The sequence below is a fragment of the Spinacia oleracea genome, chromosome 3 (genome assembly GCF_020520425.1).
Source record: "Spinacia oleracea cultivar Varoflay chromosome 3, BTI_SOV_V1, whole genome shotgun sequence".
Classification (NCBI taxonomy): domain Eukaryota; kingdom Viridiplantae; phylum Streptophyta; class Magnoliopsida; order Caryophyllales; family Amaranthaceae; genus Spinacia; species Spinacia oleracea.
Window position 1 is genome coordinate 100,084,234 of NC_079489.1, and position 72,089 is coordinate 100,156,322.

General features: G+C 37.4%; 2 protein-coding genes across 5 annotated transcripts; both read left to right on the top strand.

Moving 5' to 3' along the window:
- Window positions 1-38,133: 38,133 nt before the first annotated feature.
- On the top strand, window positions 38,134-43,277 carry LOC110788486 (uncharacterized). Of its 3 annotated transcripts, none has more exons than XM_021993129.2 (7): window positions 38,451-38,591; window positions 40,078-40,129; window positions 40,376-40,461; window positions 40,575-40,697; window positions 40,810-41,523; window positions 41,794-42,007; window positions 42,107-43,277. In XM_021993129.2, the coding sequence occupies exons 2-7, from the start codon at window positions 40,111-40,113 to the stop codon at window positions 42,697-42,699; spliced, it is 1,749 nt and encodes a 582-aa protein (XP_021848821.2). In that variant the 5' UTR covers window positions 38,451-38,591; window positions 40,078-40,110; the 3' UTR covers window positions 42,700-43,277. The 3 variants fall into 3 exon arrangements, with proteins under 3 accessions (XP_021848820.2, XP_021848821.2, XP_056696587.1); XM_056840609.1 differs by lacking the exon at window positions 38,451-38,591 and adding an exon at window positions 39,023-39,835; XM_021993128.2 differs by lacking the exon at window positions 40,078-40,129 and having other exon boundaries at window positions 38,134-38,591.
- On the top strand, window positions 42,834-46,696 carry LOC110788487 (heavy metal-associated isoprenylated plant protein 26). 2 transcript variants are annotated; one of them, XM_021993131.2, is made up of 6 exons: window positions 42,834-42,972; window positions 43,365-44,616; window positions 44,709-44,790; window positions 44,882-45,797; window positions 45,882-45,963; window positions 46,296-46,696. In XM_021993131.2, the coding sequence occupies exons 4-6, from the start codon at window positions 45,654-45,656 to the stop codon at window positions 46,526-46,528; spliced, it is 459 nt and encodes a 152-aa protein (XP_021848823.2). In that variant the 5' UTR covers window positions 42,834-42,972; window positions 43,365-44,616; window positions 44,709-44,790; window positions 44,882-45,653; the 3' UTR covers window positions 46,529-46,696. The 2 variants fall into 2 exon arrangements, with proteins under 2 accessions (XP_021848823.2, XP_021848825.2); XM_021993133.2 differs by lacking the exons at window positions 45,882-45,963; window positions 46,296-46,696 and having other exon boundaries at window positions 44,879-45,237.
- Window positions 46,697-72,089: the final 25,393 nt, after the last annotated feature.

Sequence of the window (72,089 nt, forward strand, 5' to 3'; positions counted from 1 at the left end):
TAATCCTAAACTAACTAGACATGGAATAAAACATCAATTAATCAATTTAATCACAAAATCAATCACAAAATAATCTCCAAAATCCCCAATTCTACATCCAAGGCTTCAACCTTAATCTCTAGATTATGGTTATTCAAATATCATGATTAAAACTAAGATTAAACTAAAACGAATCCTAATCATGGAACTAGTTAAGGAAATTGAACTAATTCAATCAACAAAAAAAATTCAAAGCCAAAATCCAACAAAATTCAATCAAAATATTCAATCTAAAATCAAACAACGAAATCAAAGTATAAACTAAACTAATCAAGCAATTAAAGAAATAAGTAATCAACTAAAGAGAAGAGTAAGAATTATACCATGAATTATCGAAATTGGATCAAAAATGAAGAACAAAATTATGAAAATTAAGAACAAAATAAAACAAAAAAACAGGGAAATTAATCTGAAATTTGTATTTGTAATTCATAATACTAAGAATCTAAACTACAAAATCGAAATGGTAGCTTCTCTTATGTACTCGCTACTGCTGCTAACTGCTATGTGCTTGCTCGAACCAAAACACTCACCCTTAAAACGAAATTGAAGGAAAAATAAGAAACAAAATACGAAGAGAAATTAAAATCTGAAAACGAAATTCAATATAACTCTACCAATTCATTCTGAATCTTTACTCTAATTCTAACTAATGCTACGCTATTCTATTTTCTAATGGCTGCTCGAACTCAGCTCTGAAAACCTATTTCTACCCCCCCCCCCCTAAAATCGCTGCACTGCTGCTTTAAATATGACTGCCGCGGTGGCAGGTGCAGGTGCGGCGGACGGGAAGTCCTACTTTGGCCACAACCAGTAGCGTTCATAAAAAATCCTACAGAGGTTCTTCCAGGGCTGTGCGGGCGCGGCAGTGTGTGTGTGGGTGCACCGAGCTGCCAAGGCTGCTACTGCTTGTTGCTAGTGGCCTTCAATGTTGTGGGCTTGGTGTATCGGATATCATTTGTTGCTGCAATCGGATAGCTTGTCGCTTCCTGTCGTCTAGCACGACCATGGTTCGTCGCTGCACACAATAAAGCATCGTATAGCTCAATAGAAGATCACCTAGCACATTATAAAATGGTATAGAACTCAACAATTCGGATAACACGTTATTAATTCGGATAGCACGTTATTAATTCGGAAAGCACATTATTAATTCGTATCACATTTTTACAAATCGTAAATCATTTTCCATCGCCGTCTAAGCTTAAATTCACATTATTTAGCACGTTAATACTCCAAATGACCCTACGCTTATCAAAATGAGCACATAAGGCATGTTTAGAGAAAAAACGACTAAAATATACGCAAGACGAGATAATATTACGATTAATGCAAAAACGCGATAAACGAAATAAAAATGATAAAACTAAGTAAAAAATAATAATAAAATCCTAATAAAATGAAATGAAATGAAATGAAATTCTAGGCTAAGAGCGACATAAATGTCGCTCATCAGCCATCGACGATGATCCTGAGCCAACGTTAGAAGAACCTTGGTACATGGACATACTCCGCTACAAAACAAATGGGAAATTCCCACCAGACACGTCGCCGCGAGCCAAACACGCTATACGACTATTAGCTTCCCAATATGATTTATGCTTGGGAGAGTTAAACAAATATGCAACTAATATAGTCAAAATTTTATGCGTCCATCAAGAACGGGCTAAACGACTAATGGAAGAATACGATAATGGTGTATGCGGTCCACATATGAACGGCATGATGCTAGCTAGAAAAATATCACACTCAGGCTATTACTGGACCACCATAGAAACAGATTGTTACCATTTCGTCAAGACATGTCCCAAATGCCAAATATTCAGCAACCTAAATCACTTACCTCTTTCAGAATTATATACTTTCACTTCCCCCCTGGCCATTCTTCTACCTGGGGTATTGACATAATTGGCAAAATCACACCAACAGGTGTCGGAGGGCACATATACGTCCTGGTCGCAATTGACTACTTCACCAAATGGGTGGAAGCATGTTCATTTGTCCAAATAACGTCCAAGCACGTGGCCAAATTCCTAGATATGGAGTTCAACACGAACTCATAAGTGACCAAGGTTCCCACTTTAGGGCCGAAGTCCAAGACTTACTCGAAAAAATATCGAGTTATGCATCACAAGTCGTCACCATACAGACCCCAGATGAATGGAGCTGTCGAATCAAGCAACAAAAATCTCAAAGTTATAATCTAAAGGATGGCCAAAAATTACAAAGACTAGCTCAACAAACTGCATTTCCCTCTATGGGGATATCGAACCTCCATCTGCACTTCCATTAGAGTAACTCCATAGTCCCTAATATACGGAATGAAGGCTGTTTAAACCGTTGAACTAGAAATCCTTTCTCTTCCGCAAAGTTTAGAAAGCAAACTACCTAAGACAGATTGGGTCCAAGCTAGGAATGACGAACTTGTCCTACTTGACGAACGAAGATTAAGGGCCTTGCACCACGTGCAAGTATACCAAAAGCGTATCATGAGGCAATTTAACAAAAGGTTCAAGCCTTGCAACATGAAAGAGGGAGATTTTATACTCAAAGAGGTTTGTGCACCAACCACGGACCCACGAGGCAAGTTCCGACAAAATTGGACAGGACCATATTTTGTAAGGACTCCTGGCTCTTCTTCTCTACTTTCAGCATGCCACCTCATGTCACTTGCGATTTTAGATGACATAAACAACCTTTGCAACCTTGGTTTTAGTGGCAAATAGCGCAACACTTTTGGTGATTTTCGATCACGCTTTCTATCACATATTGTGCACTTTTCGAGCTTTGCATTCTCTTTCCAAAAAAGCATGCAATCATTTTTACATGCTTCTATTTTCTCATAAGCAAACCCCAAATCAGTAATCATCTTTCGTGCTTCATAATAATTCGATGGAACACCTGCACCATCTGGTAAAACATCCTTGTACATTTTAAGGTTATTATTAAAAGCTTTATTAGTCATTTCGTCCATACATATGATTTGGAACAACTTTAAAATGAACGACAACTTTGAGTATTTCTCACACCCAGGGTAAAGAGTTTGTTCAGCATCTTTCATTAAACTGTCGAACATTTTGGCCTCCTTGGAACCCTTAGCGTATTCATGAACATTTGGCTCAAGATTAACTTGTTCGTCATCAAAACCATCAGCTTGCTCATCATGAAACTCCTCATCTACACGGTCATTAAAGAAAGCTGGCCCACTTCTATCGTAGATCATTCTCATTATATCATCATTATTACCATCTCCCAAATCCGCTCTTTTTATTTTCTGTGGGGGTTTAAATTCTCCGTGATAAACCCACCGAACATATCCTCGCACAATTCCATTTAGTAACAGATCATTGAAAATTTCGTCCTTCGTCTTATGTCTACTATTGTTACACCGGTTACATGGGCAAGGAATTTTAATTTCATCTTCTCCTATGTCACTACTATTAGCCAAATCACCAAAAGCAAAATCAAGAAACTCATTCACTCCGTTTATACATAAGGAATTCGTCATATCATCACATTCCATCCACTCTAACCTCTTTAACATATCTGAGCTATCCATGTGTTTTAGAAGATTTACAACTACAAAAAAGTACGAAAAAATATTCCCAGAATTAAGTAATACACATAAAATCAATTTTATTACCAAATATGCTTGTAGCATGTCATTCAATTAATAGTCAAAATCTCGAGTGAATATCAATTCTAAAATAAATAAAACGAATACAGAAAAATCTTATATAATAATAAGCATATCATATAATAATAAATAAATCTCCAGATTTTAATTACATAGCAAAGATCAGAATGTAAATTGATTATTTTTATTAAATAATAATAGTAATATTACCCAAAAACAATCAAAACAATGGTATTCAATACTCTGTAGTCCAACAACACTTTAGATGTGAAAAAAACTATATGAATAATTTGCTCACTGTAACAGGTATAGCCTAAGTCCGAGAGCCTAATCAGCTATACTCGTTACCAGAACCCTCATTGACTCCAAACCTCATCTAAGCATTCTCATTGACTCCCTCCAAAACCAATCAAACACCCTGTATTCAAACTACAAAAGAGTTTTAATAAATAAATTTTTTAAAAAAAACACGACTATGTTTCAAGTGGCTTGACAGACAAGAAACGGATTCTATGATTTATGTCTCCTTCGGAACATCAACATCAATGACAAGAGAGCCTTCAGAACATCAACTTGCCAAATTCTCAGCCTGGGAATGGCTCTCAAACCAGCTCGTGAGTCAAAGTGTGAGTAACCAGACTGCTGGCTTCTCACTGGTTGAGGCAGAGGTTGATAGTGCAAGTCTTGTAGCACTGCTGAAGGGGAACTCTACAGAGCTGTCCCCCACCCAAGTTATTGTTAATGATATTAAATGTTTTATGGTTGATCTTGCTAGTTGTAGGTCGCATAATTTTTTCTGCTTTTATTTTTTGGTAAATAAGGCAAATTTTATTACCAAAATGGTAGAAACCAGTTAAGATACAAAACCAAAGGCAAGGAAACAAACAGTAAGGGGAGCACAACCGCAACCCTAACAAAAACACAAAAACAAACATCAACTACAAGCCACTCGAACTGCAAAACACCAGCAGAACCAGGGCAGCAAAGAACAACCAGGCAGAAACACAGCATCAAGCAGCTGGGAAGAAAACCAGGAAGCAAGCAAACCACAGCCTAATCTGGACACCCTGTACACAAGAACCGCACAGCAGCAGCACAACCAAAACCAGGTGTTCAAAACCAGCCTTAATTTTTTCTGCTTTTCTTCACTCACTGTTTATTTCACTATTGATCCAGAAATTATTACAGTGGTTTGAACACTACCAATGTTTGAAGGTTAACCAAGTGCCCCGGGAAAACAGTTAAATCCTTCTCTTTCATTTTTTTGAACTAAAGTTTTATTTGTTGGAATTGCCTAATAAAAAGTAATGAACCTAAAGCTTTTTTTTTGGCAAATAATGTTATATTATTACCAAGGAATAAGAAAGGGCTAGAGCACTAGCTACAACAGGAGAGCAAGGCCACAACAGCCACCAAAACTACACCAACTACAAAGCCGACAGGCCAAAAACACACCAAAACAGCAGCAAATACAGAGCCAAAAGGCCAAAACACACAAAACAAAAACCAACAGCCTACAAAATTACATCAGGAGAAGGGTCTTCTGCTGATCAGTAGCTCTACAGGCCCCTAAAGCTTACCATTAATACACTTGAAGCTTTTAAAACTGATAAACCTCTAGTTGTAAAAAAACCAAAAAGGGACGCAGCCTAATTTAGTTAACGAGATGATCTCAAAGGATATAACTCTATAAGTAAGAACTAAGAAAGGGCAAGGCATCAGATGATTGAGAGGCTTAGAGATGGGCAGAGGAACCAGAACATATATTCACCTGATTTTATCAACTGTAAACATCTAAGGCTACTATTTAGATTAGTAAAGCTTGTTCAAACTAAAATGTCTAGCTATCATCAACTAAAATCAGACTTATATCATCCAAAAAGCAACCATAATCAAATCTGCTAAAAACTCATAAACAAATATCCATCAACAAAATTCAGATAATCTCAATAAAATCAAATAAAAAACTAACATTAAGTTCAAACTTATGTCATCCAAAACAGAAAGAAAAAATAGTGCCAAATCGTCCAAATTACAAAAAATTACGCAATAAAACATAGAACTGGGAAAATAATGATGAAGATTACCTTTTTTCTCTGATTACCGCCCTAAGAAACTGCAACAGGAAACTATATATCACCTCCCTGTTCTCCCTTGTCCTCTGCCTCTGCTTTCAAAGCCTATAAGAGCACCCAACTAGCCATTACGCTTATTGAAAATTTCAAACACATAAACTACCACCAAAAGAGTTAATCATGTACTTAATTAAGAATATTGATTCTCAAGATGATGAATCGTTCTCTGTTTCTAATCCATTAACAATATTCCACAAAATTTTAACATCCAATAGAAGCAATTCAGTCAAAATTTCATCATCAGACAATTTCGATTATCATCAGCAATACAAAATTTGATTAATTAATAATAACCAAATCCATCAAAAAAATATGTGAAAATATTATACGAAAACAGGAAACCAATCGCAAAATTAAAATAGGGTGTGATTGAAATTCAATACTCGTATATGGAACTTACAAAAAATCGCATAATTGAAATATCATATGATTTATATTCAATATTAATGTCTGATAGAAGCAAGGAGTATATAATTGTTGAGAAATAAGCATGAAAATGAAGGAAATAATGCCATTGGTCCAAGTATGCATTCAATGCTAAGTCTAATAAATGCGGTTCAGTATTAATTAATTATACAAGTTAATAAATTCAGTGAGATCAAGTGAACTGTATGCCTAGCTAGAGGCCGCTTCAGTTCAAGTGGAATTAATGATATTAATCCACATCTTACTCTTGACTGAACCCGTAGGGTCACACAAATAGTACGTGAACGGATCAAGTATTTAAGTGAATTAAATACTCCATTTATGGATATTCGGAATCGACGGATCTCAGTTCCAGTGGGAGCTGAAATCGTCAAAAGGCAAATTATGAATACTCCGGAAACGGAAATATGGATCGTATCGGAAATAAAAATATTATCCAAGTCGTAAATGTTGCTGGAAACGGAAAAATGGTACGTATCGGAAAATATTATCGGAAATGGAAATATTGCTGGAATCGGAAATATTGCCGGAAACGGAAATATTGTCGGAATCGGAAATATTATCGGAATCGGAAATATTAAATATTTGTTCGAAACGGAAATTAATTCCGTAATCAGAAATATTAAATATTGTTCGAATCGGAAATGAATTCCGAAATCAAAAAATTAATCGGAAGCTCGTCGTACGAAATAAAAATCGGACGAGCTTGCTAGACATAAGGCCCAGCACAAAGCTAGGCCCGCGCCTAGCGAAGCCCGCGCAAGCACAGCAGGCGAGCAGCACAGCCCGCTAAGCAAGCTGGCCCAACCGAGCAATGGTGCAAGGCCAGGCCCAGCAAGCGTGGCAAGGCCAGCATGCTGGCGCGCCCTTCGTGGGCTGCGTACCAGCTGTTGGGCCGAGCCAACCCACCGCGCGCGCGGGCAGGCCCCTTGCGAGATGTTCGTGCGTGTCGTTGTGTTCGTGCGTGTTTCGAATCCTTAAGTGTATAGGATTTATCCGATAAGAATATTTTCCTGAAACTACTAGAATTAGTTGTTATGCAAAAGACTAAAACTAATAGATTTAATTTGAATCTAATTCTAATAGAATTAGATAAGTTGAATCCTAGTAGGTATCTAGTTCTGATAATCCTACCCTATAAATGGGTGATGGCAATCACAATTTATAATACATCAATTCAAGTATTCATATAGTTTTAAGTTGAAAACTAAAGGTTAATAATTTGCCAAATAATTATAAACGAATAACATAATACCTTAGGTTAAATCCTAGTTAATTGAATCTAAGGCGGATCCGAACATGCTATGGACTATCTACGGAGGGACTACACTTGGAGTCCTAAACTTGTTCTTGTTCGGTTCGTTAGCAGCTAGGGAAGGCACGCTTCGAATGTATGTTGTAATTTCACGATCTAGCTCCATAAGATATGGCATATATAAGTTGGAATGATTGAAGTCAATTAGTACTTGATTCGATCAATGATGAATCATAAAGACTTTTCCTATAATTTCTAAAACAATATGTTCAACTACCACCAAACTAAACCAAATTCGTCAAATCTATTGAAAAGTAATTTCAGAATATATTTTCATAATATATATCTAAAGAGTTCCTAAACTTAGTGGGAGCTTAGTGTTTGTTATTCGACAAACTAAGGCCCAAGTATAGATATATGTTTCATTGTGATTTATTCAAATGAGACACAAGGGTATTGTTTCTACCACGAATTTTGAGAACATAATGTTTGTGTGCTCGAAATAGTATCCTTTTGGAGATTCGTTTCCAAAATGACAAGTGGGAGAAAATAGACCTTGAAAGTCTTTGAGGCAAACAACAAACATAAACGGACATTCCTGAGGCTTTTCGAAGTTCTTTAGAAAATCCGAACACGTATTCTCTAAGGACTTTAGAAGTGGCTTTAAAGAATAGACATCTCTTAGAAGACTTTACAAGTGCTTCAAGGAGAACATAATATTCAAAGGACTCTCAAAGTGCCTGTTGATATTCTATTGTTTGATGTTCTATACCCAAGTAGACATAGAGTTCAAGTCACTGAAACTATAAGATTCTTCTATTAGATAGTGAAGAAACATAGAGTTCAGGTCACTGAAACTATGAGATTCTTCTACTAGATAGTGAAGAAACCTACAACTTGCAGTCAAACTATTATCAAGATAATAATGAGTATTTGACTTGTAAGAAAGCTATGACGAAATATAGATTCCCTAAAATGGTTAGAGGCCATATAATAGACTCAAATATTTTAGATGGTTAAAGGCCATAAAACAGAATCAATGTTTTGATGACAAAATTGACATTTTGTTGATTTGCAAGAATAGTTTCACACCTATTGGTTTCAAGTTTGTTTTAAGGATAAAACCATCAAACATGAAATTGTGTCTTCACACACAAAGCTAGATTAGTTGCTAAAAGGTTACAAGCAAATTCATGGCGTGGATTATGTTGAAACCTCATGCATAATCGTAATGCTCAAGTCTATAAATCAAGCAATGATTGCATATTGGTACATATGGCAATTGGATGACAAAACGTATTCCTCAATCAAATGTTGGAATAAACTATGTACATAGGTATGTCATAGGATTTGTGGATCCAAATAAATGCTTGAAAAGAAAAGCTAGCTTATGAAATCTAAGTACAAATTTAAGCAAGCAATTGGGAATTGGAACTGTATTTTAGTGAAACTAATAAGTATTTTAGTTTCATAAAATGTAAATGATTCTTATGGATATATAAGAAGTTTAGTGGGAGTACGTAAAAACTTAATTGGTCCTATGTGTATCACACACATATCTCTCTATTGTGAAATAACATTCAAATGCTAATAACTTAGACTTGAAATTATTCATCAATGATGGACCAAGGCGAAACTTAGTACATACTGGGTACTAAGATCTATTTACAAAGATCTTATATTATTGTTTTGGATTAAGTAATGGTATTTACTAAATCAAACACGAAAGACTCCATTGGAGATATTCGACCCATATGAATAAATCTAAGTAAAGAATGTTTGAACTATGTATAAGCATTTACTAAGTTAAACATCAAACAATCTAATGAGATTCTTCACCTATATTATATGTTAAAGAATTTAGCTGGATTCAGTATCTACTGAAATTGGATAGCTAAAGTTACATGAATAGAATTCAATTGGGAATTATTCTGCAAAAGAATTTATCATGTATGATATAATATAAGGAATGCCAAAAATGTATCGTATGGCTTTAGGCGTAAGGAACATATACTAATCTCTATTGGTCTAAGTAAAGATCAAGTAGATTGAAATCAAGAAAACTTATGGTACTTGAAAAGGTACATAGGAATAGTTCTTGATTCAAGGAAATAAAGATATGCTAAATATTGATGCTACATGCATAAACACTGGCAAAGGATCAAGTAAGATTCCTTTGGAGTTAACCATTGGCAAGGACGAGCTAAAGAACATCGTGTTTTGAAATGGCAACATGGATTAGAGATCATGAGTTGTTGCGTGGGAAATTAAATATTAATTTCTATGTTATGAGATACAGATGGAAAGTCTTCCACATATCTATGAACTGCTTGGATAGGTAAATCCAAACAAAGCATCACTAGCAACCTATACAGTTGAAGTAAAAGTACTTATTGCCTAGGAAGCAATAAAACAGGGTTGTTTACGTTAAAGAGTTCTTCTCTGAACTTGGGTGGATCACATGTCTACTGGCTTAATGGTTTTTCATTGCAAAATGCGTAGAACCACTATTGTAGCAAGAAAGACTAGATCACAAAATAAACATACTCAAAAGATCTTATCATCTATCTCGAAGATCATTCGATGAAAAGGATATTAAGATTGGCAAAGCATGATAACTAAACCTATGCAACAAGTGAGAAACAACACTCACATTGTGGCACTGGAAATCAAGCATAGCTTTGAATTCCATGAACTGTTTTAAAGATGGGTTTGAGGCCCATAGTTATAAAACATTGGGGTTGAGCATTTATCATATATGAAATGTATTTTCATATTCCATTTAATCTTGGTTTAGTATTAAATGATGAGTCCCTTCAATTTGACGATATATTCAAGATAAACTGTCAGGCAGTCCTGTGACTAAGAAATGTCTATCAAGTGAACTTGAATGTCAAAAGTTGAAAAAGGTCCCTGGTCGGAAGTTTTCTATAAAGATGGACGCATAGAAAACACTAGACGACTAGAATGCAAGATGACTAGTTGTTCTGTTTCTTGAACTATGTGGACATGGCAATGTCGCAATCATTTGCATAGTACTTTGGGAAGACTAGTATCGGACAGACCTATGAAAATTTACTGTAAGAGATGAAAATCTGTCATAAGTAAATTTCATTAAAATTATTAGACACTAATCCTCAATACCTGAGTGATTTGAGATTACTTGTTTGAGAACTGGTTACTTTGACGTTGTCAACCGTCGCACCGTAAAAGGAGGCCATAACGGCAACGCTCGGGTAATCACCTATCAAACAAAGTCTAACCTCAAGATCACAAGATTGGGATTGTCCTCCCATTAATCGGGATGAGATGCTGAAAGTTGTACAAGGCCACTCGGAGAGCTAGAAGCTGTAAAATGCATGGCCGTGCTCAAATGAATATTAGGCTATCATTATCTGTTTATTTGATCAGTTGAACTCTGAAACCGAGAAATACCTCTGGATATAATGAGGATGACAACTCTTACCTTATGTTCATGAGAAAGCATCAAGCGGCAAAGGAATTAGGAAATGCACACTTGTCCCTAAGGACAAGTGGGAGACTGAAGGAAATAATGCCCTTGGTTCAAGTATGCGTTCAATGTTAAGTCTAATAAATGCAGTTCAGTATTAATTAACAAGTTAATAAATTCAGTGAGATCAAGTGAACTGTATGCCTAGCTAGAGGCCGCTTCAGTTCAAGTGCAATTAATGATATTAATCCACATATTACTCTTGACTGAACCCGTAGGGTCACACAAATAGTACGTGAATGGATCAAGTATTTAAGTGAATTAAATACTCCATTTATGGATATTCGGAATCGACGGATCTCGGTTCCAGTGGGAACTGAAATCGTCAAAAGGCAAATTATGAATACTCCGAAAACGATGATATTGCGGGAAACGGAAATATGGATCGTATCGGAAATATAAATATTATCCAAGTCGTAGATGTTGCCGAAAACGGAAAAATGGTACGTATCGGAAAATATTATTCGAAATGGAAATATTGCCGGAAACGGAAATATTGCCGGAAACGGAAATATTGTCGGAATCGGAAATATTATCGGAATCGGAAATATTAAATATTTGTTCGAAACGAAAATTAATTCCGGAATCAGAAATATTAAATATTGTTGGAATCCGAAATGAATTCCGAAATCAGAAAATTAATCGGAAGCGCGTCGTACGAAATAAACATCGGACGAGCTTGCTAGACGCAAGGCCCAGCACGAAGCTAGGCCCGCGCCTAGTGAAGCCCGGGCAAGCCCCAGCCGAGCAATGGTGCAAGGCCAGGCCCAGCAAGCGTGGCAAGGCCAGCATGCTGGCGCGCCCTTCGTGGGCCGCGTACCAGCTGCTGGGCCGAGCCAACTCACCGCGCGCGCGGGAAGGCCCCTTGCGGGGGCTGTTCGTGCTTGTCGTTGTATTCGTGCGTGTTTCGAATCCTTAAGTGTTTAGGATTTATCCGATTAGAATATTTTCCTGAAACTACTAGAATTAGTTGTTATGCAAAACACTAAAACTAATAGAATTTGATAAGTTGAATCCCAGTAGATTTCTAGTTCCGATAATCCTACCCAGAAATAGGTGATGGAAATCACAATTTATAAGACATCAATTCAAGTATTCATATAGTTTTAAGTTAAAAACTAAAGGTTAATAATTTGCCAAATAATTATAAACGGATAACATAATACCTTAGGCTAAATTCTAGTTAATTGAATCTAATGCGGACCCGAACGTGCTATGGACTATCTACGGAGGGACTACACTTGGAGTCCAAAACTTGTTCTTGTTCGGTTCGAAAGCAGCTAGGGAAGGCACGCTTCGAATGTATGCATCCTAAATTATGCTAATTGTTATGTGGCAATTAATTTGGATTCCTGGCTTTATGGTTTTTCCGCATGAAATATATGTTTTATATTTGTCATAACCTCATAGAAAGGGGAAGCGGCAGGAGGGTGGAAGAGGCGAGAGAAAGAGGCGATAAATTGAGGGAATTAACTCCTATAAATTGAAGCTAATTCAGGGGAATTAATTACCTCGGAAGAGAATCTCTGTTGATTTCGCCGTCGTTCTTGATCAGCAGCGAGAAGCTCTTGAAAGTTTCGTAGCGGTGCCGCTTGAAGAGTTCTTGACAGTTTCAGAGGAGTTCGTTTAGAAAGGAGAGAGAAGGGTTGCAGGAAATTAAGCGGTGATTCACCAAAAGTTTCCCGCTTTTGTTTTGGTTTTTTTTTAAATAAAAAATATGTGATATTTTATTAGCCACGAAAATAATTTTGTGGCAAATTTCGTGGCACAAGTGTATGTTTTCCACGAATGTATTTTTCCCGTGGCATAAATTTTGTTGTTATTCTTAGTTTATTACTATATGTTATTTTTCCCGTGGAAAGATCCAAAATTGCCACGAATTTAAAATTTTCGTGTCATAATTCGTGGCACAAGTGTTGATTTGTAGTAGTGAATAAAATAATTATTAATTATCCCGTTAGCCATTTTAATGCAAACATAAATTTTCAAGCCCAACGAAACAAAAAAAAATGTCCGAAATAAAATGCGGGCTAGGCTTGCGCCCAGCCCAGCAATGCCTCGTGTTGTGTGGCCTACGAGGCACACGAGCATTGCACCCATGCCCCCGCAAGCCCCGCACACAACCCCGCAGCCTTGCGCTGTTTTGGCTCTACTGCTCGTTGTGTGATGCTCGACGCTGCGCGCAAGGCAAGGCAGCCTTGCCCTTTGCTTGCTCGCAGCTCGCAAGCCAAGGCTCGCTACCTTGCTTGCTCTCTCCCTCGCCCAGCGCGCGGCACGCAGCTCGCTTGCTGCTGCCAGCGTTGCTATGGCTCGGCAGTGGTGAGGTAGCCCGCATGGCTACGACGAGCCACACGTCCACACACACCCCTCGTGTTCGTGCCTTTGGTTCGTGCCTACGGACCAACTAATTAAAAAAAAAAATTCACTAACATATTTGCATTTAGTTATTTTTCACAAAATTAACGATTTTATTTTCAAAAAATAACGACTTTACGATTTAATTAATTTTTAACAACAATCCGATTTTGTTAAATTTATTAAATCTAGGCTAACTTTATTCAAATTTTAAGAACGAACAATTTCAACCTAAAATTTGAACTTTTAAATAATCGAATCTAAAACTTTAAATCGTTCTAAACATTTAAATTTCATATTTTTATCAATTTGGTTTAAGTATTGATTAAAATTAACGAATCTAATCAAAATTTTAATCCAATAATTTTTAAAATCTTCCACTTCACATGAAATTATATTCCCTTTCCCAATTAACCAAATTTCCAGATCCAAATTATTTAAAAAATCATTTAGCGATCTAAAATTTACGAATTTGGGGAAAGAAAAATTAGGGTTTATACTTAACAAAAATGGCCGAAATTTTTACCATAATTTTAAAATATACCCAACAGCATTTTGTCAAAATTTCAATCAATTATGAGTAGTATAGGTTGACCAATTAATTGAAAAACTTTCCGAATTTGTTAATTTTAATTCGAAAATTAACAAAAATGCCCAAAAACACATACTTCGAGGCCTGTTTTTGCAATTTCGTTCACATGTGTTGATCTTAGAAAATCGTTTTCAATCAGATTAGGGTAAGAAAAGTCAAAATTACGAAACTTTTTGAATTCAGAACTTATTATACGATTCATCCAATAAACCATAATAATTCGAAAAATTCAATAAAAAAATCCAAAAATTTCGACCACAGCAAAAACAATAAATCATGCTAAAAAATTCTTTGAATACATAAGGCTCTGATACCACTGTAAGGGAATACAGTTAAACATACATAACATGTGCGGAACATCCCCAAAGCCAGGAAACATGTATAAAGCACAGATTAAGCATACTTACATTTGAAGCGTGTTTTCCCGAGTATAGTATCAACGAACACGAACAAAGAACTCCAATTATCGTTCCTCTATTTGGTTCACCGACACATTCAGATCCGGTTTGATTATTGTAGCTTAGACATTGTACAAGAGAGTTTGCTTTTCGGAATGAACAGTTTTGAGTAGAGAGCAAAACTGAACTACGTAATTTAGAATTAGGTTTAGGTTACTAGAAAAATTGATTGTGTTGTGGAAAAATATAACCTAAATTATATTTAAGTGTAACCGGCCAAGACCAAAGGCCTTGACCGGCCACACACCACACACGCACGCACAGCCCATGCGCACAGCACACACCGCATGCCGAAGCCCATAGCGCAGCCGAGCAGCATGGGCCGTGGGCCTTTGCTTGCTCGTTGTTGTGTTGTTGTGCTTTGTGCGCGCTGCCACGGCCACGCGGGCTGGCTTGCTTGCTGCGTTGCGAGCTCGTTGGCTCGTTGGGCCTTGCGCGCATGCGCGCTTGGCTCGACGGGCCGGCAGCTCCGATGCGGCTCGTATTCACGACGAACGCCTTACGACTATTATTTATCGTATCGTACACGACAAATCACCGTCGTACGATACGATTATTCATTTCGCCCAGCTTACGAATATTCGCGATACGATATACGATTCCGATGCAAGGTCGTATCGTATAATACGTTTTTCCAAACTAATTCCCGAAAATCTATTAAATGAATTTCCGATTCATTTAATCCGGTGATCTGTTACATGTCATTGGTGTGACCTTATAGGTTCAGTCAAGAGTAAGTTGTGAGCCTAATATAAATTAGAACTCACTGATCGAAACATTGCTCCAGCTAGCTATATTCACTTGATCTTACTGAATTAATTGTTCGCAATTAATCTGAACCTTGGTATTAGACTTAATGCACCTTGGGTGAAGGACATATTTCCTTCAGTTTTCAAACTAAAATTTGAATGGTAGACCAATTGGACCTCATATATTCAGAATACTGGGTAGTTATGGAATAATGAAGTATTGAGTTAAAGGCTTATGTATAACCAATGGTTAACAACCAATTTTCTTTTGATTCAATAATGAACTAGACTCATTAGATGTGGTCATTCAAGGTGAATAAAAGAAAGGGACTTTGTAGGCATAACAAAGTAAGAAGATCAAGCAATGAGTAAAATATTTTAGACTATAAGAAAACGTGCTAGAAAGGATAGGAAACGGGAACAAAAGAAATGAATTCAAGATTCAATTTCTACCTAAAAGTTTGCGTTAAAGAGAAACGACTTAGCAAATAAACTCCTATGGTATTAAATTACCGCTTGAGGTTCTAACTCTTGTTAAGAACTTAAATTCCGGGGGCTATGTTTGGTTATTGACCTACAAGTGGGAAATGAGGCAAAGTTGTGCTACATTAGCTGTAGGGCCATTATGTTTGTTTTAAAGTCCTTCTAAAGGCTGGAACTTAATGGCATTATGTTCCATTAATCATCATAAGCAATTTCTGTTTGGACAACATGCAGAATCACATTCAAAGTAAACAAAACAATAGTTGAACATTTATTTGAATGAAATGGTCATTTAAGGGTTTAGTCATATGATTGATTAATAAACAAACAAATCTCTTCACATTCAAACTTCAGAAGGTTCAAATCAAATATTTTTATTTGTGTTCCACATATCTTTGGCAATGTCATATGACCATATCAACAAGACAAAATTCTAAGATTCCATGGCATGGATTTTTTAAAGTTGGTTAATTTAAGACATGTAGGTCTTGCTTGTTGAACATGACATCGAAATGGACTATTGTTAGAAGAGTCTAGACAATTATGTTCATGGGCCAAATATGGATTTTATGACTCACCTATTTCACAAGAATTTGAGAAAATATGGCTATATTTACTAAAAGTGAAATATGTGAAATACTTCAATGCGATACACAAAAGGGTATAAAATCAACTTGGCAAGAATTTTGGAACATCTAGGCTGGGCAAGGTGATGTTTGCATGAGCTAAGAAAGATTATCTACATTGTTTATATGGCATTATAACAATCGAAGCTCCATAAGAATATGGTATATATATATATATATATATATATGTCCAAATGGAGAAATCAGAATCTATTCGATTAACGATAATCACGACTATTTTCCTATATGGTTTTCTCAAGTGACTATCACACTAAACAAAGTTGTCAAAGTTAAGAATAAGATGTCATAAGGAATGAACTTCGGTTCAGTACATATTTTCAGTGGGAGTTAGTGTTTACATCAAACAAACTCAAGAATAGATATATGTTTCTTTATGAAGCGACTCATAGAAACAAAGGTATTGATTCTACCACAAATCTAGGAACACATGGTTGTTTCTCTAGATAATGTCTTTTAGGAAACCATCATATTTCCAAAAAGGCAAGTGGGAGAAAAATGACCTCGAAGTGACCTCAAAAGAACTTCGAGTCAAGCAACAAACAAATGTAGGATACTTAGGAGTGTTTGGAGAAGCTCCGTACTTAGAAGCCTTTAGAAGAGCTTCAGAAAGACTTCGGAAGTGCTTCAAAAGAATCCTAATACTCAAAGGACTTGAGTAATGTCTTTATAGACACTAATGTTTGATGTTCAATACCTAGGTAAATCGTATAAGGAATAGAATTCAACCAAGATAGATACATAGATATCTTGAGGAATGAAGACTATGAAGACTTTGAAAAGCTTCAAGACCATACGACTTACAGGTTAGCTACGAAGAATTAAAAATTCTCAAGTATGGTTTAAGGCCATCAGGATCATTATTATGGTTCGAGGCCATATAAAATGGTTTGAGGCCATTAAATCCGAAATATCTTCATCTTAAGAATCAAGTCTTTGATTTGCTTGATTTGCATAAAGGGTTCAATCCCATTGGTTGCAAACATGTTTCAAAATATACAAAGATGATATTGTATACACATACAAAAGAAAATCTAGATTGGTGGTTAAAGATTATAAACAACTTCACGGCGTTGATAATGTTGAAATCTTTTTCACCAAGTTGGAATGCTTGAACTATTTTGGATAAATCTAGCAATCCTTGCATATGGCAATTGGAAAACGAAACACCTTCCTCAATTGAACTTGTAGAAAGGAATTGTGTACATCGCACGATGTAAAAGTTTTGGATGCTAGATAAAAGAGCAAGCTTAAGAAATCTATTCCTAGATTAAAGCATGCTAGTGGGAATTGGACCATATTTTTCAACAAGGCTATTGAGAAATCATAGCTTTATGAAAATATGAATCATCTTGTAGATGAGGAGTTTAGTGGGAGCTAAGTCAAGTTTATTGGTTCTATATATATGAGATACATATCTCTCTAATGAAAATGACATTCAAATTTTGAATGGTTAGATTTGAAAGTATTTGTCAATATTAGAAACATGGCGAAACTTAGAACATATTGGGTTAAAGATCTATTGGATAGGATCTAAGTGTTGTTTGGATTCTGTAAAAGTTATTACTAATCAAACACAAATAAGGGACTCAAAAGAGACTCTCAACCCATATGAGTAAGTCTAAGTAATGAATTCTTTAACTAAGTATAAAGCTAAGCTGTTATTACTAAAGTTAAATACAAAGGACCTTGAAGAGGAACCTTCACCTTATATCACATGGCAATGCCAAGATTTTAGCAAGATTCAGTATCTCTTGAAACAGAATAAGCTAAAAGTTACATGGATAGATTTTAAAATGCGAATGGTTTTTTCATTACAATCAATCATGTATGTTGTGATATATAGATCGCCAAGATAACTCGTGAACATTGGATCGTGACGAGTTTATACCAATCTCTCTTGATCTAAATCAAAGATCATTGGAATGATATCAAGAACATCCAATACATTTGGACATGTAGGATGAGCACTTGATAAAGAGGAAGTGAAGATGAACTAAAGTTTTGATGCTACATGCATTTGCCTAAGCAAAAGTTGAATCTTGTTGTTAGGCAAACCACAAACATACACGGGTAATTAGGCGTCGTGATTAAAAGGTGGTAACATAGGTTCTAAACCATATGTGATGCATGGGAAACTGGATCAATGATTAGTTTCCAAGTTCTCAGTTGAAAGATGTATCTCCCACATCTCTGTGAACTGGTTGGAGTATTCCAAAAGGGAAGCATCATTTGCATCTCTACATAATTGAAATGAATTCATTACTGCCTAAAAAGCAATAATAGGGAATTGTTTATAGTGGGAGTTCTTCAATGAGCTCAGGTTGATCACAAGTCTACTATCTGGATGATTTTCTATTTTGAATATGAGAATCATTCTAACAGCAACGAAAGACTAGATCATTCTATAAACATATTCAAAGGTCTTTTCATCTTACACCGAAAGGCTTTCGATGGAAAGGATGCTAAGAATAGCAAAGTATGATAAACTAAACCTCTGTATCTAATGAGATACAACACTCATATGCAGAAATAGAATCAAGTTTGAGTTCCATGAATGTTTTAAGTATTGGGTGAAAGGCCTATATCTGTAAAACATTAAATGCTTGATTTTGGGTTAGAGGCCCACAAATTGGTAAGCATTTGGTTTGAACATCTATCATTTATGAAATTATATTTCATATTTCATTTAATCTTGGTTTAGTATTTAATGATGAAGTCCAAGTGATTCAAAACATTCAAATGGGATGTCAAAATGGATTCTTTGACAAAGAAACACCCATAAGTGAACTTGAATATTGAAGTCACAAAAGATCCCTAATCCAGGTCATTAAAAGGTTGGACGACCAATGACTAATGAAGATTAGATTGCAAGTTGATTTATAGTTCTGTTTCTTGAACTAGATGGACTGGATGTCCGAAATCATTTGCATATATACTTATTCGATCTTGTATCGGATTGACCATGAGAACACTTTAACAGATTAAAGTCATGTCATAAGTAGTTCTCATTAATGGTGATTGGAACCTATTCCTCAGAACCTGAGTAGTCATGGCTGCTTGTTTGAGAATTAGTTCGCTTTGATGCTCGCTAAACGTCACACCGTAAAAGGAGACTATAAAAGAAGTTATTGGGCGTACTATGAATCAAAGTAAGTTGTCATAAGTTACAAGAAGGGATTGTCCTCCTATCTTTAATAGGATATGGTGTTGTTGTTGTACAAGACCTCTCGAAGAGTTAAATACTATGCAAATGCATGGCCGTGCTCAGAATGGTTAAGGCTTAACCTTCTGTAAAAGTTTAACAGTTGAACTCAGTAACTTGAGAAACACTTCTAGACCTAATAAGGATGGCTTGGATCTTACCTTATGTTCAGTAAGTAACACCAAGAGACAAAGGAATCGGAAATGCACACTTGTCTGAATGACAAGTGGGAGACTGAAGGAAATATGTCGTTCACCCAAGGTGCATTAGTCCAATACCAAGGTTCATATTAATTATGAACAATTAATTCAGTGAGATCAAGTGATCGGAACAGCTGGCTGGAGCAATGCTTCCGATTAGTGAGTACTAATCCTAATTAGGATCACAACTTACTCTTGACTGAACTTATACGGTCACACAATTGGCATGTAACAGATCATCGGATTAAATGAATAGGAAATTCATTTAATAGCTTTTCGGGAAATTAGTTCGGAAAACATAATTATACGATTTAACATTGGATCGTGAAATCGTATATATCGTATTGCGTATATTCGTAAGCTAGGCGAGACAAATAATCGTATCGTACGACATTGGATCGTCAAGTACAAAACGACAAATAAAATTGTCAAAGGATAATTTAATCGCAACACGAAAGCAACCCACGAGCCGGAGCGCACAAGCGCAAGGCCCATGGGCGTAGCGCGCATGACAATGCAGCTGGCCCAAAGGCCTTGGTTGTGTGGCGCGCGCGGATCAAAGGAGAAGGGAGCAGCAACGGCACGCGGCCCATGGCCTAGCTATGTGCGCCTGCTGCTTGCTTCGCGTGTGGGCTTGGCCGGCCAACTTGGTTGGCTTGCCCACCAAGTTGGTTGGCTTGCTTATTATGACTACTTGGTTATTCTAATAACCTTAGTACACTTTTCCAACACACACAATTAAGATGATTCTAACCTAAGGCAAGAGAGAAACCCTAATTCTCTCCGTGCCTCCATTAGAGTATTCTTCCCAAAAAGAAAATATCTTGAGTGACTTCTAAGCCATCGATCTCAAGACGGATCAGAACGTGTCGATGAACCAAGTAGAGGATCGACATCTGGAGTTCTTGTTCGTGTTCGTGGTACATTGAATCTAGGGAAAACACGCTACAAACGTAAGTCTGCTTGATCTGTACTTTATACATGGTTCCTGGCTTTGGGGATTATTCCGTTGCGTTAATATGTTTTAACTGTATTCCCCGACATCAGATCACTTGATCTCACTGAATAATTAACTTGTTTAATTAATACTAACCGCATTTATTAGAATTAGCATTAAATGCAAACTTGGACCAAGGGAATTATTTCCTTCAATATCCTTTCCATCCCAATCATAATTATCCCCAAAAAGAAGTACTCATTTTTTAAAATGAGCAAAAACAAAATTTACTCATTTGTTCAAAGGAGCGGAAAAAAATACTCATTTGTTCAAATGAGCAAAACAAATTACTCATTTGTTTAAATGAGCAGAACAAATTACTCTTTTATTTAAATGAGCAAAAAAATTGAACATATTGATAAAAAAAAATAGGGCGAATGAATTGAAATCCAACAAGCATAATAAATCAGTTCTTTGTTTTACCTCTCATCACACAACACCATAAATTAATCAACTTCAAAGAACAACCATAAAAAATCCAAGAAATTAAGCACAAAAATCAAATCGGTACTCCTTATAAAGAAAGCCTCAAAATCCCACCTATTCTTCATATAACCCAGCGAAATTAACATGTCAATTACGACTGCGTAAGATCCGCTTTGAGATGCGCTTCGGTGGGCAATCAAATAACGCCCTTCGACTCACCTTCATCTTCTTCGCAATCAATCCACAAAATCAATCCCCATGCATTCTTCTTTTTCACTATCGAGACATATTTTTCTTTAATTTAACCGAATCTTTTTGCTCCATTAAAATTTAATGAATGTCGGTATTTAAATTAAGAAACATAAGAAGAGAGGGATAAAACTTGTTGCCGGGAATTGATCGAAGAAAGATAGAATTTGCTGCCATGAATTGATTCGCAAAACCAACTGATCTTTCCTAAAATCAACATTGTGATCTAAAAGACGAGAGAGAAATTATCTAGATTCAGAGAAGGGGGGAAAATTTGAGGAGAGAGAAAAAAAAGAGGTAGTGGTTTGTTTATGTACGGCTTCGTTTTTGTTACTGATTTGTACTTATTCCACTCGTGAGATATTGTCCGTTAGATCTACTTAAATGTAAGGTTGAGATTCCTTCTCATTAGAGGCATATTTGCTGAATTTTTAGAGTGCCACATAGAAAATCTAATGATTTCGAACAATGAAAAATAAGATTTCTAATTTATTTTTGAATTAAAAAAATCGAGTGGCATGTATATAATTAATTAGGTGCCATATATATATTTTAAATAATTAATTACTGATATATACAACTCTATCCAAAATCAAACACTCTAATAATTAAAAAATAAATCTAAAATGAAATTCAATCCAAAAATTAAACACTAATATAATATAATATATTAAATGTAGCAGTTGATATATATTAGTTTTATTTAAACTTAGTACTTAAATCGTGCATTACACGGGCTAAAATCTACTGAGTAGCTTTTAAAACACGAGGATATCCGATAAATTTTGTAAAACCATGAGTCCGGTGAAAAATGCAGTAAAAAAAAAAATATTAAAATGAACCTTCTTGAAATTGGCCTAGAAATATCCCGAGTAACTAACCTTCAATAGTTTAAACTACGGAAATTTCATGAAATACCCTCGAGTTTTGCTAAAATTCACCAAACGCCCATCAAGTTTCAACAATTCATAAAATACCCCTCACCATCCGTACAAATGCCCACCATACCCTTACTGTTAACAGACGTTAAGTCTCCGTTACGGGTAGTTTACCATTCTGCCCTTATTTTCCTTTTGGGCGCCATATCCCTTCCCTACCCTTGTTACCCATTCCAAAGTTCAAAAAAATCGCGACCCTGTAACTGCTTTGCTTCTCTCTCTCTCTCTCTCCCCTATTCTTCTTCCTTCTTCCACCATAACTGCATCATCAATCTCACAAAAAGGTTCTGAATTTTGGTGCGCATTTAGTTGGTGAAGTAGTTTTCTGGGTTTTGAACCACACACGCTTTCTCAGAAAGGGAATTTTGGCGAATTGGGCAAGGAAGCTGTAGAAGTTCAAGTGTTGAATTTCGTGTTCGAAGGTTACCCACGCATCGTTTAAGGTATGTAATGTCAATCGCTGAACTTTTTATTCGCTTTTTTAAACTTGTGTTGCGCAAAATTAGGGTTTAGGGTTTCTGGAAAATTTGATGTTGGATGATGACTTGTTTGTTTGTGTTCATGAAATAAAGTAGGAATTGAGTAATTAAATGACATGCATGTCAAGTTGTTAATGGAAATTACTGTTTTTTTGTTGATTTGCTGTTGTGTGTTAGGATGTCTGCTGTTTGGTTGTTGCTGCACTATAAGTCTCATGACTTTGATGTGAGGGTTGTAGACACTGATAAATGTCAGTTGATAGACATATTCATAGATATTTTTGAGGAATCGACTAAGCAAAATGTGTTTTTGCCTGAAAAGTTTAGGTTATACACTAACTCACCCACTGGGAGGGTAGAATTGGTTGATGATAGTGTAATGCTGAGAATGTGGGGGTGGAATATGGGGACTGACACCATAGAGTTGTGGGTAGAGGAATCAGACAGTCCTGGGGTAGCATTTAGGTCTGCTGTAGCTCTGCTTGAAAGGCAAAGGAAGGAGGATGAAAGGAAAATGAGGGAGAGACAGGAAGAGGTTTTGAGGATGCAAAAAGAGGCTGAAGAACAGAGGAGGGTAGAGGAGGAAAAGGAGAGGGTTAGGAAGGAAATGGAGGAACAAATGAGGTTCACAGTTGCCATGGAGGTCCCAGTGGTGGATGTGGAGAATGATGGGGTTGAGTATGTGAGGATAATTACCTCAGATGATGCTGATGAAGTGTTTCCTGGCCTATCTCAACCAGAACCAGAACCACAAACACAAGAATCCCCCTCTAAGAAACCTACCAAATCAAAATCTAAGAAGAAACTTACCCCAAAAAAGAGGAAACAAAAACCTGCCCCCCCACAACCTACTGAAACTGACCCACAATCACCCCAGCCCACACAACCTGAAACAACACAACCTACACAAGAAGCACCCCAACCCACACAACCTGAAACTTCCCCCCCACCTCCATCACAACAAGCAACACCTGAAACTGCCCCCCCACCTCCATCACAGCAAGCAGAACCTGAACCAGTGGTCCCAACCAAACCCAAAAAATCAGGAAGGGCTAGACCTAAGGGGTTTAGGGTGGGGAAAAAAACACAAGTCAAAATGGGAACATATGTTCCTAAATCTGGTAGGGGAAACACAAGGGCTGCTAGGAATGGGAAGGGTAAGGGTAGTGATGTGATATCTGATGTTGAGGATGATGAGGACAGTGAAGATGTTGACTTTGAGGAAACTGGCAGTGATGGGAGTGATGATGACAGTGAGGATGAAACAGACATTGGTGACTTCATTGTTGAAGAGGAGGGGTTGGAGGATTTGATGGATGAAATCCATGAGAAGTCATTTGAGGATTGTTTAGACGGGAGCTCAAAAATGGACAAAAATTACAAGAATGGGAAAGTGTATGTTGAGCAGGAATGGGGTTCAATTAAGCTTGAGCCTTGGTTGATATTTAAAGATAGGGAGGCTTTTCTTGATGTTCTTAAGGACTATTGTATACAAGAGGGGTTTGGGTTAAGTGTTGAGAAGGCAGACAGTAGAAGATACACTGCTGTTTGTGCAATTGAGGGGTGTGATTGGAGGATTCATGCTTCAAAGATGGTCGATAAGATGAGTTGGGCTATAAAATCACTAACTGGGGAGCATAAACAGTGTGGTAGACTAGAGGTGAACCCCATAGTGACCACCAAATGGTTAGTGAAGAAGTTGTTGCCAGAGATTGAAGCAAACCTAGATGTTCCTGTAGAAACATTGCAGAATGTGACTCAAAAAATGTTTAGGCTACAAGTTAACAAGAGGCTATTCTACAAGGTTAAGGCAGTGGCTAAGGAGATTATCCATGGGAGTTTTAGTGAGTCATATGCCCTTCTACCTAGGTATGCAGAGATGATCAAAGAGACTAATCCTGGTAGTTATGCATTGATCACATGGCATAATGATGGTGGGAATGTGGACCCAAGGTTTAAGGCTTGCTTCTTCTCATTTGGTGCACAAGTAAGGGGGTTCCTGAAGGGGTGTAGGCCCATTATTGGAATTGATGGAGCTCACCTTAGTGGGTATTTCAAGGGGATTCTGCTGTCAGCCTTGGGGATTGATGGCAACAATGAGATATTCTTGCTTGCTTATGGGGTTGTTGACACTGAAAGCCAAGAGAGCTGGACCTATTTCATGAGGAACCTCAGGGCACTGTTTCAGAGAGAAGGCTGCAACAAGGATGACTGGACATTCATCAGTGACAGAATGAGGGTAAATTCTGAACTTTTATCTCTTATATTCAAGTTTTTATAAATTCACCAAATACCCCAAAGTTAAAACTTAATTCACCAAATACCCCAAAGTTAAAACTTAATTCACCAAATACCCCAAAGTTAAAACTTAATTCACCAAATACCCCAAAATTAAAACTTATTCACCAATAATCCCACAGTTTAATATTGTTTGCCTTGTCATTGTTTAATCTTAGGGGGTGGATTTAGCTGTACATGAGAACTTCCCTAAGGCCACTAGAAGGTGTTGCAGTCAGCACTTGTACATGAACTGCAAGAATGGTGGTTGGAGTGGAGAATTGTTCCACAAACTATTCTGGATAGCTGCTAATGCTTACAACCCCTATGTGTACAACAAGGCCATGGAGAAGATCACTGACTTTGATCCCAGGGCTACACAGTACTTGGATACTGAAGGAAATAATGCCCTTGGTCCAAGTATGCATTCTATGTTAAGTCTAATAAATGCGGTTCAGTATTAATTAACAAGTTAATAATTCAGTGAGATCAAGTGAGCTGAATGCCTAGCTAGAGGCCGCTTCAGTTCAAGTGGAATTAATGATATTAATCCACAGCTTACTCTTGACTGAACCCGTAGGGTCACACAAATAGTACGTAAACGGATCAAGTATTTAATGGCATTAAATACTCCATCTATGAATATTCGGAACCGACGGATCTTGGTTTCAGTGGGAGCTAAGATCGTCACAGGCAAGAAATGAATACTCCGGAAACGATGATATTGCCGGAAACGGAAATATGGATCGTATCGGAAATATGAATATTATCCAAGTCGTAGATGTTGCCGGAAACGGAAACATGGTACGTATCGGAAAATATTATTGGAAATGGAAATATTACCAGAATCGGAAATATTGCCGGAAACGGAAATATTGTCAGAATCGGAAATATTGCCGGAATCGGAAAATAATTCCGGAAACGGAAATATTAAATATTTGTTCGAAACGGAAATTAATTCCGGAATCGGAAATATTAAATATTGTTCGTATCGGAAATAGATTCCGGAAATGGAAATTTAATCGGAAGCGTATCGTACGAATTAGCATCGGACGAGGCCTGCCGGACGAAGGCCCAGCACGAAGCCAGGCCATCGCCCAGCAAGCACGCACGCCACAGCCCAGCGCGCACAAGGCCGCGCATGCGTGGGCCGCGCTGCGTGGGCTGCTGCTCGCATGCGTGGGCAGCCCTTGTGGCTGCCGTGTGTGTGTGAGTTTGAGCTCATGCGAGATTCCTGAATCTGCAAGAGTCAGTGTATGATTAAATGTCTATTCCTATTGGATAAATTGATTAAGTAGAATTCATGTAGAATTCTAATTCCAATTAATTCGCATCCTACTAGGATTACGATTCCTTTTCCATAACTCTATAAATAAAGGCCTAGGGGTCATAATTTATATATAAGTTTAAAAGTATTCAAAAGTGAGTTTTTTTTGAGAAAAAATTCAAACACCCATCTTGCCCCAAAAGTGCCGAATTTTCTGAGTACCTTAAGGGCGATTCTAGTTGGTCAATCTTAAGGCGGATCCGGACGTGCTGTGGACTTTCTACGGAGGGACGACACTTGGAGTCCTAAAAGACTTGTTCTTGTTCGGTTCGGGCGCAGCTAGGGAAGGCACGCAACAAAGAGTATGCATCTAAACTATGCTAAATGATTATGTGTAAATAATATGTTTCCTGGGTTAATGGTTGTTTCCGCATGATTTATGTAAATGTCATATGTATCATAACCTGACAGTGGTATCACGAGCCCCTTATTATTTTCATAATCTAAATTGCATGAACATGGTTAAATATTACAAATTTGCAAGAATTAAAAGGGGTGATTAATTTTCGTAATTGTTAATTAATTGCAAATTGCGTTTATTTAATTATATGTACGCAGTTTTTCGGCAGTTTCTTCATTACTCATCCGAATTGAGTGATTTTTGTGTCAATTCCGCATGTAAAAGGCATTCTAAAATTTTGACAAAAATAGTATTTTTCTGCCGAACCCAGAATTCTCAAATTCGAAGCCTAACTATGACTTTTCGAAGGTTTTAGTTTTTCGGATGCAAAATTTCGTAAATTTAAGATGTTAAATTAAATATTTGCGATTCTTGTTGATAAATCTTGAATTTTTGATTGACCTACTGCATATGTTTAACAAGTTTGAATGCCTAGTCTTGTTAATTATGCAATCTAATTTGTAATTATGATTAATTTGTTGAAAATTAGAATAATTTAGAATTAATTTGATTTTCATAATTAATTGTAATTTAATTAGAAACCTATGATTAAAAACCACCATAAAAATTGTAAATTTACGATAAATTTTAAATTTTTATGACCTAGACTTGAATCCATATCAATCGGAAATCAATTGGATAATAAATTTTCGATTTTTTCGCCCTAAAATTATGAAATTAATATTATTTATTAATTTGTCATTAATTTTAAATATAAATTTTAAATTTTTATGCGATTCGTTCAAATAACTTGCACGCACGAAGCAATGGACGCTTCGTGTTACCCTTAAGGGGTGTTGTATAATGCGGGCATGCGACGACGAGCAAGGGAGCTCGTCGCCCGTGCGGCACGAATGCAATGAGCAAGGGCGTAGTGCACGAGCGCAAGGCAGCAGCCCTGCCTTGTGTCGTGTGCCACGAGCAATGAACGGATGGGCATGGGCGAGGGGCGAGCCAAGGCAGTCGCGTGTGGGCAGCAAGCGAGCTGCGCCACAGCGCGCGCTGCCTCGCACAACAGCGCGCAACCTCGTGCGCAGCGAGCGCAAGCTCGCGTGCCACGAGCGCTGCGCACAGCATCACTCGCGCGCACAGCGCGCGACGTCGCCCGCCCAGCGAGCGATGTCGCGCACCAGCGAGCGATGGCTCGCGCGCGCGCAGCGAGCGATCTCGCGCGCCAGCGAGCGATGGCTCGCGCGCACCAGCGAGCGATGCAGCGCCCCAGCGAGCGATGGCTCGCGCGCACCAGCGAGCGATCTCGCGCACCAGCGAGCGCGGTAACGCGCGCGCGCTGCGAGCGATAGCTCGCGTGCGGTGGGCGCTGTGCGGAGGCTTGCGTATGGGACAGCAGCAGCTATGCAACGAGCGCATGGGCTGCGCGCACATGGCCAGCAATGGCTGTGTGCGTACAGCCCATGGGCGTGCAACGCGTAGGATGTTTGCGTTTCGATTAGATCGTTTTTGAATGTTTAATTTGAAAATTTCAGTTCACGTAATTTTAATTGATTTTAAAATTAATAATTTGAATTAATTTCTTGGATTTTAATTTTGAATATTATAATTATAATAAATGGCATTTATTCTAATTATTTTACTAAAATTAAAATCATAAATTAATTTAAATGTGACTGAAATTAAAATTAAATTTTTGGATTCAATTATAAATTTATATGAGCTTTAAATTTTAATTAAATTTGTATGTTTCCGGTTAGACTAGAAATACAATTTTATGTTTAAAATTAGTAAAGCATATGAATTTATTGGTTTGAGTGGGAGTGCTTTTAGTCATAAACTCTTGATTAGGTCTACAAATCCTTAAGGTTAAAACAACTCGATTAGAATTAATAAGGACTGAATAATTGGTAGATTATTGGTGACCTTGATTAATTGCTGCAAATGTTTACGTGATGCATAATGTGTTTTAACTAACCAGCTATGTGGGCCATTCATGATAATGAATGGGTGAATGGTATATATTGTATATGTACTGTTTTGCAGGTTATGAAGTGACTAGTATGGCCCAAATAGGATAGAAAATATGGTCTGCGTACCATTAATTTGAATGTAATTGGTCTAAAGCACCAAAGTTATTTTTCAATTCAAATATGGTCTGCGTACCATCAAATAGTTGTAATTAGTTATAACTTATCCTATTTGAAGAAAATGGTGCCTCCCACGGAGATTTTCAAGACGGACTTTGAAGTCAAAGCTTCAAGATGAAGTCGGGCCATACTAGATCACAAATATCTTATGCATGTTTTAAGTTATTTATTGCTTTAAATATGTCTTAAAATGCATGAGATCAAAAGCTTGATTATGTTGCATGATTAAGGATTTTAGTTCACTTAAAATCTAACCAACATAGTAAGAGCCTTAAGTTCCAAACTTAAAAATTGAGTTAAAAGGTGCCATGCCAAAATATACACTTGCTTGGATATCCTTTACATCAATCTAGTAATAGTTTTCGCTCAGCGAGGTGTTACTTATTGGTCCTAAAGGGGCAAGGTACACAAATAATTGTGAGTACATGTTAGTTTTGGTGAAACTCAACGATATAAGTAAGGAGTCCTTTTATGTCGTGGCAAATTCGATAGGTTTACCTAATAAGTTCTTAGACGTACCTATCAACCAAGAATAGTTTCTAGACTATTAGCAAAAGGCTTTTGCTTACCTAAGATGTTCTAGGATTAAGTCGACAAACTGTGCTTAGTTCTTCAATGATTTTAGGATCTTGGAATCATTTTATTCACACCTGCCGGAACACATAACTTGAATAAAATGCTTAATAAACATTGAATTATGCATGAATGCTAGAATTTAAGTTTATTAAGAGAAACTGTGAATGGTTATTTATTTGTTTATTCTTTTCAATTGTAGTTTTTAATATGGCAAACAACAATTCATTCAACATTCGATCAATTCTCGAAAAGGAGAAGTTGAACGGGAAAAACTTCCTTGACTGGCAAAGGAACTTGCAAATAGTTCTTATGCAGGAAGAAAAGGAGTATGTCCTAGATGAGGCGATGCCCGAAGCTCCAGGCGACGGGATCACTCAGGCAGCCCTCAATCGTTGGATTGATGCCAACAAGGATGTGAAATGTCTAATGCTCGCCACCATGAGTGCGGATCTGCAGAAAACGTTCATCAACTCAGATGCTTTCACAATCATCAGTGAGTTGAAGAACATGTTCCAAGATCTGGCTCGAGTCGAAAGATTCGAGACTCATAGGCAAATTCTTGAGACCAAGCTTAAGAGAGGCGAGCCCGTAAGTCCACATGTTCTCAAAATGATTGGACTCATTGAGAATATGAGTCGGCTGGATCAGCAATTTTCTCAGGAAATGGCTATAGACACCATCCTCCATTCTCTTCATAGCGGGTATGATCAGTTCAAACTGAACTACAGTATGAATAGTCTGGACAAAACGCTCACTGAGCTTCACGGTATGCTGAAGACCGCTGAAAAGACGCTCAAAAGTGATAAGCAGGATGTGCTTATGGTGCGTGGGGGCAAGTTCAAGAAATCTGGAAAGAAGAGGAATGCTAAGAAAGGTGGCAACAAGGCCAGCCCAACTAAGCATACTGGCGCCAAATCTGCAAAGAGGAAGGTCAGTCAACCCACTTCTGAATCCGAATGCTTCTACTGCAAGAAGAAGGGGCATTGGAAGAGAGATTGCTTGAAGCTAAAGGAAGATCAGAAGAACGGAACAGTCGTTCCATCTTCAGGTATTTTCGTTATAGACTGTATACTTGCTAATTCAACTTCTTGGGTATTAGATACAGGTTGTGGCTCACACTTATGTTCCAATCCACAGGGACTAAGAAGAAGTAGAAAGTTAAGCAAGGGAGAAGTCGACCTACGAGTGGGAAATGGAGCACGGATTGCTGCATTAGCCGTAGGAACTTACTATTTGTCGTTGCCCTCCGGGCTAGTTTTGGAACTGGAAGAATGTTTCCATGTTCCAAGTCTTACTAAAAACATCATTTCAGTTTCTTGCTTAGATGCTAAGGGATTTTCCTTTATAATAAAAGACAATAGTTGTTCGTTTTATTTTAAAGAGATGTTTTATGGATCTGCTAGATTAGTCAATGGACTTTATTTATTAGATCACGACAAACAAGTATATAACATAAATACCAAAAAGGCCAAAAAGGATGATTCAGATCTCACCTATCTGTGGCATTGTCGATTAGGCCATATAAACTTGAAACGCTTAGAAAGACTTCAAAGGGAAGGAATTCTAGAACCATTTGACTTAGAGGATTATGGTAAATGCGAATCATGTTTACTTGGCAAAATGACAAAGCAACCTTTCTCTAAAGTTGGAGAAAGAGCAAATGAACTATTGGGTTTAATCCATACAGATGTATGTGGACCAATGAGTACAAATGCTAGAGGTGGTTTCAGCTACTTTATCACTTTCACTGATGACTTCAGTAGGTATGGTTATGTCTACCTAATGAAGCATAAGTCTGAATCCTTTGACAAATTCAAGGAATTTCAGAGTGAAGTAGAGAATCAATTAGGCAAGAAGATCAAGGCACTGCGGTCTGATAGAGGCGGTGAATATCTGAGCTATGAATTTGATGACCATCTGAAAGAATGTGGAATTCTATCAGAATTGACTCCTCCTGGAACACCACAATGGAACGGTGTGTCAGAACGGAGGAACAGAACCTTGCTAGACATGGTCAGGTCAATGATGGGTCAGGCCGAACTTCCATTAGAATTTTGGGGACATGCACTAAATACAGTTGCACTCACTATAAATAGAGCTCCGTCTAAAGCTGTCGAAAAGACTCCATACGAATTATGGTTTGGAAAGCCTCCAAATGTGTCTTTTCTTAAGATTTGGGGATGTGAAGTATACGTCAAACGATTAATTTCAGACAAACTTCATCCAAAATCTGACAAATGTATCCTTGTGGGCTATCCAAAGGAAACAAAGGGGTATTACTTCTACAATACATCTGAGAACAAAGTGTTTGTTGCTCGAGATGGTGTCTTTTTGGAGAAAGATCACATTTCCAAAATGACAAGTGGGAGAAAAGTAGACCTCGAAGAAATTCGAGTCGAACAACAAACTCTAGAGAATGCTCAAGATGACATTCAGGATGAAACTCAGAGATCTTTAGAAGAATCTGGTGAGAATCATGGTCAATCTAGAAATGTTACCCCGCGTAGATCGCAAAGATATAGATCTCAACCGGAAAGGTACTTAGGTATTTTGACGAACGAGAGCTATGACGTTCTATTACTTGAAAGTGATGAACCTGCGACTTACAAGCAAGCTATGACGAGCCCTAGCTCCAAGCAGTGGCAAGAAGCCATGCAATCTGAATTAGACTCCATGTCTGAAAACCAAGTATGGGATTTGGTCGATTTGCCAGATGGCTACCAAGCCATTGGAAGCAAATGGGTTTTCAAACTGAAAAAGGACAAGGATGGGAAACTTGAAGTTTTCAAAGCTAGATTGGTTGCAAAAGGTTACAGGCAAGTCCACGGTGTGGATTACGATGAAACCTTTTCACCAGTTGCAATGCTAAAGTCTATTCGAATAATGTTAGCAATCGCTGCATATTACGATTACGAAATATGGCAGATGGATGTCAAAACTGCTTTCTTAAACGGCGTTTTAACAGAAACTGTGTTTATGACACAGCCTGAAGGTTTTGAGGATCCAAAGAATGCTAAAAAGGTATGCAAGCTAAAGAAGTCAATCTACGGATTGAAGCAGGCATCCAGGAGCTGGAATATACGTTTTGATGAAGCAGTCAGTGACTTTGGTTTCATCAAGAACGCGGACGAATCTTGTGTATACAAGAAGGTCAGTGGGAGCAAAGTTGCTTTCCTAGTATTATATGTCGACGACATATTGCTTATCGGAAATGACATTCCTATGTTGAACTCTGTCAAGATTTGGCTTGGGAAATGTTTTTCGATGAAGGATCTAGGAGAAGCACAGTACATATTGGGCATCAAGATTTACAGAGATAGATCTAAAAAGATGATTGGACTTAGTCAAAGCACTTATATCAATAAGGTGCTTGATAGGTTCAAGATGGCGGACTCCAAGCGAGGCTACCTACCCATGTCTCATGGAATGACTCTAAGCAAGACTCAGTGCCCAAAAACACTTGATGAGCGTAGACGAATGAATGGGATTCCATATGCATCATTGATTGGTTCAATAATGTATGCTATGATATGTACACGCCCGGATGTTGCGTACGCACTCAGTGCTACGAGCAGATACCAGTCAGACCCAGGAGAGGCGCATTGGACTGCTGCCAAGAACATTCTGAAGTACCTGAAAAGGCACAAAGATGACTTCCTAGTCTATGGTGGAGATGATGAATTAATTGTTAAAGGCTATACGGACGCAAGTTTCCAAACCGACAAAGATGATTTCAGATCACAGTCTGGGTTTGTCTTCTGCCTCAACGGAGGAGCAGTAAGCTGGAAAAGTGCTAAGCAAAGCACCATTGCGGATTCTACAACTGAAGCGGAGTACATTGCTGCACATGAAGCAGCAAAGGAAGCTATATGGCTAAGGAAGTTCATAGGAGAACTTGGTGTAGTCCCCTCCATTAAAGGACCAATAGCCCTGTATTGTGATAATAACGGAGCTATTGCACAGGCAAAAGAGCCTAGACACCACCAGAGAGTCAAGCATGTACTTCGTAGATTTCACCTTCTACGAGAGTTCGTTGAAAGAAAAGAAGTCGAGATAAGCAAAATTGGAACTGATGACAACATATCAGATCCATTAACTAAACCTCTGCCGCAAGCGAAGCACAACTCGCACACTGCAGCTATGGGAATCAAGCATATTGGAGAATGGCTTTGATGTCTCTGTTTAATGTTTTAAAGTTTTAGAGTTTAAATCTTTGTAAAACATTATTGGTTAATCATTCACAATAAATGAAAGGAATTCATTTTTCCATTTAATTTGTGGTTTATTAAATGATGAGTCCCTTCAACTTGACGATATATTCAAGATAGACTGTCAGGACCAGTCCTGTGACTAAGAAATGTCTATCAAGTGAACTTGAATGTCAAAGGTTGAAAATGGTCCCTAGTCGGAGTTTTCTATAAAATTGGACGCATAGAAAACGTTAGACGATTAGAATGCAAGATGACTAGTAGTTCTGTTTCTTGAACTATGTGGACATGGCAATGTCATAATCATTTGCATAGATACTTACTTTGGGAAGACTAGTATCGGACAAGACCTATGAAACTTTACTGTAAGAGATGAAAGTCTGTCATAAGTAAATTTCATTAAATTATTAGACACTAAATCCTCAATACCTGAGTGATTTGAGATTACTTGTTTGAGAACTGGTTGCTTTGACGTTGACCAACCGTCGCACCGTAAAAGGAGGCTATAAAGGCAACGCTCAGGTAATCACCTATCAAACGAAGTCTAATCTCAAGATCGCAAGATTGGGATTGTCCTCCCATAAATCGGGATGAGATGCTTAAAAGTTGTACAAGGCCACTCGGAGAGCTAGAAACTGTGAAATGCATGGCCGTGCTCGGATGAATCATAGGCTATGATTATCTGTTTATTTGATCAGTTGAACTCTGAAACCGAGGAACACCTCTGGACATAATAAGGATGACAACTCTTACCTTATGTTCAAGAGCAAGCATCGAGCGACAAAGGAATTAGGAAATGCACACTTGTCCCTAAGGACAAGTGGGAGACTGAAGGAAATAATGCCCTTGGTCCAAGTATGCATTCTATGTTAAGTCTAATAAATGCGGTTCAGTATTAATTAACAAGTTAATAATTCAGTGAGATCAAGTGAGCTGAATGCCTAGCTAGAGGCCGCTTCAGTTCAAGTGGAATTAATGATATTAATCCACAGCTTACTCTTGACTGAACCCGTAGGGTCACACAAATAGTACGTAAACGGATCAAGTATTTAATGGCATTAAATACTCCATCTATGAATATTCGGAACCGACGGATCTTGGTTTCAGTGGGAGCTAAGATCGTCACAGGCAAGAAATGAATACTCCGGAAACGATGATATTGCCGGAAACGGAAATATGGATCGTATCGGAAATATGAATATTATCCAAGTCGTAGATGTTGCCGGAAACGGAAACATGGTACGTATCGGAAAATATTATTGGAAATGGAAATATTACCAGAATCGGAAATATTGCCGGAAACGGAAATATTGTCAGAATCGGAAATATTGCCGGAATCGGAAAATAATTCCGGAAACGGAAATATTAAATATTTGTTCGAAACGGAAATTAATTCCGGAATCGGAAATATTAAATATTGTTCGTATCGGAAATAGATTCCGGAAATGGAAATTTAATCGGAAGCGTATCGTACGAATTAGCATCGGACGAGGCCTGCCGGACGAAGGCCCAGCACGAAGCCAGGCCATCGCCCAGCAAGCACGCACGCCACAGCCCAGCGCGCACAAGGCCGCGCATGCGTGGGCCGCGCTGCGTGGGCTGCTGCTCGCATGCGTGGGCAGCCCTTGTGGCTGCCGTGTGTGTGTGAGTTTGAGCTCATGCGAGATTCCTGAATCTGCAAGAGTCAGTGTATGATTAAATGTCTATTCCTATTGGATAAATTGATTAAGTAGAATTCATGTAGAATTCTAATTCCAATTAATTCGCATCCTACTAGGATTACGATTCCTTTTCCATAACTCTATAAATAAAGGCCTAGGGGTCATAATTTATATATAAGTTTAAAAGTATTCAAAAGTGAGTTTTTTTTGAGAAAAAATTCAAACACCCATCTTGCCCCAAAAGTGCCGAATTTTCTGAGTACCTTAAGGGCGATTCTAGTTGGTCAATCTTAAGGCGGATCCGGACGTGCTGTGGACTTTCTACGGAGGGACGACACTTGGAGTCCTAAAAGACTTGTTCTTGTTCGGTTCGGGCGCAGCTAGGGAAGGCACGCAACAAAGAGTATGCATCTAAACTATGCTAAATGATTATGTGTAAATAATATGTTTCCTGGGTTAATGGTTGTTTCCGCATGATTTATGTAAATGTCATATGTATCATAACCTGACAGATACATGTACTGAGCAGTGGTCCAGACATCAGTTTGAGCCAGAAGTGTGTTGTGATCATAACACAACAAACTTTGTGGAATCATTCAATGCTGTCACCAAGCCCTACAGGGATTTACCAGTGTTGAGACTGTTTGAAGGTATTGTGTTCTGTTTTTTTCCCCATTTTCTATTTCTGTCAGATTTTCAGTGATTATGTTCTTATGTTTACTTGGTTATTGTGTTAAAATGCAGCTATTAGGGAGTGGTCTATGTAGAGAATTGGGGTCAGATTTGACAAAGCAGCAGACATGGAGCCTCAACACTTAACTGAGCATGCCAAAGTTGAACTGGAGTTGAGAACAGCTGAATCCAGGTTTTGCTACTCTACTCCATGTGGTGGTGGGGAGTATGAGGTGAGGGAAGGCCATGTGAAATTCCCAGTCAACATTGACAGGAGAACCTGTGGGTGTGGAGTTTGGCAGGTGTCTGGTATTCCCTGCAAACATGGTTTGAGGGTCATTTACAACCAGAGACTAGACCCTCTGGACTTTGTGTCCCATTTCTTCAAGGGTGCTGCTTATAAGCTGGCATATGCAGAACATATGCACCCTATGCCTGACCCTACTCAATGGCCTGAGTTCAACCTTCCCACCATTAACCCTCCTGGAATTAAGAGGACTGCTGGAAGACCCCCTAAACAAAGAAAGAGGGGTGCTATGGAAGCTAAGAAGAGGAAGAGGCACACTTCAGTAAAGTGTAGCAAATGCAAGGAGATGGGCCACAATGCAAGGACTTGCAAGTCTGGCACTGGCAGTTCCAAGGCACCACCAAAACAGAGGGTTACAACAAGGAAGAGGAAAACTGGTGATGATGGAGCAAGCACATCCAAGGCAGCACCAAAAGGGAAGAAATCAAAGCAAGCATGAGGTGGGGACTGTTTAAGGAGCACAGTGGGTGTTTTGGGTAGTTTTTGATCTTGCACATATTCATTAAGTAGAAAACAGATGTAGTTAGTGCAAAGATGTGTTGTAAGTGAAGCTAAAAAACAGATATGCTTCCCATTTTGGTATTTTGTGGAATTTATGCAACAACAATTATGAAATGTGATTTTATTTCTTATTCATTGTGTCTACTTCATGATTACAAATAGTAGGGTTACAAACATCAATATCCCCATTTGAATTACAAGTTTAACTACGTTTTGTTGTTGTTTGAGCTTTTTCTTCATTTGCTTCAATTCCTCTTGCATATTATTGCTTCCCCTGTTTTCAGCACTTTCTCCTTCGTCTAAGCTTCCCCTGTGTTGTCCTTCGAGCTGCTGCCCCCTGTTTTCTTGCTCAACTACTCCCTTGCACCATCTTAGATTGTTGCAAGGATCACACTTGTAGTACAACCTTTGTGGATTGAGCGTTGTATCGGAGCTTCGGATGGCAAATTTCCTACCACAATAACAAAATTTGTTAGGTACTCTAATATATGTGGACTCATTGTGTGTGGAAGATGATTTTGAAACAAAACTCATGATAGAAATCTTATAAGATTAGAAAACCAAAGCAAAACAACAACAAAAGTACATGAACAACCCAGCAAGGGGCCTTTTATAGCCTACCAGAACCAACGGCTACTTTTCATACAAAAAAACTAGCCGTTGGAACAACAAAACTAGCTACATTTTATGTTAGGGCATTTGGTGAAATAAGTTTGAGATTAGGGGCATTTGGTGAAATAAGTTTGAATTTAGGGGCATTTGGTGAATTAGAAACTTAGCTAACGGCGGACTAACGGCACGTTATTAGTAAGGGTATGGTGGGCATTTGTACGGATGGTGAGGGGTATTTTATGAATTGTTGAAACTTGATGGGCGTTTGGTGAATTTCAGCAAAACTCGAGGGCATTTCATGAAATAACCGTTTAAATTAACCTTTAAACACAAACACGGCGCCAAACTAATAACTTAAAGTCTTAAACCCATAAACTGTCACTACTTCCAGTCAACTTTGGAGTACTGACTTTTAGTTCTAGACTTCTAGCCAATAAATATCAGATCTCAAATCACAAAATTTGAAATTTCGATACACGCAATATTAACCGTTAGATAAGATCAACCCTTAAAAAATATCCAAGGACAAAATCGTAAATTAAAGTCAAAATTCCAAATTAGCCCGCAATTTCCCACGGCCTTTCTTGCGTGTCATCGAGTTGGCCTAACTCAATCCCAACCGTTAATATCACACGTCATAGTCTTCCAATCTCAACCGTCAGATCTCAAACCCTAATCCTATTTTCAAAACGCTCCCACCCCCCTCCCTTTCTCTCTCCTCATCTTTCTCTCTCTACATATATCTCTTATTACTCCCTCCCACTCTCCCCCCTTTTTTCATAGGAGAGAGAAAATTAGAAAAGATAGAGCAGAAGAAGAAGCTAGCCAGAGGTTCTAGATCATTCATTTCCACAAATATTTAATAAAATTAAAATTAGAAATCTGAGATAAATTAGAGTCTTCCGCCGGTGGTGGCGAAGACGACGGAGATGAAGACGACAGCTGTGAAAGAGGTGTATGTAGGGTGGGAGGAGGTGTATGTGTGTAGGGAGAAAGGAAGGAAAGAAATTCACTATGTATTGAAGAGAAAAGATGGTGGTTCTGATCTAGCTGTGATTGCTAAAGAGAAGAGTTTGAAGCATATGACTTATCGATTTTTGATTGATGTTTCTTCATTGCTTAAACCTAAGTCCAAAAAGGAGGTCGTTGATTGGTTGAACTCATTCACTCCAGGTAATTTTTAGTTGTTTTGGTTATTCTTTTTCCTGTTGAGAGGTTGTTTTGGTGAATTTGACTCCGTTAGTTTTGTTCGAGGTGAATTTCAGATCTGGTGTTGTTTTTCTTCTTCTTTTTGTTTCGAAATATTTGATTTCCCCTCAATTTGTCGAGAAATTTGGGGAATTTGGGTTTATGGATTATTTTGTGCAGACTTTCTACACCTTTCACATAGAATTTTGATTGTATTCCTGATAAAAAGAATAGATCTTTAAGCAGTTTTTTCTCCTCTTGTTGCCCATTCATGCGTTCTTCATAAATTTTGAGGATAATTTTTATTTTATGCCCCTTAAATAGACGCATTAGATCTGCGCATTTGTTCTTTTTTTTTTTCTATAGATTATTTAGGAAATTTGGATTTTTTTTCATGTATCCTTCTGAACTTTCACAAAATAAAGAACAAATTTTTATCTTTTGGTTGTTTTGAACCCTTGATTTCCTTTAAGGACGGATAAATGTATTTTTGCGTTGATTTTTCAATAGAGGAGGAATTAACCCCTTCTCTTCAACTCAATTTTTATGTGTATTTTTTTCATATTATTTTACCGTTTTATCCATTTAATCGAAACACAACCATATTGGAGACGAATGTATAGAGAAATTATATATTTGATGATTTTTGAGGGCCTTGAAAATTTAGATTTAGAAATCACTTTGTCTTCTACCGATTTAGTCTTCTTTTGCGGTCGTGCCGGGGAATACAATGTATCAGTCGGCAAGGGGGCAGGAAGGGTATGTCAAGGTGATAATTGGGTTGTGTCAAATTTGGGCGGGAATCTTTGGTCTTTTTGGATGGGTAAATATATGTCTTGTACTTTCACTTCTCTTTCCAATTGGCTGTTAATGTCATCAATCTCAGCCCTTTTTCCACTTCATGTAATGTGATTTTGTCTCCGGCATCAGTTTTGTCAAGTCAGGCCTTGTCAGGCTAGTGAATTTGAGTGAATATGCTGTTTATTTATCTGCTTTGATTATTTTGTTTGGTTTTTATTTTTAATTAATGTGTCTTTCACATACATCTTTAATAAATTGAATGTTTCTAGAACTCTTTTGCATTTAGTGATTGGATTTTTTTCTTCCCTGTATTATTTGGTAGGAAGAAGTAAGAAGGCACAAAATTATACAGAGATTTTGCTTTCAGTTAGCCTGTGTAAAAATTCTGCTGGCTTTATGTTATTAGAGTTGGATGCTTGCTTGACTGTGTAAGCTAATGCCTTCCTCCAATGACGAACTTTTCGCTTGTGATCTGGTTTAAATGTTTTGCTTTTATAATGATGGTGTGGGTGGATATTACTGAAACAGCATTCAACTCCTGCCCACACTTGTACTACATGTCTGTTTTTTCATTGCACAATTGTTTTAAATTTCATTACAAATCCTGTTCATATTACGCCTACGCCCTTGCCTTGCGCTTAATAATAGCTTATTATGATCTGGGCTGCAGGGTTAAGAGCTGGTTGAGAGCATTGGCATCCTCATGCCCACATCATATCTAGGTTATCATCTATATGTTCTTTTTTCTGCCGCCTCTCGTATTTCAAAATTGAATTAATGTATTTTGCTGCTGATATTAGTCTCTTGTTTTGGTATGTAGTTCTATGATCAATCAGAGTGTGTCAGTTAGCGCTCGTTTGGAATGTGTAGCTCTGTTTGATATGTGGTGTGATATATTCTCCAACAATCTGTTGTCGATGTCTTTTAATATAAAAGTTAATTGTTGTTTATTTGATGATTATACACAGATTCGCTTAACCCTGTCTCTCCCCAGTTGAATGGTGGTTCGACTCATGGAAGTGAACCTGATGAATTAAATGTTGAAACAATTAAGGTACATATCTTACTATCTTAGACACTTTGTTTAGTTTTATTGTTAAAGATAAATGTTTTGCAGACAAACTGCTTTCCTTGTGCTTATGATTTTTTTGGTTAATTTCTTTAAAGGCTGCTCAACTAAAGAAGTTAGGTCATCATACCAGAGAGTTCTTTTGGTTAGGCTCTCAATGGACGTGCAAAAAGAAGCGGAAACATTATCAAGCTTTCCGTCGTAATGGAGTAAAAGTCACGGTAAGACTTGGTTATTCTATGTGCTGGATTGTTAGGATAGGATAATTCACATATATTCTGAGGTTTACAGTGCATGCCAGGAAATTTACAATATCGTCTGATCTTATTACAGGTTAATCAATTTGTCCATGTATTGGCTGAGGAGAACAAAAGGCTCATAGCTTATTTGGATGATATGTATGAAGATGCGAAGGGCAACAAGATGGTTGTGGTACGATGGTTTCATAAAATTGACGAGGTTGGTATTGATTTGCCTCACAATTATAATGACAGAGAGATTTTGTTTTCTCTTTGCCTTCAAGATCTAAGCGTCGAATGTATAGATGGATTCGCGATGGTTCTATGTCCCCGACATTATGCCAAGTTTGTTTCCGGAGCCGAACATGCTATGCTGCAACCATATATGTGTTGTCAGCAATATGACAGTGATGATCTCAAGCCTCTAGACATAACTCAAGTGAAAGGTTATTGGAAACAGGATGTAGTTAGATATATGTTTGCTTTTTCTTCAGAAAGGGCTCTGGAGAATACATGTTTGCCAGAGGATCCCTGGAAAAAAGAAGATATCAGTGCTTTCAATGGGTGTAAACCAAGAAAGAGACTGCGTTTATCAAGAGAGGTCAGAGTCGACTTGCAAGGTGTTCAACACATGGCTGTAGGCTCAGTGATTGAGGTGGCTGTGGACTCAGTGGTTGAGGTGTTGTCACAGGATAGTGGGATGAGGGGTTGTTGGTTTAGAGCAACTATCATCAAGAAGCACAAGAACAAAGTTAAGCTGCGTTATCATGACATCAAGGATGGAGAAAATGAAGCTAATTGTCTTGAGGTAATTTTCTTTTTATATTTTGCACCATGTTTGTTTTCTAATTTGTGATTAAACAAATCTGATTGTAGAGTTTACTTGTGCTTATTTGAACTTGTTTTTTCTCGAACCTTTTGAAGGTGGGATGGGATTGTAAAGACTAAATTTAGCCCATGTCACTAATAAACTTTTCATTGTGTTATATGGCTACCCTTTTGTGCCTTCCTGTTGTCTGTTTTCTCTGTTACATTTTTGTTACTTTGTCTTATAATGAGCTTGATTATGTTCTTTCAGGAATGGGTCTTAGCTTCTCGTATTGCTGTTAATGATGCAATGAATCTCCGACTTGAAGGTAGGACAACTATCAGGCCATCCGTAACACATAATGGCAAAGTCTCATGGGTCATCAACAGTGGCTCCATTGTTGATGCATGGTGGCACAATGGTTGGTGGGAAGGTATTGTTATCCAGAAAGAAGCCAATGGGAAATTCCTAGTTTATTTTCCAGGTAAGGACTTCTCTTCTTGTATTTCCCCCCCTTTTTAGCCCCTTTGCCTAATGTAATTTTGTTTTCTGATATTTACTAACTTTGGAATACTCATTTTAGGTGAACAGCGAGAAGCTCTCTTCTCCCGAAGTGATTTGAGGCATTCCCAAGAGTGGGTAAAGGGCGGTTGGAAAGAATTAAGTGAAAGAGCAGATGTTGCAGCGTCCATATTGTCTGGCCTTGTGAAAGAGGGAAGATTTGGAAAGCAGGACAGTTACCAGCATTTGCAAACTCTTGTTTCCAAACATCCTGAATATGACGTGGGAAAGGGTTATTCGTGTTGGACTAAAGATTGTTCTAATAAGTTGCGTATAGATACATGGTACAAAAAGGCGAAGAACTCAACTGTAACTGATCTTTCTAAAGATGATTACCTTTCACAGTTAAAATGGGAGTCATCGTGTAAAAGAAAGCGCAGTGGGTTTGTTGTTCCGAAGCTACAGCCTCGTAGGAGATTGTCTAGTGAGATTAATCATGAAAAGAGATCGTCTTGTGAAAAATATCAAGAGTTCCTGACACCTTCGACCTTGAAAGTTGAAAAAGAGCGTCGTAACTCTGTTAAGGTTGATCTGGACAACTGCAAGTACATAACAGATGCTCTCTTCACCCCATCTGTAGTGCCGTCTTTAACCAGCCTCGTTATGTCCAGATGATTGTTTTCTCACCTTTAACTGGGCTGTATTATGTAGCTTTATACTCTGGAAATGAGGTGGGGTTGTCATCCTTGTGTAGATTCACCATGTCTTTTCTCTCCTTAACTACAAAAGTGGTGAGGAAGTGGGTGGTGTTATCCCAGAAGATGGTGCAGCAATGGAGTGTAATAAATCATCTAACAAGGGCTCACAGGTGCGAATTACTTCTGAAACTGACGGGCAAGGGCTCACAGGTGCGAATTACTTCTGAAACTGACGGGCAAGGGCTCACAGGTGCGAATTACTTCTGAAACTGATGGGCAGTGCTCGAGTAAAATTTAGAATAACAAGTAGGAGTATTTATTTAGGTTGGTAGGATTTTGGGTTTCCCCCCCTTTTTTGCTTTGATTTTTTATGTAGTCTTTAACCTCTGAAGGCTTATGTTTTATATATTGCCTAGGTGTCTTGTAGTTTTGTGTCTTGTAGTTTTGTATATCAGTGTTTAGGAATAAAGATCACACTACTTGTCTACTTGTATTATTTTGTATTTTCTTCACTGAAATGAATGATTTATCGAAATTGAGTGGTTTGACTGACCATGTACCCGTATGTACTTTCAGCTAGACATTGCTGATATTGCTGTTAATTTTACACTTCTGATTGCTCCTCTACCCTTGTGCTCCTAGGTGTTTTATACCTGTGCAGCAAAGGGAAGTTGCTGATGTTTGAGTTGTATGACTGTATGAGGCTGATGAGATTATTGCTGATGTTTGAGTTGTATGACTGTATGAGGCTGATGTGTTGGAGATTATTGCTGCTGCTTGTTGGCCACTTTTTGAAAATATTTGGAAACACTTCTTTTTTGAAAGATTACCTATGCTACTGTAAGGAGATCGAGTTTTGGTTACTTGCCTCGAAGAGAGATGATTTTGAAGATTTGAAGCAGCTTTAGTTCAGTGACAGTATTATCTGATGACAAGTTTCAGAGTTGAGATAAAGAACAGCACCGGAAAGCAAATGCTCACCTGAGATACCGAGATATGGGAACACTGATCTTTTCTCTGCCATATCATGAGTTATGATGTTATAGCTTTCGCTTTACTCTTTAAATAGTAGTGGAGGACTCTTTTGGGTCACAACAGTTGTTCTTTATAAAATCCCCTTCCTCCATTATCCAATATCATACTTCATACTGTATTACTCTACTTATTAGCAACATTCCATAGTATCCCTTTCATAATTTTTGTCTCTTTTGTCCTCCTTTTGTACTCTGGTCACCAATTTATTTAAGTGTTTGTTAGTAACAATTCATTAAATAATTTGAGACTGACTATTTCTTTTTTACTTTTTTTTGTATTGTAAAATTAAATGTGTGACTGTTAATTTCGGACAGAAGGAATATTGAGTGGAGAAGCTTGACTGTACTTAAACTATCTAGAATCAGTTTGCAGCTGTTGGGCATTTTAATCCTTTGAAAGCAAATGATGGCAAAGACAAAATTCACCAAAATAAAGACTGGCATTGGCATATAATGAATTAGTTGTATTTCATAGTTAGTGAGTTAGTGGGGTTTCCTTTCCTTTTCCAAGCATCTATTATCCACTACGCACATACCCAAGTTTTTAGGTGTTGTATATAAAAAGCATAAGTTTGCTAGGGTCCCCTTACTTTCGTCTGTCCAATCAAATGTCATATTTGATACTGACTTTTCTGCTTCATTAGCTTAAGAGAAAAGATGGTCTTCCTCTTTCAATGTAGGAATGGCTGTTCTTAGTTCTGTTTCACCATCTACCCTTAATTCATTATTTTCATCATAAAAGGGAAAAAAAGAAGTGCTGTAGGTGGCTTTAAAAGAAGGCGGCAATGGATGTTGATAACTCTGGTGTTCTTTTTCCTCAAACTAGCCTGGGGTTTATAGAGTCCCTAACCATGCCACATGTTAGTTGTCGGAAATCTTGTGCTCATACTATACTTTTCTGTTAAGCATTCAACTTCCTAAATGACTTGCTTACGGGTCATTTTGATAACAGTTTCAGGAGGTTGTTATATCAGCAGATGTGAGATGCACAGATTGTCAGAAGAGGATCTTGGACATGATTTCTCGCTTCGATGGTGAGTTACGTAAACTCAGAATCGTTGGTAATTGTCTTTGTTGTGCTTGACTGGGTAAACATTTGCTTGCTCATTTCTGTTACTTAAGCAGAAACAGAATCTGTGGTCGTGAGCTTGTCAGATAAGAAGGTGATTATTACTTGCAAGTATATCAAAGGTTCAAGGAAGCAAATAATTACCCGTCAAAACAATATCTTTGGCAAGGTTTCTTTGTTTAAGCGAATATTTGGATCATCAAGGACTTGAATTTTCTTGTCAAATTCAACCATGAAGAGAAATTCCATACAGCAATGTAAGTACAGAGATTGTAATACAGTAGAGCATCTGTATAGTGAACACTCTCCTCTTTTTTTCACTTTTGTTGTTGAGAATCTTAATGTACAACAAAATCTTCCTCTTTTTGGGATGCAAAAGTTGATCAAATTAAGATGCCACCTTTCATTTTAAGCTGCATTTTGTATAGTACAAACCTCCCATTATCTTCATTAGGTAATAGTGTTACTGTAACTCAGAAAATAGTTGGGATCTAGGTTGATGCAACAATATGGTTAAATAAAAGCTCTGCAACTCAGAAAGTACCGCCATATACCAGGTTAGGTAAACAAGATTCTTGAGAATAAGCAAACTCAAAAGTTTATTTTACTTGTTGTACAGACTACAGAAGAAGGCTAAGTTTAAGAAAGAAGAAACATCAAGGTTAGATAGATACATGATAAACTTTGAAGCCAAGAAAGAAATACTTTAGCCCATCAACAAAGATATTCTGATTACTAATGAATACTCAAAAATAGCTAATCCATATAAATATGGAGCACATAATTCCATGTTAATGTCTCTGAAACATAAGCAGAATCAGATTCCAAATGAAACCCCAAAAATTAAAACAGAATTTCTTGAGTAAATTCTTAAATTTCTCATGCTCCAACCCTAAAAATAAAACAAAAGTTGCAGGGGTGGTTTCTCCAGTCATTTGGTCCAACCCCCATGAAATGTCAATGTCAACAAAGGCAAGTGTATCATTCTCAACCCAGATTCCATTTTTTCTCTCTTAATTTCTTGGATTTCCTATAAATTTTATTCATTTCTTGCAGTATTGTTGCATGTTAATGAGACTCTCAATTGACTGCAAAGGGTGTTACAAAAAATTAAGAAGAACTCTTCTCAATATGAAAGGTGAGATCTAATTACTTTTGGGTAGTACTAAGATGTGCGCAATACATGTTTCACATTTCAAAAAACATGTATCATAACTCATAAAAAACAACAACCATTGATCAGTTTAGATGGACACTAACCTTTAATGAGTTGACTTATATAACAGAGATACACAGAACATTATTTTTTCAAATAAATTTGATTATTGTTGATATATTGGTTGTTACGAGTAATGTGTAAAGTGCCATTTCTTTTCTGCTTGAAAGTCCTTAATTTAAATCTAGAGTTGTAAGTTAAAAATAATGTACCTTAATTATAATCTATTTAATTTCCTGTTTTTGTTTTGGAAGAGGTGGAAACACATGTGATAGAAAGGCAGTATAATAGAGTAAGCGTGTGCGGGAGATTCAGGCCATCTGATGTGGCCATTAAAATCAGAAGAAGGATGAATCGGAGGGTGGAGATTTTGGAAATACAAGAGTTTGATGATGGAAATCCCCAACAACAACAACAACAACAACAACAACAACAGCCCCTTGATAATCAGCCACATTTGGAAAATGGTCATGCTCATGTTGCTTGATGTATATTCCCTATGATTTTCTTTTTCTTTGTGAAACCCTTGAAAGATTGTAAGTGTCAAGTTATAAATCATACAACTATTTTATAGTTTTTTTTTATTATTAATTGCGGAGTACAAATTAATCTAAGCGTAAAACTATTCAATAATATTAAAACATTATTTCTAAAATTCCTACCACTTTAGTTTTTTTCAAGGTAAGATTATTACACTAATACATAGTCATGCGACATATAACAAAACTAACAAATACTGTTCGGCGAAATACAATTCAGATCAAACTAAATTCTAAAACATGATCGTTATGGATGAGATATGAAAATGATTTATTTTACATCGTTGTTTGATACATCTTTCCACGAGAGAGTGTATCGATATGTTGTAATTTTGAAATTGAATTAAATCTATTTAATTTGATTGTAGATGTAAAATTGACATCTGTCATAACTAGACCTGTCAAAAATCGACCCGACCCGAAAACCGACCCGAACCCGACCCGAAAATACTGGGTCCTGAACAAGATTTTGTGACCCGTAACCCGATTTTATCCGAACCCGAGCAACCCGAAAAGTAATGGGTCAAAACCCGACCGAACCCGTTTTGGACCCGACCGATTGAAAATCGTTGTATTTATAGTAATAAATGCGATTATGAGAAAATTTAAGCATAATAAACACGCTGTTTTTACTATTATTGTGTGTAATATGATTTTAATTTGAACTATACGCCATTTTATGGTTGAATTTGACTAAATATAAACTTATGTAGGAAAATTTGTTAATTTGTGCCCATATTTTGTATATTTATCACCTAAATTAATGAAAATATAATGCGCGTTTTAAAATCTCTCAACCCGTTGGGTCGACCCGAACCCGAAAGTTCTGGGTCTTGAACAAGCATTTGTAAACCCGAACCCGAAAGTGACCGACCCGATCTAACCCGAACCCGAAAATAATTTTTTACAACCCGACCCGACCGACCCGTTTGACAGGTCTAGTCATAACGCCTCACAAATCTTCAACATATCAATAAATCAAATTTTCCTTCGAAATTTGAAACATAGGCCCAAACTCTCAAAACGTGAGAGATAAAACCTACCAAATGGGTTGATATTGTTGTGGGAGTTTTTCCAATGGTTGATGACGAGGAGGTATGCGGTTCCACGTACAGCCAAGTCCAATCCACGTTGGGTTGCGTCACCGGCAAAACAAGAATATTCCCGTAGGAAATTCTCTCCAATGCTTAAGTAAGATTAGAGTTTTAAGAAAGAATGTGTTTAATGTAGAAAAGAGAGAGAATTTAATGCTGAGAATAGTGATGTATGTCTTGCCTAGAAACTTGTATCTTTTTTCTGGGGAATTGAGGATATTTATACTATTCCTCTTAAGGGGTAAAATCATAGAATGGTTTTACCTGATTGGTGGGTTAATAATGAGAGGACAAGTGTCCTTGTCAAGTCACCTCTTTTTGGGCCATGGGCCAAAAAGGCATTGAGACTCCTTTTCCTTTCCTGGATAAGAACCAGAAAAGGGTACTACACATGCCATGTAGGCTAATTAGTTGGCTGAGTAACGCCACATGGCATATTCTGATTGGGCCACGTAGGCCGGGTATTTTTACCCACATCATTTGCCCCTCAATAAGGATAGTAGAGTAAATTTGCCTTGATAGTATCAATTCTTGACTGTTCGATGTTCTAGGCTTGGATTTTTGAAACTTGGGATGGAGTGACGTGGCCGCTTTCCCAGTTCTGCCCCCCTATTTATAGTGGGAGAAAGTAAAAATTGTTTTTACTTTCGTAAATTTTCATTCCCTTGCTTAGAGAGATAAATCTAGAGAGAAGTTGATAATTTCTAGATTTGAAGTTTAAGAACGAGGACGAGGACCCCGTTTCCTTGTCGATCTGCTCATTCTTTTCGCCGCCCGATTTCATAGTCATCCACTCCAGCATTTTTGAGGTAAATTCTCATATTTAAGTTTGAACTTTTCCATCTATGTTTTTTCTGTCCGCCCTTAGTCAGCGTTTGTGCACTTTTGTTTTTGTCAACTTAGTGTCGTCAGTTATTCTGACGGTGCCTTGGTTCTTGAGCCGTAAGGTTGGAACTTCTGGATTTGGTGGTCTGACCTGCGCCGCACCAATATCCCTCATTTTTTAAGCCCGTCGTTAAGTTCGGCCTCCCATTATCCCTTTTATGCAGGATACGACGGCGAGGACGAAAAAGACGGCAACCATAGCTGATTTACGGCAAAAGGGACAACAAATGGACCCTTCTTTCTCGGGGGGAGATCCATCAGAGTGCCGGATGGAGAACTAAGCCAGACTCCTCCAGGCGAGGCTCAAAGCTCTCGTCGTGAGACTTCTTATTTGATGAATTTTGGATGGAGGAGACGGAAGGTGTTGGTCCGTCGAATCAGCCCGCCGACTCGTTCGAGGAGTCGGAGCCAGAGGAGAGCGACAACGGGGTTGAATGTGAAGTAGATGAGGAACCTCAAGTTGATGCTGCTGAAGTGAGGGGGGAGAATGGCGAACTCCCAGTAGGACAGATCTGCGCGGGCCCCAAATGGTTGAAATGGCTGGAAAAATATGGCGAGAAATATGCCGACAGCATGAATACCGGTCCGGGGTATGAAATAAGATTGCCGGCTGGTGAGGCTTCCACTATTTTTAACGTGGGCCCTGGCGAGTTCCCGGTGTATAGTGGAGCTTTTAAGGGTGGCCTGCGCTTTCTAGATATCCCCTTTGAGGAAGAAGTGCTGGACGGGTTTGGCCTCGGCTTATGCCAGCTGACTCCCAACTCGTGGACGAACGTGTTGGGGTATGTGCCAAGTGTGAGCTGAAAGGTTTAAAGCCGTATTTTAATGCTTTCCTGAGGCTGGTCCGTCTTCAAAGGGTAAAGGGATCCGAGGGGTGGTTTCAACTTGCGAACAAGGGTGAGTTTGCAACCACTTTTGACAAACCATCCAAACATCATCTCTAGAGGCTAAGATGGGTGGTAATGTGGACGGCGGATCAAGAAATGGAGCTAAAGTTTAGCCGATGGCAATTGGAGCCTCGCTCTGCAAGGGGAAGTGAGGAGCTGCCGACCCTGACTACACAGGAGTGGGACCAGATAGTCGTCCATTTTCAGGCCGAGACTTTGGCCGTGAGGTGCAAGAATCTTAATATTCCTAAGTCTTGGCTTCCATCTTGTTCTCAGTTTAAGGATCCCGTATTTCTAGCTGCCGCTGGTCTAGACCATGGGTTAGACCAACGTACCTGAGGTAATTTTGCTTATTCGATATGATTTATTTTGGCTTACTAATAATGCGTTTTTGGTGCAGCCGTTTCCATGTCTAAGCTTCCGGCCCAAGAGACAGGCGAGATTAGCACCAAAGAGTGGCTGACGCCGGCGAAAGTGAGTTTTTTACTTTGCGAGTTTTTTAGTATTTGGCATTTTTCTTTGCTTTTATTCTCCCTTTGGTTTGCAGAAGGGCGAGACAGGTCAGGCCGACCCCAAGCGCAAGGCCGATGACAGAACGACCTCAACAGCGGGGAAGCGTCCGAGAGTCAAAGCGGGGATTAAACGTCCCAAGAAAGAGGGCACTGCTGATGTAATACCTCGTATTTCTATAATACTTATAAATATATTTTATTATATTTATAAAGCATTTTATGATTTTTAGAAATTATTTCGCATTTAAATATTATTTAAATGTATTTTAATTAATTAGAATATTTATTATTTTAATTAATTACGAAACGAATTTAATTTTCGAGTCGGGAAATTTAATGGGTCACAAGTAATTTTAAAGGTTTGGGTTTTTAAATAAAAGTCCAACTCGTTTTATTAATCGAGCCCAATCAAAAGAATTTAATTCTAAGCTCTAGACTAGCCCAATCATTTAATTTCTAAGCCCAATGTCAAATTCCCAAGCCTAGCCCACTAGGGATTTGAGAGCCTATAAATAGGACTCTCCTCATTAAATGATCCCCTTATTTTTCATTAAAGCCTCCCTTGCTTTTCTTGCCTCACACTCTTTCTGTCTCTCCTCTCCTTGTGCCCGGCTCACCCTCACCCGCACAATACACGAGCACTCGTCGTGCACTCGCGTGCTGCTGTGCCATGCCATCGCTGCCCACACTCGCCCACTCCCTCTCGCAGCCCGCCCAGCCAGCGCGCCCCTGCTGCTGCTGCTGCTGCGTGCTATTGCTGTGCTGTGTGTGCGCTGTTCTCGCCCAGCCTCGTCCCTCTTGCTCGCGACCAGCCTCGCCCTCGTCCCTCTTGCTGCGCGCCAGCCCTCACCTCTCGCCCTCGCGCCAGCGCGCGCTGCTGCCTTGCTATTCGCTCTTGTCCGCGCGCGCACACACGAGTGGTGCGTGTGTGTGTGTGTGTGTTCTTGCTCGTTCGTTCAATTATTTCGCCCAATCAAAACTAATTCGTGGTTGTTCCGTGCTATAGGGCGGATTGGTATAATTCTATTTTCCTTTATCTATTTTCTTTCAATTCCGTATTTCAAATTATATTATTATTATCATTATTATTATTTTTTTAAATAATTAAAATGCTGGGAATCGGTTGTGAACACCGTATTATGAGGATTTATATGTTTTAATTAATGAGGCGTATTTTGATTATTAAAGCATGAATTTTAAGATTCGTTTAATGAGGCACACACAAGATTGGATTTTTTGTGATGTTAAATTGGTTTTATTAGAAAATTCAAGTTAGGGTTTTAACCTAGACCTAATGGGTCAATTGATTAGCATAACTAGGTGATTAATTTAATTATGATAATCAATTATATTTTCAGATTTATAAAAAGGTTTAAAGTGTTGATTTTTATTGATTTTAAGGGTGGAAAAAGTATGTTTTCATACTAGGGATTAGTTTTGCAGATTGAGACGATTATTTTAGTAAAGAACGATTGAATTCTAATTGTTAGCAAGGTTTTATATTTTATAAAGTTGCTGGAAATTTAATGAACATGGAAATAATTAAGGTTTCATTATTTTGATGATAGGAGGTGATTTATAAGTGAGTGATCGTGTTTGCAAAGTGGCCCTACGCTTAGATATTCAAGGTACGTACAAGTCTAGGGCGACCACATTATTTGTCAAGGGACATTACATGATTGTTATTCATGTGAATTATATTATGTGAACTTGGTGGATTCATGTTTGATTTGGTGAAACGATCATGTGAATTATTATTATTGGAATTATTGATTTATTGATTGAACAAGCATGTTGGGACTATTGTGAGTATGGATTTCATTGTAAATCATGTTGTGAAGGAAATAATGCCCTTGGTCCAAGTATGCATTCTATGTTAAGTCTAATAAATGCGGTTCAGTATTAATTAACAAGTTAATAAATTCAGTGAGATCAAGTGAGCTGGATGCCTAGCTAGAGGCCGCTTCAGTTCAAGTGGAATTAATGATATTAATCCACAACTTACTCTTGACTGAACCCGTAGGGTCACACAAATAGTACGTAAACGGATCAAGTATTTAATGGCATTAAATACTCTATATATGGATATTCGGAATCGACGGATCTTGGTTTCAGTGGGAGCTGAGATCGTCACAAGCAAGAAATGAATACTCCGGAAACGATGATATTGCCGGAAACGGAAATATGGATCGTATCGGAAATATAAATATTATCCAAGTCGTAGATGTTGCCGGAAACGGAAACATGGTACGTATCGGAAAATATTATCGGAAATGGAAATATTGCCGGAATCGGAAATATTGCCGGAAACGGAAATATTGTCAGAATCGGAAATATTATCGGAATCGGAAAAATAATTCCGGAAACGGAAATATTAAATATTTGTTCGAAACGGAAATTAATTCCGGAATCGGAAATATTAAATGTTGTTCGTATCGGAAATGAATTCCGGAATCGGGAATTTAATCGGAAGCGTATCGTACGAATTAGAATCGGACGAGGCCCGCTAGACGAAGGCCCAACACGAAGCCAGGCCATCGCCCAGCGAGCCGCACGCAGCAACGCACGCCTCGACCAGGCCCAGCGCAAGGCCAGGCCCAGCCAAGGGCGCGCGCGCGCGCAGCACCGCACATGGGCTGTGCGCTTGTCGTGGGCCGCAAGGCCTGCGCCGGTGCACGGCTTGTACGATGCGTGTGCGGGAAATCCTAATCCTATTAGGATTCGTGCGAAGATTAAAATCCTAATCCTATTAGATTTGCTTTGTTATTTAGAGTCCTAATAAAGTTCTAATTAACAAATCCACATCCTAGTAGGATTACAATTCCTTTTCCATACTCCTATAAATAAGTGCCTAGGGTCATAATTTATGGGTACGATTGAAGTATTCAAAGGGTAAGTTTTTGAAAGAAAAATCAGCCATACACTTGCAAACACATAGCCGAAATTCCTAGTAACCTTAAGGGCGATTCTAGTTGGTCTAACTTGAGGCGGATCCGGACGTACTGTGGACTATCTACGGAGGGACGACATTTGGAGTCCTAAAGACTTGTTCTTGTTCGGTTCGGGCGCAGCTAGGGAAGGCACGCTACAACATGTATGCATCTATTCTATTCTAAATGATTATGTGAAAATAATATGCTTTCCTGGCTTTATGGTTTTTACGCATGATTTATGAATTGTCATATGTATCATAACCTAACAGTGGTATCACGAGCCTCTTATTATTTTCATAATCTAAATTGCATGAACATGGTTAAATATTACAAATTTGCAAGAATTAAAAGGGGTGATTAATTTTCGTAATTGTTAATTAATTGCAAATTGCGTTTATTTAATTATACGTACGCAGTTTTTCGGCAGTTTCTTCGTTACTCATCCAAATCGAGTGATTTTTGTGTCAATTCCGCATGTAAAAGGCATTCTAAAATTTTGAAAAAAATAATACCTTTCGGCCGAACCCAGAATTCTCAAATTCGAAGCCTAACTATGACTTTTCGGAGGTTTTAGTTTTTCGAATGCAAAATTTCGTAAATTTAAGATGTTAAATTAAATATTTGCGATTCTTGTTGATAAATCTTGAATTTTTGATTGACCTACTGTATATGTTTAACAAGTTTGAATGCCTAGCCTTGTTAATTATGCAATCTAATTTGTAATTATGATTAATTTGTTGAAAATTGGAATAATTTAGAATTAATTTGATTTTCATAATTAGTTATAATTTAATTAGAAACCTATGAGATTAAAAACCACCATAAAAATTGTAAATTTATGTTAAATTTTAAATTTTTATGACCTAGACTTGAATCCATGTTAATCGGAAATCAATTAAATAATAAATTTTCGATTTTTCGCCCTAAAATTATGAAATTAATATTATTTATTAATTTGTCATTAATTTTGAATATAAATTTTTAATTTTTATGCGATTCGCTCATATAACTTGCACGCACAAAGCAATTGACGCTACGTGTTACCCTTAAGGGGTGTTGTATAGTGCGGGCATGCGACGACGAGCAAGGGAGCTCGTCGCCCATGCGGTACGAATGCAGCGAGCAAGGGCATGGTGCACGAGCACAAGGCAGCAGCCCTGCCTTGTGTCGTGGGCTGTGTGCTATGGGCGCATGGGCAAGGGCGAAAGCAAGGCACGAGCAGTCGCGTGTGGGCAGCAAGCGAGCTGCGCCACAGCGCGCACTGCCTCGCGCAAGCGTGCGGAGCCTCGCGAGCAGCGAGCGCAAGCTCGCGTGCCACGAGCACTACGCCCAGCGTCGATCGCTCGCGCGCAGCGAGCGCCAGCTCGCATGCCGCTGCCTCGTGCGATGAGCGCAAGCTCGCGTGCGAGAAAGGCAGGCGCGCAGCGAGCGATGGCTCGCATGAATCGATCGCTGGGGCGCGCAGCGAGCGATGGCTCGCGTGCGTCGAGCGCTGGCGCGCGCAGCGAGCTCTGGCTCGCGTGTTCGATTGATGCCTTGGGATGGGGAGCAGCAGCGATGCGACGCAGCGCATGGGCTGCGCGCACATGGCCAGCGATGGCTGTGTGCGTGTGGCCCATGGGCGTGCATTGCGTGGGGTTGTTGCGTTGCGATTAGATCGTTTTGAAATTTTAATTTGAAATTTTCAGTTTACGTAATTTTAATTAATTTTAAAATTAATAATTTAAATTATTTTCTTGGATTTTAATTTTGAATATTGTAATTATAATAAATTTTATTTATTCTAATTATTTTACTAAAATTAAAATCATGAATTAATTTAAATACGACTGAAATTAAATTAAATTTTGGATTCAATTATAAATTTATATGAGCTTTAAATTTTAATTAAATTTGTATGTTTCCGGTTAGACTAGAAATACATTTTTATGTTTAAAATTAGTAAAGCATATGAATTTATTGGTTTAAGTGGGAGCTCTTTTTAGTCATATACTCTTGATTAGGTCTACAAATCCTTAAGGTTAAAACAACTTGATTAGAATTAATAAGGACTGAATAATTTGTAGATTATTGGTGCCCTTGATTAATTGCTGCAAATGTTTATGTGATGCATAATGTGTTTTACTAACCAGCTATGTGGGCCATTCATGTTAATGAATGGGTGAATGGTATATATTGTATATGTACTGTTTTGCAGGTTATGAAGTGACTAGTATGGCCCAAATAGGATAGAAAATATGGTATGCGAACCATTAATTTGAATGTAATTGGTCTAAAGTACCAAAGTTGTTTTTCAATTCAAATATGGTATGCGTACCATCAAATAGTTGTAATTAGTTTTAATTATAGCTTATCCTATTTGAAGAAAACGGTGCCTCCCACGGAGATTTTCAAGACGGACTTTGAAGTTAAAGCTTCAAGATGAAGTCGGGCCATACTAGATCACATTATGCATGAGATCGCGGCTTGATTATGTTGCATGATTAAGGATTTTAGTTCACTTAAAATCTAACCAACATAGTAAGAGCTTTAAGTTCCAAACTTAAAAATTGAGTTAAAAGGTGCCATGCCAAAATATACACTTGCTTGGATATCCTTTACATCAATCTAGTAATAGTTTTCGCTCAGCGAGGTGTTACTTATTGGTCCTAAAGGGGCAAGGTACACAAATAATTGTGAGTACATGTTAGTTTTGGTGAAACTCAACGATATAAGTAAGGAGTCCTTTTATCTCGTGGCAAAATCGATAGGTTTACCTAATAAGTTCTTTGACGTGCCTATCAACCAAGAATAGTTTCTAGACTATTAGCAAAAGGTTTTTGCTTACCTAAGATGTTTTAGAATTAAGTCGACAAACTGTGCTTAATTCTTCAATGATTTTAGGATCTTGGAATCATTTTATTCACACCTGCCGGAACATTAAATTCGAATAAAATGCTAATAACTTGTTTGAATTGCATGATTGCTTTAATTTTCAAGTTATTATTCATGATAAATGTTTAGACTTTGCATGCTTCAATGTATGTTTTAATTATTGTTTATAATTGAATATCTTGCACTGCAATAAATCCTTTTAGAAAGGTAACAGTAAATTTCCTCGATTGGTAGTGAATCCAAGAACGATTCACGGAAATGAGAGAAAGTGAGCAATTTAAAATGTACGTTTCTTATATCGACTTTTATGGTTGTTTTCGAGTATCAAAGTCGAATGGCAAACCGATTGGTGCTTGTGAATTCAAAATACAATGTAGTTTTGAGATCATAAAGCATTGAGTTTAAACGCTCAGCTTTACCAATGGTTAACAACCTAAAATCCTTTTTCCATTTAATTCTCGAATGAGTCTAGTTCCTAGACATTCGAATAGATCGATGCTTAGAGAACTTTAGAAGCTTCTGGTAAGATCATCTAGTTGAAACAGAATATTCAACATAAATGGTAAGAACTTTGATAAAATGACATTGGACATGTCTAACAAAGTATAAAAGTCAACACTAGAGAATTCAATTCTTAAGACTATAAGAAAGGGTACAAGAAATAGGAAAACAAAGGAACAAATGAAAGGAATTTACGATTCCGGTTCTACCTATAAGTTTATGTTTAAAGAGAAGTGACCTAGCAATCAAACTTCCTTGGTATCATATACCGCTTGAGGTTCTTACTTCGGTAATAACTCAAATAATGGAAGCTAGGCTACACTAATGGCCTACAAGTGAAAAATGAAGCATGGCAATGCTACATTAGTTGTAGGGTCATCTAGTTTGTTTTAAGTCCTTCAAGGCTGGAACTTAATGACTATTTTGTTCCATAATCAGCATACCTAAATTTCTGTTTCAAACACAGAAAGACTCATATTCAAGAAAACAAAAACAATGTTTGTTTGTTTATTTGAATGAAATGGTCAATTACGGGTTGAGTCAATATGCTTGATTAAAACAAACAACTCTTTAACAATAAAACTTTACTAGGTTCAAATCAACCCCTTGATTTGAGTTCCACTAATCTTTGGCATTGTTGCTTAGACCATATCAACAAGTTAACATTCAAAAGCTCTATTTTGATGGACTTTTGAAAGTTGATTGATTTCTAGATAAATTTAAGACAACTAGTCTTACTTGTTGAAAGTAACAAAAGATATGAACTATTGTTAGAACGCCTAGACGATAGAGTTCAAAGCTAAAGAAAGATTTTATGACTTTATTATTTCACATGGATTTGAGTGAATATAGGTTTATTTACTCAAATGTGATATAAGTTGAATCTGTTTGGCTAGTTCAAAGATTCAGAAGTATAAAATCCACTTAGCAGGAAATCATAAAGATCTAGGTTAGATCATGTTGATGATTACTTGAGACCAAATATGATCATCAATGATTGTGTGTTGTAATTTCACAATCTAGCTCCATAAGATATGGCATATCTACGTTGGAATGATCGAAGTCAATTAGTACTTGATTCGATCAATGATGAATCATAAAGACTTTTCCTATAATTTCTAAAACAAAATGCTCAACTACCACCAAACTAAACCAAATTCGTCAAAGCTATTGAAAAGTAATTTCAGAATATCTTTTCATAATATATCTAAAGAGTTCCTAAACTCAGTGGGAGCTTAGTGTTTGTTATTCAACAAACTAAGGCCCAAGTATAGATATATGTTTCATTGTGATTTATTCAAATGAGACACAAGGGTATTGTTTCTACCACGAATTTTTGAGAACATAATGTTTGTTTGCTCGAAATAATGTCCTTTTGGAGATTCGTCTCCAAAATGACAAGTGGGAGAAAATAGACCTCGAAAGTCTTCGAGGCGAACAACAAACATAAACGGACAATCTGGAGGCTAGGCTTTTCGAAGTTCTTTAGAAAATCCGAACACGTATTCTTTAAGGACTTTAGAAGTGGCTTTTAAAGAATAGACATCTCTTAGAAGACTTTACAAGTGCTTCAAGGAGAACAGAATATTCAAAGGACTTTCAAGTGGCTATTGATATTCTATTTGTTTGATGTTCTATACCCAAAGTAGGCATAGAGTTCAAGTCACTGGAACTATGATATTCTTCTATTGGATAGTGAAGAAACATGGAGTTCAGGTCACTAAAGCTATGCGATTCTTCTATTAGATAGTGAAGAAACCTACAACTTGCAGTCAAACTATTATCATATAGATTAATGAGTTTATAACCTGTGAGAAAGCTATGACGAAACCCAGATTCCCTAAAATGGTTAGAGACCATATATAGACTCAAATGTTTTAAATGGTTAGAGGCCATAAAACATACTCAATGTTTAGATGACAAAATTGAAATTTTGTTGATTTGCAAGAATAGTTTCACACCTATTGGTTGCAAGTTTGTTTTAAGGATAAAAACCATCAAACATGAAATTATGTTCACACACAAAGCTAGATTAGTTGCTAAAGATTACAAGCAAATTCACGGCGTGGATTGTGTTGAAACCTCATGCATAATCGTAATGCTCAAGTCTATAAATCAAGCAATGATCGCATATTGGTACATATGGAAATTGGATGACAAAACAATTCCTCAATAAAATGTTGGAATAAACTATGTACATGGTATGTCATAGGATTTGTGGATCCAAATAAATGCTTGAAAAAGAAAGCTAGCTTATGAAATCTAAGTACAGATTTAAGCAAGCAATTGGGAATTAGAAATGTATTTTAGTGAAGCTAATAAGTATTTTAGTATCATAAAATGTACATGATTCTTATAGATATATAAGAAGTTTAGTGGGAGTACATAAAAACTTAACTGGTCCTGTGTGTATCACACACATATCTCTCTATTGTAAAATAACATTCAAATGCTAATGACTTAGATTTAAAATTATTCATCAATGATGGACCAAGGCGAAACTTAGTACATACTGGGTATTAAGATCTATTTACAAAGATCTTATATTAATGTTTTGGATTAAGTAATGGCATTTACTAAATCAAACACGAAAGACTCCATTGGAGATATTCGACCCATGTGAATAAATCTAAGTAAAGAATGTTTGAACTATGTATAAGCATTTACTAAGTTAACATCAAAGAATCTAATGAGATTCTTCACCTATATTTTATGTCAAAGAATTTAGCTGGATTCAGTATCTACTGAAATTGAATAAGCTAAAGTTACATGAATAGAATTCAATTGGGAATTATTCTGCAAAAGAATTTATCATGTATGATATAATATGAGGATCGCCAAAAACGTATCGTATGGCTTTAGGCATGACGAACATATACCAGTCTCTATTGATCTAAGTGAAGATCAACTAGATTGAGATCAAGAATACTTATGGTACTTGAAAAGGTACATAGGAATAGTTCTTGATTCAAGGAAATAAAGATATGCTAAATATTGATGCTACACGCAGAAACACTGGCAAAGGATCAAGCAAGATCCCTTTGGAGTTAACCATTGACAAGGACGAGCTAAGAGCATCGTGTTTTGAAATGGCAACATGGATCGGAGACCATGAGTTGTTGCGTGGGAAATTAAATATGTTCTAAGATACAGTTGGAAAGTCTTCCACATATCTGTGAACTGCTTGGATAAGTAAATCCAAACAAAGCATCACTAGCAACCTAAATAGTTGAAGTAAAAGTAATTATTGCCTAAGAAGCAATGAAACAGGGTTGTTTAAGTTAAAGAGTTCTTCACTGAACTTGGGTGGATCACATGTCTGCTAACTTGATGGTTCTTCATTGCAAAATGCGTAGAACCACTATCGAAGTAAGAAAGACTAGATCACATAATAAACAAACTCAAAAAATCTTATCATCATATCTCGAATATTATTCGATGAAAAGGATATTAAGATTGGCAAAGCATGATAACTAAACCTATGCAACAAGTGAGAAGCAACACTCACATTGTAGCACTGGAAATCAAGCATAGCTTTGAATTCCATGAACTGTTTTAAAGATGGGTTTTGAGGCCCATGGTTCTTAAACAATGGGGTTGAACATTTATCATATATGAAATATATTTTCATATTCCATTTAATCTTGGTTTAGTATTAAATGATGAGTCCCTTCAATTTGACAATATATTCAAGATAGACTGTCAGGACCAGTCATGTGACTAAGAAATGTCTATCAAGTGAACTTGAATGTCAAAATTTGAAAATGGTCCCTAGTCGGAGTTTTCTACAAAATTGGACGCATAGAAAACGTTAGACGACTAGAATGCAAGATGACTAGTAGTTCTGTTTCTTGAACTATGTGGACATGGCAATGTCATAATCATTTCCATAGATACTTACTTTGGGAAGACTAGTATCGGACAAGACCTATGAAACTTTACTGTAAGAGATGAAAATCTGTCATAAGTAAATTTCATTAAAATTATTAGACACTAAATCCTCAATACCTGAGTGATTTGAGATTACTTGTTTGAGAACTGGTTGCTTTGACGTTGACCAACCGTCGCACCGTAAAAGGAGGCTATAAAGGCAACGCTCAGGTAATCACCTATCAAACGAAGTCTAATCTCAAGATCGCAAGATTGGGATTGTCCTCCCATAAATCGGGATGAGATGCTTAAAAGTTGTACAAGGCCACTCGGAGAGCTAGAAACTGTGAAATGCATGGCCGTGCTCGGATTAATCATAGGCTATGATTATCTGTTTATTTGATCAGTTGAACTCTGAAACCGAGAAACACCTCTGGACATAATAAGGATGACAACTCTTACCTTATGTTCAAGAGCAAGCATCGAGCGACAAAGGAATTAGGAAATGCACACTTGTCCCTAAGGACAAGTGGGAGACTGAAGGAAATAATGCCCTTGGTCCAAGTATGGATTCTATGTTAAGTCTAATAAATGCGGTTCAGTATTAATTAACAAGTTAATAAATTCTGTGAGATCAAGTGAGCTGAATGCCTAGCTAGAGGCCGCTTCAGTTCAAGTGGAATTAATGATATTAATCCACAACTTACTCTTGACTGAACCCGTAGGGTCACACAAATAGTACGTAAACGGATCAAGTATTTAATGGCATTAAATACTCTATATATGGATATTCGGAATCGACGGATCTTGGTTTCAGTGGGAGCTGAGATCGTCACAAGCAAGAAATGAATACTCCGGAAACGATGATATTGCCGGAAACGGAAATATGGATCGTATCGGAAATATAAATATTATCCAAGTCGTAGATGTTGCCGGAAACGGAAACATGGTACGTATAGGAAAATATTATCGGAAATATTGCCGGAATCGGAAATATTGCCGGAAACGGAAATATTGCCGGAATCGGAAATATTGCCGGAAACGGAAATATTGTCAGAATCGTAAATATTATCGGAATCGGAAAAATAATTCCGGAAACGGAAATATTAAATATTTGTTCGAAACGGAAATTAATTCCGGAATCGGAAATATTAAATGTTGTTCGTATCGGAAATGAATTCCGGAATCGGGAATTTAATCGGAAGCGTATCGTACGAATTAGCATCGGACGAGGCCCGCTAGACCAAGGCCCAACACGAAGCCAGGCCATTGCCCAGCGAGCCGCACGCAGCAACGCACGCCTCGACCAGGCCCAGCGCAAGGCCAGGCCCAGCCAAGGGCGCGCGCGCGCGCAGCACCGCACATGGGCTGTGCGCTTGTCGTGGGCCGCAAGGCCTGCGCCGGTGCACGGCTTGTACGATGCGTGTGCGGGAAATCCTAATCCTATTAGGATTCGTGCGAAGATTAAAATCCTAATCCTATTAGATTTGCTTTGTTATTTAGAGTCCTAATAAAGTTCTAATTAACAAATCCACATCCTAGTAGGATTACAATTCCTTTTCCATACTCCTATAAATAAGTGCCTAGGGTCATAATTTATGGGTACGATTGAAGTATTCAAAGGGTAAGTTTTTGAAAGAAAAATCAGCCATACACTTGCAAACACATAGCCGAAATTCCTAGTAACCTTAAGGGCGATTCTAGTTGGTCTAACTTGAGGCGGATCCGGACGTACTGTGGACTATCTACGGAGGGACGACATTTGGAGTCCTAAAGACTTGTTCTTGTTCGGTTCGGGCGCAGCTAGGGAAGGCACGCTACAACATGTATGCATCTATTCTATGCTAAATGATTATGTGAAAATAATATGCTTTCCTGGCTTTATGGTTTTTCCGCATGATTTATGAATTGTCATATGTATCATAACCTAACATGTTGTTCAATATTTATGCATGTATGGTTTGTTTCACATGCAAGGGATGAATTATTTATTGTTATGCTATTGTACGGGACGTCTAGCATACATTTGAGCCAATTATTCGTACCTCGTTCTACCATTTATTTTACCACATGTGAAGGGTTAGCTCACGTAAGCCACCGCACATGTAGGGTTCAGTTGGGAATATTTTATATGAAATGAATTAGGATTTGTCGTGCAAGGGCACAACCCTCATGTTAACAGGCATGATGTGGAATCTCACCTTTTGTGAGAAGGAACTTGGTAGTAATTTCATTACGTCTTGATTTATTGATCAGAAGTCCTAAAGGATTAAAATGGGATTGTTTTGGTTGTCGTTTATTAATTGTATGTATGTATGTTTTGTTAGGTTATGATACATATGATAAAACATAAATCATGCGGAAAACCTTATTTCCAGGAAACATATTATTTACACATAATCATTTAGCATAATTCAGATGCATACACTTTGTAGCGTGCCCTCCCTAGCTGCGCCCGAACTGAACAAGAACAAGTCTTTAGGACTCCAAGTGTCGTCCCACCGTAGATAGTCCACAGCACGTCCGGATCCGCCTTAAGCTTGACCAACTAGAATCGCCCTTAAGGTTCTAAGAATTTCGGCTAATAGGCTACAAGTGTTTGGCTGATTTTGTTCCAAAATCTTACCTTTGAATACTTCAATTGTCTGTCTAAATATGTGTCCCTAGGCACCTATTTATAGAGTTTATGGAAAGGAATTATAATCCTATTAGAATACAAATTTATTTAATTATAATCCTACTAGGACTCTAATTAAACAAACTTTATCTATTAGGATTAGATTTAATCACATTACGAATCCCGGTAGCCTTACGATTCCGAGTAACACACACGAGTGGCACAATGCACCGCACGCAGGCCTTATGGCCCACGCACAGCGCACGGCCCAACTCGCCGCTGCCTCTGATGCGCGCGCGCCCAAGGCCTTGGCTGGGCCTGGCCTTTGCGCTGGGCCTGGTCTTGGCTTTGGCGTGTGTTTGCGCTTTGGCTTGCTGGGCGATGGCCCGACTTCGTGCTGGGCCTTCGTCTGGCAGGCCTCGTCCGATGCTAATTCGTACGATACGATTCCGATTAAATTCTCGATTCCGGAATTCATTTCCGATACGAACAATATTTAACATTTCCGATTCCGGAATTAATTTCCGTTTCAAACAAATATTTAATATTTCCGTTTCCGGAATTATTTTCCGATTTCGATAATATTTCCGATTCTGACAATATTTCCGTTTCCGGCAATATTTCCGATTCCGGCAATATTTCCATTTCCAATAATATTTTCCGATACGTACCATGTTTCCGTTTCCGGCAACATCTACGACTTAGATAATATTTATATTTCCGATACGCTCCATATTTCCGTTTCCGGCAATATCATCGTTTCCAGAGTATTCACTTGCTTGCCTTTGACGATCTCAGCTCCCACTGAAACCAAGATCCGTCGATTCCGAATACCCACAGATGGAGTATTTAATGCCATTAAATACTTGATCCGTTTACGTACTATTTGTGTGACCCTACGGGTTCAGTCAAGAGTAAGCTGTGGATTAATATCATTAATTCCACTTGAGCTGAAGCGGCCTCTAGCTAGGCATTCAGTTCACTTGATCTCACTGAATTTATTAACTTGTCAATTAATACTGAACCGCATTTATTAGACTTAACATTATATGCATACTTGGACCAAGGGCATTATTTCCTCCAGTCTCCCACTTGTCCTTAGGGACAAGTGTGCATTTCCTAATTCCTTTGTCGCTCGATGCTTGCTCTTGAACATAAGGTAAGAGTTGTCATCCTTATTACGTCCAGAGGTGTTTCTCGGTTTCAGAGTTCAACTGATCAAATAAACAGATAATCATAGCCTATGATTCATCTGCGCACGGCCATGCATTTTACAGTTTTTAGCTCTCCGAGTGGCCTTGTACAACTTTTAGCATCTCATCCCGATTTATGGGAGGACAATCCCAATCTTGCGATATTGAGATTAGACTTCGTTTGATAGGTGATTACCTGAGCGTTGCCTTTATAGCCTCCTTTTACGGTGCGACGGTTGGTCAACGTCAAAGTAAGCAGTTCTCAAACAAGTAATCTCAAATCACTCAGGTATTGAGGATTTAGTGTCTAATAATTTTAATGAAATTTACTTATGACAGATTTTCATCTCTTACAGTAAAGTTTCATAGGTCTGTCCGATACTAGTCTTCCCAAAGTAAGTATCTATGCAAATGATATGACATTGCCATGTCCACATAGTTCAAGAAACATAACTACTAGTCATCTTGCATTCTAGTCGTCTAACGTTTTCTATGCGTCCATCTTTATAGAAAACTCCGACCAGGGACCATTTTCAACTTTTGACATTCAAGTTTACTTGATAGACATTTCTTAGTCACAGGACTGGTCCTGACAGTCTATCTTGAATATATCGTCAAATTTGAAGGGACTCATCATTTATTACTAAACCAAGATTAAATGGAATATGAAAATACATTTCATATATGATAAATGTTCAACCCCGATGTTTTACAACCATGGGCCTCAAAACCATCTTTAAAACAGTTCATGGAATTCAAAGCTATGCTTGATTTCCAGTGCTACAATGTGAGTGTTGCTTCTCACTTGCTGCGTAGGTTTAGTTATCATGCTTTGCCAATCTTAATATCCTTTTCATCGAATGTTCTTCGAGATAGATGATAAGATCTTTTGAGTTTGTTTATTTTGTGATCTAGTCTTTCTTGCTACAATAGTGGTTCTACGCATTTCTCAATGAAGAACCATCAAGCCAGCTGACAGGTGATCCACCCAAGTTCAGTGAAGAACTCTTTAACATAAACAAGCCTGTTTAATTGCTTCTTAGGCAATAAGTACTTCTACTTCAACTGTATAGGTTGTTAGTGATGCTTTGTTTGGATTTACTTATCCAAGCAGTTCACAGATATGTGGAAGACTTTCCAGCTGTATCTTAGAACATAGAAATTAATATTTTAATTTCCCACGCAACAACTCATGGTCTCCAATCCATGTTGCCATTTCAAAACACGATGCTCTATAGCTCGTCCTTGCCAATGGTTAACTTCAAAGGGATCTTTCTTGATCCTTTGCCAGTGTTTATGCGTGTAGCATCAATATTTAGCATATCTTTATTTCCTTGAATCAAGAACTAATCCTATGTACCTTTTTCAAGTACCATAAGTTTTTCTTGATCTCAATCTAGTTGATCTTACTTAGATCAATAGAGATTGGTATATGTTCGTCATGCCTAAAGTCATACGATACGTTTTTGGCGATCCTCATGTTATATTATACATGATAAATTCTTTTGCAGAATAATTCCCAATTGAATTCTATTCATGTAACTTTAGCTCATTCAATTTTAGTAGATACTGAATCCAGCTAAATTCTTTGACATATAATATAGGTTAAGAATCTCATTTAGATTCTTTGATGTTTAACTTAGTAAATGCTTATACATAGTTCAAACATTCATTACTTAGATTTATTCACATGGGTCAAATATCTCCAATGGAGTCTTTCGTGTTTGATTTAGTAAATGCCATTACTTAATCCAAAACAATATCATAAGATCTTTGTAAATAGATCTTAATACCCAGTATGTACTAAGTTTCGCCTTGGTCCATTATTGATGAATAATTTCAAATCTAAGTCATTAGCATTTGAATGTTATTTCACAATGGAGAGATATGTGTGTGATACACATAGGACCAATTAAGTTTTATGTACTCCCACTAAACTTCTTATATATCTATAAGAATTATGTACTTTTTATGAAACTAAAATACTTATTAGCTTCACTAAAATATAGTTCCAATTTCCAATTTGCTTGCTTAAATCTGTACTTAGATTTCATAAGCTAGCTTTTCTTTTCAAGCATTTATTTGGATCCACAAATCCTATGACATACCATGTACATAATTTCTTCCAACAGGAATTCGTTTTTGTCATCCAATTGCCATATGTACCAATATGCAATCATTGCTTGAATTATAGACTTAAGCATTACGATTATGCATGAGGTTTCAACACAATCCACGCCGTCAATTTTCTTATAACCTTTAGCAACTAATCTAGATTTGTGTGTGAACACAATTTCATGTTTGATGGTTTTTATCCTTAAAACAAACTTGCAACCAATAGGTGTGAAACTATTGTTGCAAATCAACAAAATTTCAATTTTGTCATCAAAACATTGAGTATGTTTTATGGCCTCTAACCATTTAAAACATTTGAGTCTATATATGGCCTCTAACCATTTTAGGGAATCTGGGTTTCGTCATAGCTTTCTCACAGGTCACAAACTCATGATAGTAGTTTGACTGCAAGTTGTAGGTTTCTTCACTATCTAATAGAAGAATCGCATAGCTTCAGTGACGTGAACTCCACGATTCTTCACTATCTAATAGAAGAATCTCATAGTATGAGTGACTTGAATTCTATGCCTACTTGGGTATAGAACATCGATCAAACAATAGAATATCAACAGCCACTTGAAAGTCCTTTGAATATTCTGTTCTCCTTGAAGCACTTGTAAAGTCTTCTAAGAGATGTCTATTCTTTAAAAGCCACTTCTAAAGTCCCTAAAGAATACGTGTTCGGATTTTCTAAAGAACTTCGAAAAGCCTCTGGAATGTCCGTTTATGTTTGTTGTTCGCCTCGAAGACTTTCGAGGTCTATTTTCTCCCACTTGTCATTTTGGAAACGAATCTCCAAAACGACATTATTTCGAGCAAACAAACATTATGTTCTCAAAAATCCGTGGTAGAAAAAATACCCTTGTGTCTCATTTGAGTAAATCACAATGAAACATATATCTATACTTGGGCCTTAGTTTGTCGAATAACAAACGCTAAGCTCCCACTGAGTTTAGCAACTCTTTAGATATATATTATTGAAAAGATATTCTGAAATTACTTTTCAATAGCTTTAACGAATTTGGTTTAGTTTGGTGGTAGTTGAGCATTTTGTTTTAGAATTTATAGGAAAAGTCTTTATGAATCATCATTGACCGAATCAAGTACTAATTGACTTCGATCATTCCAACTTAGATATGCCATATCTTATGGAGCTAGATTGTGAATTTTACTACACACAATCATTGATGATCATTCTTGACTTAAGTAATCATCAACATGATCTAACCTAGATCTTTATGATTTCTTGCCAAGTGGATTTTATACTTCTGAATTTTTGAACTAGCCAAACAGATTCAAACTTATATCACATTGAGTAAATAAACCTATATTCACTCAAATCCATGTGAAATAATAAGGTCATAAAATATTTCTTTAGCTTTGAACTCTATTGTCTAGGCGTTCTAACAATAGTTCATACCTTTTGTTACTTTCAACAAGTAAGACTAGCTTGTCTTGAATTGATCTAGAAATCAATCAACTTTCAAAAGTCCATCAAAATAGAGCTTATGAATGATAACTTGTTGATATGGTCTAAGCAACAATGCCAAAGATTAGTGGAACTCAAATCAAGGGTTTGATTTGAACCTAGTAATGTTTTTATTGTTAAAGAGTTGTTTGTTTGAATCAAGCATATTGACTCAACCCGTAAATGACCATTTCATTCAAATAAACAAACAAACATTGTTTTTGTTCTTCTGAATGTGAGTCTTTATGTGTTTGAAAACAGAAATTTAGGTATGCTGATTGTGGAACAAAATAGCCATTAAGTTCCAGCCTTTGAAAGGACTTAAAACAAACTAGATGACCCTACAACTAATGTAGCATTGCCATGCTTCATTTCCCACTTGTAGGTCAATAGTGTAGCCTAGCTTCCATTGTTTGAGTTATTACCAAAGTAAAAACCTCAAGCGGTATATGATACCAAGGAAGTTTGATTTCTAGGTCACTTCTCTTTAAACATAAACTTATAGGTAGAAACAGAATCGTAAATTCATTTCATTTGTTCCTTGTTTTCCTATTTCTTGTACCTTTCTTAATAGCCTTAAGTATTGAATTCTCTAGTGTTGACTTTTATACTTTGTTTAGACATGTCCAATGTCATTCAAAATTTCTTACCATTTTATTTATGTTGAATATTCTTTTCAACTAGATGATCTTATCAGAAGCTTCTAAAGTTCTCTAAGCATCGATCTATTCGAATGTCTAGGGACTAGACTCATTCGAGAATTAAATGGACAAAGATATTAGGTTGTTAACCATTGGTAAAGCCGAGTGTTTAAACTCAATGCTTTATGATCTCAAAACTACATTGTATTTTGAATTCACAAGCACCAATCGGTTTGCCATTCGACTTTGATACTCAAAAACAACCATAAAAGTCGCTAAAAGAAACGTACATTTTAAATCGCTCATTTTCTCTCATTTCCGTGAATCGTTCTTGGATTCACTACCAATCGAGGAAATTTACTGTTACCTTTCTAAAAGGATTTATTACAGTGCAAGATATTTAATTAGAAACAATAATTAAAACATACATTGAAGCATGCAAAGTCTAAACATTTATCATGAATAATAACTTGAAATTAAAGCAATCATGCAATTCAAACAAGTTATTAGCATTTTATTCGATTTTATTGTTCCGGCAGGTGTGAATAAAATGATTCCAAGACCCTAAAATCCACTGAATAATTAAGCACATTATGTATTTAGACTCAATTCTAAAATCTTTTAGGTAAGCAAAAGTCTTTTGCTAATAGTCTAGAAACTACTCTTGGTTAATAGGTACGTCTAAGAGCTTATTTGGTAAACCTATCAATTTTTCCACGACATAAAAGAACTCCTTACTTATATCGTTGAGTTTCACCAAAACTAACATGTACTCACAATTATTTGTGTACCTTAACCCTTTAGGATCAATAAGTAACACCTCGCTGAGCGTAATCTAATACTAGATTGATGTAAAGGTTATCCAATTAAGTAAGTGTTATTTTGGCATGGCACCTTTTAACTCAATTTTTAAGTTTGGAACTTAAGGCTCTTACTATGTTGGTTAGATTTTAAGTGAACATAATCATGCAACATAATCAAGCCACAATCTCATGCATATTTAAGACATATTTAAAAGAAATAAATAACTTAAAGCAATGATAAGATAAATGTGATCTAGTATGGCCCGACTTCATCTTGAAGCTTCAACTTCAAAGTCCGTCTTGAAAATGGATTGGAAACTACGTCTTGAATTTCACCGTGGGAGGCGCCATTTTCTTCAAACAAGATCAGCTATAATTAAACTAATTACAACTATTTGATGGTACGCAGACCATATTTGAATTGAAAAACAAATTTGGTGCATTAGACCAATTACATTCAAATTAATGGTACGCATACCATATTTTCTATTCTATTTGGGCCATACTAGTCACTTCATAACCTGCAAAACAGTACATATACAATATATATACCATTCACCCATTCATTATCATGAATGGCCCACATAGACTTTGTTAGTGAAAACACATTGTATGCATCACATAAATATTTGCAGCAATTAATCAAGGGCACCAATAATCTACCAATTATTCAGTCCTTATTAATTCTAATCAAGTTGTTTAACCTTAAAGGGTTTGTAGACCTAATCAAGAGTTTATGACTAAAATTGCTCCCACTTAAACCAATAAATTCATATGCTTTACTAATCTTAAACATAAAAATGTATTTCTAGTCTAACCGGAAACATACAAATATAATTAAAATTTAAAGCTCATATAAATTTATAATTGAATCCATTTTATTTAATTTATTTTCAGTTGATTTAAATGAATTTAAATTAATTCAAGGTTTAATTTTAGTAAAATAATTAGTATAAATAAAAATTTATAATAATTATAATATTCAAAATTAAAATCCGAGAAAACAATTTAAATTATTAATTTTAAAATTAATTAAAATTATTTCCGAACTGAAAATCTCAAATTAAATTCAAAACGCGTCAATCGTAACACGACGAGGCACTTGGGCTTGCACCCAAGCCCCAACGAGTCATGAGGCAGCTGCGCCCCATCGACTGATCGCTGGGCGCGCACGAGCAGGCCACACGCATCGCAGCCATGCCAGGCCATGCTGCGCGCAGCCCGCATAGCATGACGCTACTGCTTTGCTCGCTGGGCGAGGCAGCGCGCGCTGTGGCGCAGCTCGCTTGCTGCCCACACGCGACTGCTCGCCTGGCACACGCCACGCCCATCGCCCATTGCCCACTGAGTCACACACGCCCAACTCCCTTGCTTCGCGCGCGCGCCTCTTGCTTGTTGCTCGTTGCATTCGTACCGCATGGGCGACGAGCTCCCTTGCTCGTCGTCGCATGCCCGCACTATACAACACCCCTTAAGGGTAACACATAGCTTCCTTTGCTTTGTGCGTCCAACATTTATGAGCGTTTTAATAAAAATTTTAAAATTTTAATTTAAAATTAACGACAAATTAATAAATCATATTAATTTCATAATTTTAGGGCGAAAAATCGAAAATTTGTTAATTAATTAATTTCCGATTAACATGGATTCAAATCTAGGTCATAAAAATTAAAAATTTAACATAAATTAACAATTTTTATGGTGGATTTTAATCATGGATACCTAATTAAATTACTAATTAATTATGAAAAACAAATCAATTCTAAATTATTCGAATTTCAACAAATTAATCATAATTACAAATTAGGTTGTATAATTAACAAGTCTAGGCATTCATAATCGTTAAACATATATTGTAGGTCAATCAAAAACTCAAGATTTATCAACAAGAATTGCAAATGTTCAATTTAACATCTTAAATTTACAAACTTTTGCGTTCGAAAAACTTAAACCTCCGAAAAGTCATAGTTAGGCTTCGAATTTGGGAATTCTGGGTTCGGCCGAAAATAAATATTTTTGTCAAAATTTTAGAATGCCTTTTACATGCGAAATTGACACAAAAATCACTCGATTTGGTTGAGTAACGAATATTCTGCCGAAAAACTGCGTACATATAATTAAATAAACGCAATTAGCAATTAATTACGAAAACTAATCACCCCTTTAATTCCTTGCAAATTTGTAAAATTTAACCATGTTCATGCAATTTAGATTATGAAAATAATAAGAGGCTCGTGATACCACTGTTAGGTTATGATACATATGACAAAACATAAATCATGCGGAAAACCTTAATGCCAGGAAACATATTATTTACACATAATCATTTAGCATAATTCAGATGCATACACTTTGTAGCGTGCCCTCCCTAGCTGCGCCCGAACCGAACAAGAACAAGTCTTTAGGACTCCAAGTGTCGTCCCTCCGTAGATAGTCCACAGCACATCCGGATCCGCCTTAAGCTTGACCAACTAGAATCGCCCTTAAGGTTCTAAGAATTTCGGCTAATAGGCTACAAGTGTTTGGCTGATTTTGTTCCAAAATCTTACCTTTGAATACTTCAATTGTCTGTCTAAATATGTGACCCTAGGCACCTATTTATAGAGTTTATGGAAAGGAATTATAATCCTATTAGGATACAAATCTATTTAATTATAATCCTACTAGGACTCTAATTAAACAAAATTTATCTATTAGGATTAGATTTAATCACATTACGAATCCCGGTAGCCTTAGGATTTCGAGTAACACACACGAGTGGCACAATGCACCGCACGCAGGCCTTACGGCCCACGCACAGCGCACGGCCCAGCTCGCCGCTGCCTTTGATGCGCGCGCGCCCAAGGCCTTGGCTGGGCCTGGTCTTGGCTTTGGCGTGTATTTGCGCTTTGGCTTGCTGGGCGATGGCCCGGCTTCGTGCTGTGCCTTCGTCTGGCAGGCCTCGTCCGATGCTAATTCGTACGATACGCTTCCGATTAAATTCTCGATTCCGGAATTCATTTCCGATACGAACAATATTTAACATTTCCGATTCCGGAATTAATTTCCGTTTCAAACATATATTTAATATTTCCGTTTCCGGAATTATTTTCCAATTTCGATAATATTTCCGATTC

Bases quoted from the DNA above. Each gene is read 5' to 3' on its own strand.
- LOC110788486 (XM_021993128.2), top strand. From the start codon at position 38,348: ATGAAGACGACAGCTGTGAAAGAGGTGTATGTAGGGTGGGAGGAGGTG. The intron at 38,592-40,375 runs GTAATTTTTAGT...GATTATACACAG, and splicing joins GTTGAACTCATTCACTCCAG to ATTCGCTTAACCCTGTCTCT. The intron at 41,524-41,793 runs GTAATTTTCTTT...ATGTTCTTTCAG, and splicing joins ATGAAGCTAATTGTCTTGAG to GAATGGGTCTTAGCTTCTCG.
- LOC110788487 (XM_021993131.2), top strand. From the start codon at position 45,654: ATGAAACCCCAAAAATTAAAACAGAATTTCTTGAGTAAATTCTTAAAT. The intron at 45,798-45,881 runs GCAAGTGTATCA...CATTTCTTGCAG, and splicing joins AAATGTCAATGTCAACAAAG to TATTGTTGCATGTTAATGAG. The intron at 45,964-46,295 runs GTGAGATCTAAT...TTGTTTTGGAAG, and splicing joins AACTCTTCTCAATATGAAAG to AGGTGGAAACACATGTGATA.